This window comes from Rhipicephalus sanguineus, chromosome 10 (assembly GCF_013339695.2).
Source record: "Rhipicephalus sanguineus isolate Rsan-2018 chromosome 10, BIME_Rsan_1.4, whole genome shotgun sequence".
Classification (NCBI taxonomy): domain Eukaryota; kingdom Metazoa; phylum Arthropoda; class Arachnida; order Ixodida; family Ixodidae; genus Rhipicephalus; species Rhipicephalus sanguineus.
In genome coordinates, this window is record NC_051185.1 from 10867952 (window position 1) to 10928899 (window position 60948).

Sequence of the window (60948 nt, forward strand, 5' to 3'; positions counted from 1 at the left end):
GTGTAGAGGCACATCATCATCATCATCATCACCATCAGGCATGAGAAGTCTAGGTTGAATGTACAAATAATTATTGCACTCGTTCTTTTTTACGTTTGCTTGTCTTTTGTGTTAACTCATTAGTTATAACTTTAAAACTTCATTTCAACAATTATTGGCCAATCCCCCTGTGTAGGTGTGAGCCATGTGTAGAGGCACATCATCATCATCATCATCGTCGTCGTCGTCGTCATCATCATCATCATCATCAGGCCACTTAGCTGAGCACTTGTTTCAGGCTTGGTACCACTAGCGTGAAGCTGCCTTAATTTTTTTCTACTCAGTTTCCCCGTAGCTTTTTAGAATTGTGGTTTCCAGAACACATTTTCAGGCTTCTCCGCACGCTTTAGTGTATGCGGTGATGCATGCTTCACAGGAGAGAGTAGTAGTAGTAGTAGTAGTAGTAGTAGTAGTAGTAGTAGTAGTAGTAGTAGGCAGTTGTAGTAGTAGTAGGCAGTTGTAGTAGTAGTAGTAGTAGTAGTAGTAGTAGTAGTAGTAGTAGTAGTAGTAGTAGTAGTAGTAGTAGTAGTAGTAGTAGTAGTAGGCAGTTGTAGTAGTAGTAGTAGTAGTAGTCGTGAGAAACTTTACCCTGATTAAAACCAACAAGCACCGAGAAGGGCTACGCTGGGGACATTCAGTTCGGGACCCTGCTGGATACATGCAACATTGCTGCGTCGATGAACTGGGCGAGGGCACCTTGGTATGTAAGTGCTGTGGCTGTCGTCAGCCGCTTCAGGCTAGAACGAGTACTCGCTGAGAACTTTCTAACGCCACCGACTGAACATCGTGTGAAGCTTAGTGTTGTTATGTGACTTCATGTATATGCGCTTTCTTTGTAGCTTCACTTTTAAGAGTTTTTGTGAACTGAACTTTAGTGTTTTTAAGTGAACGAAATTCGGGCTTATATGTTGTTTTTCTTGTAGTTGGCTTTGAGACCGCGTGTTTAATTTATACGAGATGTCTTTGAGTGGGACATTATGTGATTTTTTTTCATGACAGTAGCTTTCACTCTTTTGAATTTGCAGTAAAAAGGAGCAGCCATCGCCATATAAAGGCGTCAACATTTCCTAAAGATCTTATATAAGAAGACAAAACACGGGGATGGAGAGAGGGGGGGGGGGGGGTCTATGATGTCGAAGCTCGCACAAGAGCTGACTTCTGAAAAACGTTTCGTATTCTCATTCGCAGTACCTTAAACTGATGAAGTGAAAATAGCCTGATCTATGCCTACGTTTGATGAAACGTTTGTGTCAAATAAACGATACATTTGGTGAGAATGTCGCTTTCTTTACTTTTTTGTTTTCCTGCAACCGGCTGTTGAGGCTGTACCTAGCTTGTCTAAATCTTGTAGCACACGTCTCCGACAGTCGCGTAGCCACGATAGTTGGTGTGGGGTTTCAAACACCCCTCCCCTCTAACAACAAAATTTTTCATTTTGTATGTGTATGTACTCGCGCACGCACACAAACATTCACGTTCATAAGGTCATCGAACTTTTCGTGGGGGGGGGGGGGGGGGGGGGGGTAGCCAGCATCCCCCCGAAAAAATTTCCCGCCTACGCCCCCCGGTCTCGGACATTATCAACGTGACCATCACAATGAGAAGGGTTGCTTTCGTCATCACGTTTGTTCGCTCTCGTCAGCGTGCATTTCACCACAGTTGTCGACATTCCTGTCATCGAGCCGACTGGTAAATAACCGTTTTTGGGTACTGCTCAACGTTTTCTTTTAGCCGTCCTCCGCACCTTTGTATTTGTTTCAAACAACACACTGCATCGATCTTATAAGTGCGCTAAACGGACGCAAAGCTCGTTCTGTCGTTTAGTGCGGAAGCAAAAAATAATCGCAGTGACGACAGCTGCTCCCATCGCGACCCGCATAATGGTGTCGTTGCAGGCAGCTGCGCGTCCCTTTATTTCTTTCTTTATTTTCTTTTTCTTTCATTCGTCCGTGTGGTCCATCGTCGAGTCGAGAGGGTAACGACGGTCACCGCAAAATAAAATCCATTCCCGGGGGCCTAACGCTTATGCGGGTAGCGCAGATTTCCGTTGCGCGGCCGACGCTCCACTTTTCAAGCGCGCCTTTCCGGCCAGTAGAGGCTGGATCGCCTTGTTTACTCTGATTCACCATGGTACTCATAACTGAAGTTATCCTAAATTAACTCCCGGCTGAAACGTACGCGAGAGGTCTAGGATGTAAACATCACGGTGATGACTAGAAATCGTCCAACAAGGAATGCCGCTGGAGCCGACGTTTCGATAAGGGGTCTTGTCTTCGCCAGGGCATCGTTTTCACCCTGATAAAGACAAGTACTACTTGCCGAAACGTCAGCTCAAGCGATGATTCTTGTTCGATTATTTCTTGTCATGTTTAAGCCCTCAACTTTTCCTGAACTGCTGTGTTGTTTGGAAGCTTACAGTAAGCAAGTCAATTTTGTGTGTAGGCCTACTGTCGACCACAAAAAACAAATCTTAGTTTTGTGAGAGAGAGAGGGAAAGGCAGGAAGGTTCATTTGGGAATAAGAAAGAGGGGGAGGGGCCAAGAGCGAGAGAAGGCATGATTCTAGGTGATTCATGATCATGGTGTGGCGTAGCTACGGGCTTCTGAATTTTGTATATGTGACCTTAATATATGTAATGGTCCAAAGTGGTATGTTAAATAGGTTTTGATTATAAACGCTATAACATGCACACGCTAATAAACGGTGATCTCCGGTTTTGGTGAGATAATGCGGCAATGTCAAGCTTATGCTTCCATTTGTCCTTACTTTACTGCTTTAATAGCCTTTTTACAGCAGATGCAGCTGTAAATAAAAATCAAGCTCTCGAATTTTGGTAGAACTGATGTTTTCTCTATATGCCAAAAAAATGTAATGCACTCAGCCAAAATAAAGTTCATTCATCCATCCATTCAGTTCAGTGGTTGTCACTTGACGCATCTCTACCTTCTACATTTATCTGAACTGCGAAACTGGAGCTGGCTCAGGAGTAAAGATACCTCTCTACACCACGAATTGAACTCGTACCCATCTTTCTGATTTTGTTTGAAGTGCTTTGTAACTAAGCGTCGGTGTATCTGCACTCATCTGTATTCTCCGTGTCTTGCAATGACTGCACAGATGTCGTGCGCTGCGACTGGCGGTTAATATCTTCTCGATATACATTGGGTTCTTATATATGCATGGCAGTCATTACTTGAGCTACGTGACTTTTCTTTGTCGTACATACTCTAAAAAAAGGAGCCCCTTGACTCCTTCTTGCTACATATGTGACGCCCACGTGTATAACGTTCTTTAGAGAGACACGTTGACTTTCTTTAGGTGAGGCGTGCACGACTTCCCAAAAGAGAGTCATCGTGGCTCTCTAAAGAGCGTCGTACACGTGAGAGTCACATATGTCGCAAGAAGGAGTCAATGGACTCCTTTTTTTCTTAGAGTCTACCTTTCGTTCTTATCACTTTTGTTATTCTAGGCTTTTTTTTTTCTTTTTCTTATGTGTCAATCACGTAGATTCATTGTTCAAGTACAGCCGGCCTTTTCTTTGATGGCTTATTTTTCCTGGCGCATATGATTTAATTGAATGTAGCAAAACAAGCTGTCTTGCTTTTCCTTCTTTCTTGCAGCCAAAACACGTGCTTTTGTGACTGTAGGTGACGGTTAATCTCTTATGAACGCTCATGATATGTGACACACGTCCAGGGGCGTAGCCAGAAATTTTTTTCGGGGGGGGGGGGGGGTTCAACCATACTTTATGTATGTTCGTGCGTGCGTTTGTATGTGTGCGTGTATATATACGCAAGCAAAATTGAAAAATTTCGGGGGGGGGGGGGTTGAACCCCCCCAACCCCCCCCCCTTGGCTACGCCCCTGCACACGTCTTCTGTCAAAGAACTTCTTAGAGCACCTTACGTCCTTACTTTAAACTCGATGCACTGCAGGTTTCGATGAGCACATTTCTCAATCATTTCACCTTTGTGGTTGACCATAACCCCACCGGTTTAGACGCGGCGCATCGACTGTCTAAAGCACATATTCCAAAGAGAATGTTTGATTTTAAGCTTGGGGTCGTGCAGACTGAAAGGAGCACATGGACGTACTGATCCCACAGCCTCGTATGTATGCGTCTATGAGTATCTCCGATTAATCTCCATAGTTTATACAGTTTGAGTCACCGAGACGAGCTTTTGTAGTGTTTGATAGGCCTTCCCCTCTACTGCCCCGTCTTTGCAAACAAACATCGCGTTTAGAAAAAGGACCGCCGGTGTCGCTGGACGGAATAATCGAGCCGCTGCCATCTGGTGTCGCCCACGGTCGGATTGGGAGCTCGTTTAATTTCGAGGATTAGATGTTCGGACGCGTGATTGCGCCTACGGAGAACAACGACTGGTTTTTGACGATGGGGTTTTGGGAAACCGGGGAGGAGGATACACGGCCGAGCTTACACCTGAATGCTCGTCATACATTGAGGGATGCGAAGTATACGTAGAGAGGTCAGGTGGAGGACACTGTTTCGTGGCCGCAGTTTCGTACACGTGCTCAGGCAGCGCGTGATCTGTTCTAGCGGCTTTATTCGAAAAACCGCACCGTCTATTTGTCTTTCGAGCGTTATATGAAAAACTGAATTAAGCGAGTCGTGCGTTCGCGATGAAAACCGCCGTAGCTTCGCGGGTATTAGGGGGTTCAAATGGACGTTTTACGTAGACGGTGCTACCGAACGTTTGCGTGCGCTAACAGCATCTGTAACTGACTTTTTTATATAGTATTAACGTTATTTATGCAGCACATTATACGCACTGCAGTGTTTTCTCGTAACGGTGCTGCATATCGAACGGCAGGAATACGATACAGCAGTGAAAAAACAAAGTAACAAAGCTTGAAAAACATGTCACATTTTAATTGCCCATTATGTCGCGTTTATTCAAAATTTCTTGTTGTTTTTTAGCTAACTTAAGACAAATAAAGCGTGCAGTGATATATACTGGGTGTATTAACTTGATTTTAAAGTAGTAAAAGTGAAAACGGCAGTTTACTGGCGGCGGCACTAGAATATCGTGCACGTTTTGGTTCATGTTGTTCGTTGATGACACCCACCGAAGGTAGGCCTTCATTAGAGCATGCTTTCCGAATGCACAGCAGAGTAATTGTAGCTACCCATTTCCTCATAAGTACGCACGCTTGAACAAACGAACTCGGCTTACAACAATGCAAGTAAACGAGGAAGAAACGCAAACAAACGAAACCATAAAAAGCGACCCACACGCGCCCGCGTTAAATTATAGTTCATGCAAACTGCCCTGATGCTTAATGGATATTAAACAGTAACAATAAGTCAAATTAGACAAACACAATGATTCCTTATGCCACTTATGTGTTTGTGTGATTGGCGCATATAGCCTACTTTATACACAGCATTATCTTTTCGTTGGCTGCAGCCGATACCTTGCAAGGTATCTATCTATCTATCTATCTATCTATCTATCTATCTATCTATCTATCTATCTATCTATCTATCTATCTATCTATCTATCTATCTATCTATCTATCTATCTATCTATCTATCTATCTATCTATCTATCTATCTATCTATCTATCTATCTATCTATCTATCTATCTATCTATCTATCTATCTATCTATCTATCTATCTATCTATCTATCTATCTATCTATCTATCTATCTATCTATCTAATCTAATTTTTTTATTAACCACTTGTTTTATTGCTCGTTCTGTTGCACGGCTTATACGATATACAAGTGCTATACATCTCTTCAGTCTAACTTTTCAGCTGGCAAGAGAGCGCATGTGGCGCGTACGTATACGTACGTACGTTCCGTTTGGCTTGGCCTCGCTTGGATTGAGCTTGTCGGACAGTTAATTTTTCAAGTTCGCGTACGAGTGCATGCGTTCAAGAGAATAACGATGAAAAAGGTCGCGCCATATGTCCAGCTCTTGCCGTGAGACACGGATGACAGAATGCGCCATAAATTTCGCGCCGGGTCGCATGTCTCCCGCCCAAATACACAAGTGTCGCGTGACACGGAATCCCTAATAAATGACGTTTTGTTTTTCCGGGACCTGAGGTCACTGCGCGGTAGCTCGTGGGAACGATAAATCGCGTTTCGCTACGGTGCGTTCATGGCGAGGTAACCTTTAATTTTAGGGAAAGAATAGAAATCAGCCATGCGGGATCAAAAATTACACCACTTGTCATCTAACGCTGGACATGTAATAGAAATGTAATGGCTGCCAGGACACTGTGGCATAGTATCAGACAATGAAAAGACGGATGAATCAGCTCGCAAAAGGCCATACGCACAGAAGATCTATTTTTTATAAAGTGTAATTTTTTTAACTGAAAGTGAGGCCTGGACTATAGCAAAGCGCTACATGCTCACAGATAGAAACAGAGGCTGGTCTACACTGTCAGACAATTGTTAATTTTTATACAACTTTGACCAAGTGCTGAGATTAATACTACTACAATGTCTATCACGGCATCTCGAAACACTGTATCACCGGCTTCGGCTAAACATTGCCTACACGAATATTATCTTTACCCCAGTGGTTAGACTACAAGCCCATGTTGTGACATCCGCGGCTCTTTGGAGTCCGTAGAGCACATCTCGCTCGAACTACGAAAGCTGAACCGAGGCCCCTTGACTTTGACGAAAAGAAAGAGAGAAAAGAGAGAGAGAAGAAGAGTTTATTAAAGGAAGGCAAGACATAATTGGTGCAAGGATCTACCCAATAGCCAGCGATGACAGAATCGGTCGGACATAAACGTCAACATGCTTGCGTTCATGTCCAAGCGATTCCCTGAGAGCACAGACAAAGGATTTGCGAAGCCTAAACAGCGCGCATGAACGCCTCCGCGTCTAGCTCTGCAATGAGGTCTACGCGAACACAAAACAAAAGGGCGGTCAGTCAGACAAAGAGGGCTTTGCTAAGCGGCTATCTTCCCGGACGCAACGGCAGCAACAAACAGCCCCGTCGGTCCAATAGCTGAGAAACGAGCGGCTCGTGCGATAAGCGACGACGCGGTCAGCCGTCGGCGTCACAGATCCTGCCATAAAACAGGCTGGGATTGAGCTTATCGAACCCCGGCCAACAGTGTAGTATCGTCAGTGAGCTGAGGCGCACCATAGAGCTTAGCGACGCCGTTGACACGGCGGTGGTCTTCTCTGCAGTACACGCGTTGGGCTTTGCCGCCGGTCTTTATTGAGTGTGAAGCGGCGCACTCACAGGCTCACTCTTGATTGCCTTTCGGGGGAGACAAAGGGCGGCCATGAAGGGAGTGTGGCGATTTAGGTTCTGTCTGACGTCATCGATAAGAGCGCACCGATGGTCGCTAAAGAGGCTTCCCGAATAGCCAAAGACGACAAAAGTGAGCCATCCGTGTCCACCAATTTATGGCCTGTCTCTGCTGATTGCGAGGTTCTCGCAAAGAGTCCTCATGTTTTGGATCGATGCCGGGAGAGCGAGAGCACAAGCAGTATTGTTGTTTAAACACGTCTGGAATCAAAAGCTCACGAACAGAAGCCATCACTTAGCTTTGAGCAGTCGAATTTATTTCGTTTGGCAGCCTTAATTTTTAAGGTTTTGCAGGACTCGTGAGTAGTTCAATTGTCCGTCACGGTGGTTACAGTAGTTACGCGCTCAGTTGTTGGCCCGAAAGTCGTGGTTTAGATCCCGGACGCGGCGGTCAGACTTCGGTGGAGGTGACATGCTAGAGGCCCGGGTACTGTGCGATGTCAGTGCCAGTTATAGAGCACCAGATGGTCGAAATTTCCGAGCCCTCCGTTACGGCGTGCCTCATAATCATATCGTGGTTTTGGAATGTAAAAGCTCAGACATTATTATTATTATTATTATTATTATTATTATTATTATTATTATTATTATTATTATTATTATTATTATTATTATTATTATTATTATTATTATTATTATTATTAGACAAGTAGTTCAAGCAGGTGAGAAATGCTGAACTTATTAGCAGTGGCTGCTCTAATCTGTTCCGAGGCACACTAGAAAAATAATTATTTTCTCGAGCTGTCTACGCTTGCTGCATCGTATTCATTGATTATTCGCAATAGGTTAATACGGTGAACGACGACAATCTACTGGAAGATGTTAATCGCAATTGCGGGGCTTTCAAAACTGCTCGTTACAGCACACAGACGAGTGCAAGAGTTAATGGCAACTTCAAGACTAGATCACAATTATTTGGAATCGAAGTGTGTGCTCGAACTGCCATCTGATGCTCCCGTTTTCTCATTCGCATCACAGTCATCATCATCGTAACCATAACTGATTTCCTGCTCACAGTGTAGGACGAAGGATTTTCCCATTGATTTCTGTTTTGCGCCTGCTGAGACAGCCCCATGCCAATGAAAATTCTAACACCGGTTTTAAGCGGTCATTTTTGATCACGATCGAGCCTGACCTGGATCAAATTGCTTGATCATGATTGACTTCTCTACTCAAGGTACAGAAGGGAGCCAATCACTGTTGAGCAATTTGATCAGGATCGGGCTTAACCGTGGTCTGCAGTGCACCACGTGACATTGCTATTAGAAGCTGACTGCAACAAAATTTTATCGTAGCTTACTTCGTAATATCTATATAATTAGTGCATATCATCTAAGAAATTCTGGAAGTACTGCAGGTCTGGTACGACACACGCATGCATGTATTGGCTGGATACTATTACATAAGTCCCCTTAGATTCCGATATTTTTCAGTGCGTCGTGTGAAGCCAAGCGGAATAGCTAATCCCATGGTTCATCAGAGGAGCATTACTTCCGGCGAGTAGCCAGTTCCGGTATTTGGTACGTCTGCCTTTACGAGCCTTTCGTGACGCATTTAGTCGAATTTGAAACAACTACAAAAATAAATGCTTGTAGGCTGATCATTACCTGCATTATCTATCCATAGACTTTCCTAGGTGACCAGCAATTTTACACTTGGCCTTAAACGTCATCACAGCAGCTAATCCTCTGCTGTAATCCGCAGCTGTTCGAGTGTCATCGATGGCATTTCGTTGGTAATGCTAAACTTCACCAGCGGATCGATGCAGCCTGTATGATTTCTTCATAGGGCATTGATGATCTTGGGGCAGCTGATACCTAGCCCATAGTGGCATCCCACCCCTATAGGCCGCGATGAAATGCATATCTCAGTGCATTTGCATTTAAAATATTAATTATATTATAGTTTAATTTCGTTATTTCCGTGCCAAATCCACTATGTACAAGGACACGCCATGGGGTGGGATGCAGGGATTCCGGTTTGATTTGGACCATCTCGGGTTTTCTAAGGCGCTTCTTGATATAATGGCACATTCGAGTGGTTGTTTCAGAGCCCTCTCGAGGCTCTGAGAAATTGGCATAAAAGAGCAGCTGACCATTACTACTGAAATAATCGGGTCAACACATGATAAGGAAGGGGGAACATGACATGCCTACCTGCTGATTATCGTCGTAGAGCCTTAAAGCTGTTGAATTCACCGCTTTCGAACAAGGTCAGAGCGCTCTCAAAAGACCACACGAATATGCCATAAGAGAACGGACCTTTTAGCATTTCGCTCTCATGGAAACAGACGGTACGATGTTCCTTTCGATGCGACGTCCGACCCGGCGGTGCGGCAGCCAGAATGGTGGCTGCAGTGTCCGATGCTATGAAAGGTCAGCACTAAGCTGCCTCACCGCCGCGTCGGCCGTCGCATCGCATGGAAAATCGTACCGTCTGTCTCGGCCTTAAGTGCGGTGTTTATAGCTGCATATATATATATATATATATATATATATATATATATATATATATATATATATATATATAATATATATATATATATATATATATATATATATATATATATATATATATATATATATTATATATATATATATATATATATATATATATAGACTGTTATGACGGCTTTTGTCCAAAATCTTGATACTTCGGAAATTCGGAGCACACACGTGCAATGCCGAACGTGCGCAGGCAAATGCGTGTTCTCTTTATTGATAATCGATAATTCATGTATCGACAGCGACGAAAAATAAAGTTAGTTGAAAGTTTGCGCTCGTCCGTGTCTTCTGCGTCTTTGTCTGGTTTGCGCGCAACAATTTTTCCTTGCGCTGAAGCGCTGCTTGAGAGATAGACCGTTCCACACCGTCAGAATTATAGGTAAGGCTATAACAAGATTACTCGCCGCTTTATTTATCTTCCCCGGCAAGCGATGATAAGCCACGTGGTGGGACAGCGGCGAAGCCCGGTGGCTGACCAGACGTTGGCGTGGGCACGCGGTGCGCGGAAGCCACCCGGGCAAGTTGCACCGCACCCCGCTGCGTCGACACCCGCGGCGAGACCGCCCAGGTGGTCCGGCCGCCATTTGTCAGCGAGCCGCGACCCATTCATCGAGCTCGGCACCTCGTTACCCTCTGGACGAAGCCGACGGCAGCATCGTTTGCTTGTTTCGTAAGCACGCCTGTACAAACGCACTTAGACACTGCGAAATAATAAGAAAACAAAGAAAAAACAAGAATCGGTGCATTCTGCGATACAACCGTAGCGCGGATGCTTCCTAGAAACACCACTGCCGAACACCAGGCGGCAATGCTGCACACCGTAGGATCTCGGCTCGGACCTGCGAGGAGCATGCGCACTACGTGTCTCTGGCTTTAATGCGCGGTTAAGCGAAAAAAAGCGCCACCCCGTGGAGACGCAGCACATGCAGATCAGCGGGCATAACGAGATGTGCCTGAGAGAGAGAGAGAGAGATTGTGTGTATGTGTGCGCGCGTGTGTCTATGTGCATGTGTGTGTTGTGTGCGTGTGTGTGCATGTGTGCGTGTGTATGCGAAAGAGCGCGAAAGAACCAAGAAGGAAAGAGGACGGTTCGTATATATGTGTAGTATGCGAGGATAATTTGTGGAACCTCTGTCGTTGGAACGGCAGGTGATTTCGGTTTGGGTGCGCGCGCAGATTCGATTTGCGCGAGCGTATCGGTTCGCCGTGAACAGCTGTTACTCACAACCCAATGCCGCAGCTATTCTGCGCTGAGAGGTTCGCGTCAATGGGTCGGAGGAAAAAAACTTTGACGTCACCTGTGTTGGCGTGGAGGACTAACACCATCTGCGTGTCAAGGAATCAGAATAAGGGGATGCTGTTGTTGTTCCTCAGATACCTGGTGCAACGCACCCCGGGGGAGCGGCCACGAATCTGGAGGTGCCTTGTTTAGGAAATTAATTAGTTTGATGAAAGAATAGGTTTAGGAATGTATAGTTTAGCAGTAACTCATTGTTGATATAGACAAAATTCAGAACAGAAAACTCACTTCCCTTTCCTACCTCCTTGCTGTACTATACTATATACGGCTATACTATACTATACATGACTGTGTTATGCTACACCTCTCCCCTCCTCCTCACCCACACTTCCCTTTCCCACACCCTTGCTATACTATACCATACAAGACTATGCCTTGCTTTACCCTCTCCCATCCTTTCCCTCCTCACGCTCACTTCCCTTTCCCAACCCCTTGGTATACTATACTGTACATAGTTATGCTGTGGTTTACCTTCTCACCTCCTCCGCACCGTATACCATCAGTCCTCCTCACCCCCACCTCCCTTTCGCGTCCCCTTGCTAAACTGTTCTCTACAAGGCTATGCACTGCTTTACCCTCTCCCCTCTTCCTTTCCATCCTCCTCACCCTCACTTCCCTTTCCCACCCCTCTGCTATACTGTACTATGCCTGGCAGTGCTATGCTGGGAGCTGCTTGGCACATACCCGCCCAGTTTTGTGCGGAATCCCGGAGTTTTGCAAAGCTTAAACGGCTCCACTCCTAAAGAATAAATAAATAAATAAATAAATAAATAAATAAATAAATAAATACTAAAAAATAAACCACTGTGATCGAAAAGAAAGCGTTCGAAAAAGAAACTGAATTTATTTGCCATAACATTCAATTCTTTTTAAGTTGCATACAGCATCGAAAACGCTCCTGTGGCTAAAAGCTAGTACGGTAGCGCCCAAATGAAAGAATCACCAGAAGTAACAAATTCAAGCCCATCTTTCGAAGGGCTCTTCTAGTAATCTTTTGCTTTGAATTTTTTACCTTCGGCATGTCAAAAAACAAAAAAACAAAAAAAAAAAAACGCCAGGCCTGCCCGGAAAGCGCAGCACAGTCACAGCGAAACCTGGAAGAGCGGCGTTTCTAGAGTCCGTTGTAAAGTCTCTTGGGGCTACTAATACAAGTACACTAGCAAGGTACCCACTATGCCACAAATCATAATTTTTGTGAACTTGGAAGCACCTACTACGCCATTATTCGTCATTCTGCGGAGAAGTGATGTACCAGCTGCACATCTGTAAGGCAATATGCGCACTTTGTTGATGCGACGACTGCTGATGATGAAGAATTATGGCTGAGCCCTTTGTAACGGGTTGGAAGCTTTAAACAACCCAATAGTTACCTAATTCGCATTGTATGACGCCCGGTCGCTATTTCACTCTCCCACCACGCTATATGGCATACGTTAACGTGAGAAAGAGAAAGAGAGGGGGAAAGAACCTTGTTGAGACCCTGAGGAAATGGATCATGGGGGCCTTACGGGCTTCCTTGGCAACTATAGTGAACTAGAGCTACCTTCTATGTTCTAGTTCACTATATTGGCAACCAATACAAGCACTCTTGCGAGTAACCCACTACTCTATAAATCATCATAATTTTTGTGAAGTAGGGAAGCAGCCACTATGCAGTTTTTTTCTTCAATCTGCGGAGAACCGTGGTACCCGCTCTAAACACCTGTAAGACATTATGTGCACTTCGTTGATGCTGTGGCTGATGACGATGAAGATTTGTGGCAGAGCCCTTTGTAGTGGGTTGGAAGCATTCATCAACCCACTCGTTGCGCAATTCGTATTGTGTGACGCCTGGTTGTAATTTTACTCTTCTACCACGCTATATTACGTATGTTAATGTAGTTCCTTCCCGACATGAAGCCTGTATAGGGTCTTTTTGCAAAGCAGTTTCAAGCACCGGCCTGGCTCAGAGGTAGAACACTGGACTCCCACGCAGAGGGCCCAGGTTAGAACCCCGTTCCATCCTGTATGTTTTTTTTTTCTTATTCCGTTTTTTTTTTCTTACTTCGCGCGATAGCGGTTACGGACACCGGCGGCGGACAACCTCGGCGCCAAAAACGGCCGTTGAAATGATCTCATAACAGTTTTCGCTGTAAAAGAAATCATCCAGAGATTCACTCTCACTGCAGTGAAAACATAAAGGTGACTCAGCCAGACCAAAGCAGTGAAGGTAAAAGTTCTGCGGGGAGGATCCGACATCATAGCCATGTAATCGATACTTCTGCCCTTATAGAGGAATATATATCACCTACCCCTCGAAGGATATTTTAGTTGTGGGAAATCAGATGAAAACAAAGAAGATTTGTCGAAGTTATTGGACGCGAGAAACTCACGAAAATGTGCCGCGCCTCTTCATACAAACGTTGACTTCTTTCAGCCTTCTCTCTGCAAGCTCGAATATTTTAACTGCCTGAGCCTTGAAGTTCATAATCATGCGTTCATTATCGGTGCATGTCGTCACGTGAGTGGCAAGCCCGTTTTGGTTTTCACGCAAGGTGAATGGAACAACCGCAGACATGTTGGTTTCAAGTTGCCTTTCTTCATGTAGTTACTCTTGCAACACATAAACTTCTTTCATTTTTTGTTTTTTGAGATAAAGTGTCAGTGAAGGAGTTTACGCCATTTCACGGCGACGGCTACCCGTTCCCACTTGGTTGTTGGAATAAAAATAAATTTAGGAAAGAAAAAAAACAAACATTGTCTTGCATTTGGCCAGTTCGAATGTTCTTTTAAAACCGCCCACTAATGTTTGGCGAACACAAACACAGCGCACACTGTCGGTGTAGTTCCCTCAAAACTCATCTGAACGTCAGCGTCTTCCAAAAAAAATATAAAATAAAACGTTGAAGCACTTTGGTTGCTTTGTGATCTCTCTCTCTCTCTAGCTGTCCTCTTGCCAACCCCTATTCTTTTACCCCAGGGCAGGGTATCGAACCAGAACCTCGCATTTGATTAACCATGCTACCTTTATTCCTGCGCCATACGTGGCGCTCGGTTACAACAAACTGCGGACAATCTTTGCAAATATTCCTCCTCCTCGTGGCTCGTTACCTTTACTATATCTAGTATTATTATTTCTGAAAATAAACACACTGTTAGTATTTAATTTACCAGTTAGCATAAACCTTCACCTCATATAGACTGCAACATCTACACTGCAGCTGCTTTTTTTTTTCTTTCTTTCTTTTTGCCATGCCAGACAGGTGCACCTGTCTGCCGGAGAAACTTCGAAGTCGTCAAAACCTATAAAAACTTAAGTATGAAACGCCAGCTATGAACTGTATAGCTGTGAGAACAAAAATAGTGTAGCACGGCAGTGGTAGACTACTCATTGCAGTTCAAGAGCTGATTATATTATCACGCTCTGCCGCAAATACAGTGTGTACAATCTCTCCATCTTTTATTTCATTTTGAAATCAACCAGACAGGCACGGATCTGATAACTCGAAGTTAATGCACGGACGCGCTGTGTCCTGTTTTCACCAATGTTGTGTCAAGAGAAAAAGCCAGAGGTCGGTTAAGTTATTGTCATTAGCGGCAATGCTTGGCGTAAACAGAGTGGGCGTGAAGCAGCAAGGACAACATCAGGCCACCTCTCCACTCTTCTTCTCGTGCCGGAAAAGTTATCTCCCTCCCCCAGCACGCCGGCCTCGTCTACGCCGAGCCAGCCTCCGCAATACGCTGAAGCTCTCCGATCGAGGCCGCGTGTGACAGCTGGTATTTCGATCCCAAGACAGCCCCCGGGCCGCAACCCAACGTCAGAGCCGCGACGCTCCGATTGGCGGCCGGCGACCAGGTGTGCGGGCGCGCTCTGGCCAATCAGACGCTGGCGGCGCGTTGCTCTCGCCCTCCGATTGGGCAACTCCGGCAGGGGCATGCCCGTCGAGCAACGCCATTGGCGGAGCCGGTCGCGGAGGGGGTCTGGCGGGTCCGGCCGTGGCCGCAGGTCGCCGCGTGCTGCCGGACGGCCGGGCAGTGGTGGCTCCGCCGATGACCACGTAACGAGGAGAGAGGACTGCACGTTGTTTGTTGTCCGGCATAGACGACGAAAACACAGCGCCGCATCACGGAAAGCGGGTGAGCGAACTCCTGTACCAGTATACTGCGTGGACTCCCGGTTTCGGAGCTTCTCCCGACTGTTTGTGGAACTCTCGATTTTGAACATTATCTTACTTGTGCAGACGATGGTAAAGAGCTTGGCCTGTGTAATGTACCAGTTGTTCTTTTCGCTGGATTCTATACTATCTTGTCATCCGTTCACGACTGACCACCGGTTGATTCTAGTAATAACTGATAAGCGGAGCGATGATCGAAACATCCAACAAGCGGGAAAATTAAGACATGCAGAATAGAAACGTTATGTAATATCCGCCACACTTAGAGTTACACCCTGAAAGTTGGCCTTTTCTGTAGGACGTTGAAAGCGCATGCGGTTATGCAAGGCACCCTCTTCATTGACGATACGTCTGCTTTAATGACACGGTTTTTGCTTCCCTCGTGGGTTGTTGCGGAATGCTCGTGGTTGTTGCGGAATGCTCGCATACACCTGCATTACGTTGTATTCGCCAGAATTTTCATTATTACCTTCAAAGTATGTAATGCTTGAAGATGTTTTAGCGCCATAATTAAACAAATACAAAGCAGCCGCTACTTTTTGTAAATGCCTTTCGTAAACGAACGTTTCTTCTGGTTTTCTGCTGGCCAAATAAAGAGCTTGTGATTTGTACAGCGCTCGTGGTGTCTGCGGTACTGTCTCCCGTTTTGTGCTTGTTTAATTGCGCGGTACGATGACATATTCAAGTATTAACTAACTTGTCCAAGAACAAGTTATTATAAGTATGCAATGTTTCGTGACTGTACAAGTATAGGAAGCATGTACGTACTACTAAGGTGTCATTAACGACACATTTACAACGGTCACACTTTCCCAGCCTTTATAAATGGCGTGCGCTCAATTTGTATACGGCGGATTGTTACCGTAATTTATAACACAATCGTTGAACATATAATAGTTATAAGCTTACTTATCGGAATATGTGTAATAGACACCACGTATTATGAGCATATAGCGCTGTCAAAGCACAAATAAGAATGGAAATAAATTAACATAACCACCGCTTCGTTAGGTACCTTGTTTTTGGTTTAATGCAGGCATGCTTTGCTCATTTCGTGTAAGATGTCTATTTCTGAGCCTGTCGGCTATAGCCGTATCCCAAACAACTGCGGGGTTTGTTCTGTCACGGTTTCATAAACGGGAGAAAGATTCCCTGGTGCCACCTATATATATATATATATATATATATATATATATATATATATATATATATATATATATATATATATATATATATATATATATATATATATATATATATATATATATATATATATATATATATATGTATATACGGTTATACGCGTTGTGCTTACATCTGTTGCTTATCTTGTTGGCGATTTATCCGCATAAAACATTTCGCCTCAGAATATTACGCCTTCAAAATTACACTACGCCGCACTCCAGTTACATCACGATGTCGTGATCTGTTACTTTTGGCTATGTACAGTGGTGTTTGCATCTAGTTCTTAACTGATCAACACCTCTATACCATGTGTGATGTGCATATAGCAAAATATTTACGTTCATTGTACGAAACAACTTGCATTTTCGTTGGAAGTTATTAGCCCTTCAGTTTTTTTTTTCGTCGCTCTCTGTTTAGAGTGTACATCGTTTGTACATCGTCTGTATATGTCTGCGTAGACTAGAAGACAATTTTATACAGTCGATCTTCCTCATAGCAACTCGCAGAAATGTATCTCTTAAACAGTGTTCCAGAAGTTGTTACGTGATCATTGTTTTCTGTAGCCTTGAAGATAAATACATCGGGTTTGTTTGATACTTCCAGATCACTGTTCCTGCCGGTATACATATATCCATGACAGTATTCGAAAATTCATACGCTAACTTTAGTTCACAGGAGGGTGCTTCTATACACAAATACGAACTGTATACTGTACACTTAGCTTAAACTCATCTATGCTTACTGCGTACTAATCGTGCAGCATAAAACAGACGCAGCGACGCGGATTATGCTGGAAACACGCTCCATCTGATTACCCTTTCAGAACTAATGGGAAGAAAGCTGACGTGGCGGAGCGCGAGGCTCAATTCTTCACGTTCGGTGTGACCCCCGCTTTCAATGCTACAGTTAAACCTTTTTGGTCTAATCGTTTTACTATACACATAGCTAATGCTTCTTGTGAACATTGAGAAAATACGCGTATATATCCAGCCAAAAATGAACAATCACAGGAAACGGTGAAGAAGACAGGAAGGCGGCTGGACTACCAACTGTTTCTTCAAGCGGGTTCAAATATACGTTCACGCTCTCACATGGCAAAGTCACGATAGCCTTCACATCTACCAAAAAATTCAATCCAAAGATTCAAACCACACGTGCATCTATTATATCTCATACATAACCCTACCTTAGCCGTTTTCATTACTTCTTTGAGATTATATATAAAAAAAAACAAAGATTGCATATACGCTTGCTCCTTTCTGCGCATATAATGCCACAGAGCTGTCACTACAACACGCTTTGTCTTTTTCACCGTTTCCTGTGTTCGTTCATTTCGGGCTGGATATACAGGGCTAGCATAAATGATTTATGAAATGAGCCACAAACTCACCAAGTTTATACGCCCTCTAGAAATGTTCAATATGTGCCTTTTTGGTGATACGACACACGTCCAGATGATAATCGAGCTCATTCCATGAATTTTGTAGCATAGTCCTGTCGATCCACCTTTTTCACGATGCCATGGCGCATGCGCCTTTCCCCTAACGGAAAAGTCGCGAAACGTCTTTTCATCTCGGAGGCTTTGGTTCTGGCAATACCAATTGTCCCGGCCCCTACCAAAACCTCACCAAAACGGCAGAGGGAAGCACAGGAAAATGTACAAGCTAGGCGGATTGTCTGACTGTATTGATGCGTAGTTTGAGCTCGACTAGGGATTGTCGTATAGTGGTGCTGCCACCATGGAATATACAATACGAACTTGGTGAGTTCGTGGTTCTTTTCATATATCTTTCATGTGTGTACGTGTAACAGTTCTCAAAATATAGCCTTTTCAAAACGAATGGGTCATTTATGCTAGCCCTGTATATTTCCTCACTGCAATGCACTAACTAGCCCAACAACGTTTTATACTAGAATTGTTAAACACTGAGTTGAAATTCCGTGCAAGAAAACGTATAGTGGCGTAATCGCAATATCCGAATACGAAAAGCAGTGCAGAAAAATATTGACTGAGGCGCCCCGTAATCCTCATTTCCGCCACCGTTATTCGGACTCTCATCACTGAATCGACGCAATTTGAGGTATTATTAAATGGTAGTGAGAGTGATCGCGCTTCGTGGCTTTCGAGTCATATAAGCGAACGGCAAACATTGCGGTCACGCAGGTTGCAAAGTATCTAAAGTACAGATAATAACACGCCTAATGTTTTAGAAAAAAGCTATACCCCCAAAAGAGTTCAGCCCACGGATGAGAAGCGGAGAGTCCTGGGCCGAACGTCAAAAGTGATTGATCGACCGAGGCACGCAGATCTGCACGGGTCATCATCACGGAAGAAGACAATTTCGCGGCCTAAGAACGGGCCAATTGTGACCCACTGCACCACTCGTTCGTTCAACGAGAGGAAACGCGTTGCTCGAGGGAAACGTATAATCACACGCTGAAGCGGTCGCGTGTGCGTACGGCGAAAACGCACTTATGCTAACGGCGAATGCTAATGCAAATTGTCACCGTGCGCCGCTAAAGCCCGACCCCTCCTTCTACGTGAACCGTGTACCAAGGAGATGGGCGCGATGCGAGGATCCTTGGAAAAGGAAGAACCTTCGAAGCCTCTGTTTTCGTTCTCGTTTCTTGGTTAACGCGAATGACATGCTCCGTCCTTCTTCGGCGATACCTTTTTACGCCCGGGAGTTTGGACGAACGTTGTAATTCACCGCCCTCAAAAACACACCCCGCGGCAAACGACGCTACAAAAAGAGGATATTACGCAGTGCCACTTTGGTCTTGAAGAGCCTTCCATGTATATAGCCGTTATGCCGGGTGCCGATAGTTTGCTGCCCTAAATTTGTATGCGGCTGCTTCAGGGCGGTGATCTACGGATTCTTCTGTACTATGAATTCTACTGTATATGCTTGCACTTTAGATTTGTTTTGTGCTTTGTATTAAGTGTTATTGGTAGCGCATCAGACACAAGACGAAATAGTGCGTTGCTTGCGTTCATGCGTAACTCTCTTTCGTATCACATGCGCTACGTCAATAGAATTTGAGGTCTACGGATGTTCTGCGCATGTGCGGCATGATATGTGTTTCCATGGAAACATGAAGCCGTGTCAACCATTGTGTGGTGTGTGTATAGTAAAAGAGGGCGCGAGACTGAGTGGAACATATGTCGAAAAGCGCATAAGAAAAAGTTTATATCCGCGGGTTTCGTGAAGTTTCATTTCGGGTGAGTGAGTGAGTGAGTGAGTGAGTGAGTGAGTGAGTGAGTGAGTGAGTGAGTGAGTGAGTGAGTGAGTGAGTGAGTGAGTGAGTGAGTGAGTGAGACAAATTACGTTTGACGGGAAGATTATTCTCGGTCAAAATATATATATATATATATATATATATATATATATATACCGATTTTAATAAGTACCTTCAGACTGCAATTCGTTGCTGAAAATAATTACCCAAAGCAATATGTATTTAATCATAATAACACTGCTGTTCCAGTCATGTACGCTGAAGTCGTGTTGTGCGTCCTATGGAATTCATGACTAAAAGGCTTGTTGTGGACCAGTACGCATGCCGAGGGCCTTCTTAACGCTGCGCCTTACAGCTTTCGGCATTTTAGCTAAAGTATACTTGAGAGAAACAAAAAGCGATAAAGAATGAAGGAAAGACAGAGAGGATAACTGGACTTTGTCCATTTTGCTACCTTAAAAATGAGGAAATGAGGAGCAGGGTAAAATTAAGAGATAAAGTGTCTTTAAACAACGTGAGCTCGCACGCTGAGTAGAAAAACGGACGCATGATACACCCATCCCGACGGGACTTCGCAAATTAAGCATCTTTAACCAATGACCAGGTTTAATTATATCCACATAATATTGATTATTAGAACACGTTGTGAAATGTGAGAAGGTTTTTTTAAGCATAAAATATTTTTGCCCGTTACAACGCAGATTCATGAAAGGCGTGTCGACCGCTACTCAGCTAGTGACTATCATTTATGACTATTTCAGCGTACATTGACTTTTCTTGATAACTGGGGCACAATTTCTTCCAAGATTTCACAATCGGATGTGACAGAATACAGGAAGGTAAGATTATTGTATGAAATGGGCAAAATCCAACTTATGAAAATAACAAAAAAATAAAAATTAGCGCAACTTGCACTAAGTCGTGCAAGGTTGTGTCACAGCAGATCTGGTGGGCACCTAGCTGGTCCTAGCTTGGCTAGGCTACTACCCTCTCACCTGTCTCTTTCCCAACTCTTGCTGTACTATACTATACATGGCTATATAATTACTATCTTCTATCTTTTGTTTGTATCTGTGTCTTTCCATCTATTTCTCTCTGCCTATTTCTTTCTCTGTCTTTCTATCTATTTATCTCTTTCTTTTTCTTTCTCTCTCTGTACTCGTTCTCTCCTCCTCATTTCCCTCTTCTTCACCCTCACATCTGTCCTCCTCACCATAACTTCCCTTTCCCACCCCTTACTATACTATACTATATTATAGCATACTATATTACACTACACTATACCATACCACACTATACCATACTATATACTATACTATACTATACTATACTATACTATACTATACTATACTATACTATACTATACTATACTATACTATACTATACTATACTATACTATACAAGACTATGCTATGAGCTGCTAGCGTGCCTGGATAGCCGAGTGGTTACGACGGTTCGGATCGTGGGGACACGGGTTCAAATCTCGCCTCGCCAAAAATGGCTCTCTTCTCTATCTTTATTCCTCTTTCTTTCTCTCTGTACTCGTTCTCTCGCCCATCAGAGTTATCGCATCCCACGCCGAACAAATCGGCGCATGTGTTTTGGGAGCGAAGCAGAAGAGGAAGACGATAAAGAAGAGGACGAAGAGAGTGCGCGCCGCTTCATGATGACGATAATTTCCTATCTACGACACACGGCAAACCTCGACCATTACAGCTCTGCTGTACAAAAACAGAATATGCAAATGCTATACACGATGCCGTTTCACAAGTTCTAACCACAGGCCATGGATTTAAGGCTGTTCACTTTTTTGGGATACAGCGTGTAAATCACTTAGTAAGTGCTGTATCGAACTGTCGCAAATAAGTTTCATGCGGGGTATTGTATTATTTTGAAGACTATCAATCAGAAAGTTGGCAATGATTACATGCAGCGATCAATTTCACTAATCGAAGGCTGGTGCGAAGAGCGCTTTATGCATTTTAGCAATGACAAAACTGTAGTCGTAATTGAATGCGAAATGCCAGCTGTAAACACGAAGGACACACACACAGAAAAAGAAGCAGGCAGGACAAAGCTGGACTAATTCAACTGAATTTTTTTTGCAGAAAAAAGACATTTAAAGACATCCGTCAATCATGCGGCGTATACGCGAGAGTCATCATGAAACTCACAAACATAACACGACGCAAAAACATAATCTAATGCATTTAACTGCATTTAAGCTGGATAGTGATAGGGCATTTAATCTGGATTTATAGCTGGCTTCTCATTTTCTGTCATTTATACAAACTGGCCCAACTCTGGCCATTGCTGTACTCATATACAATTACACGCCAAAGGAATCATCTTTTATTTCAAGACAAACTTCGATATATCCAGGGCAAGGGAATTGCCAAACAAAATTATTTCAAAGCTAGTCGGGGAATCGTTGTGGCCTGTCGCCTATTTCAGACATTTTATCGTATCGCTGATTTTACGGTAGTATTCAACCCATCTAGACACTTACAGCACAGGGTAATTGGTTTTCGCACTAAGGACGCCTATGTTGAAAACGTTAGCGAATATTGAAACTTTTCATCTTCCACGTTAATACATGCATGGAACTGAACAATACAGTCTCTACATATATTGGTCTCGTTTTAGGATGCCAGACCGATGACTCAGTAGCACTCCTCGTCAACCACAACAAAAAGACGCCGTAAAAATCTTAGACGCCACTGCAAGATGGCGCAGAAAAGCCGTAGTGATGATGTCGCCACCGGTTTTTCTTTTCTGCAGCGTGCATTTGAGCTCATGAAGTCTCTACACGTGATGAGAATAAATTGCGCCCAACATTCTGAAAGTGTAACCTACATTAACTTAATACTGGAGTTCCAATTCAGAACATTTGTCGAGACTGAACGATCGACCTTCGCCTGGAAAGGTTCTCTCGGTACCTCTGCCTTCAACTCAACTTCTGTGAGATACTCTAAGGGTCATTGCAAAATTTCTGCACGAAAGTGGTATTGATTTGTGACATCTAATAAACTTCGCTGCCCATGCTCATTCGAACCATCATGTATACAACTGCGTCGTCATCACCGCATTCTCTTATCTATCGCTCCGATTTCTCATGCCTAAGTTTGAGTATATAGATGGTTGGAATTTCTATCCACTCCGAAATTTCTATAGTTTTTATATGAGATAATTATGATAAAACGTTATTCGTCCAAGCAAGCTAGTTATCTCCTTTCATCCATGATGGGAAGCCTCCTCATTCGACGAAGTTGTGGGGCTATAGCCGCCCTTCGAGCCCTGTTCACATGAACTAGCAAACCCTTAGACTTCTAACGGGAATAATTTTTCTATTCTGATTATAAAGGGCTTCTAAACCACTCCGAGTTCAAAGACGAGAGAGTTGTTTCTCTTTCGTCTTCACTAGACTTCCTGCGGGTACTATCTCCTCCTCGCTATACTTATTTCTTCACAAAACACGTGAACAACGTCAACTCTAAGCATGGAGCCTATCGGGTTTTGGCACTTTTCGGCACGCTGTTACCTCCGCTTGAGCAGTCGAAATCACAAAAACGAAGAGAAATCACTCGATCAAGCGAGGCAGTCATGTGAGAAACGGTAGAACGGGCGTGCGACTGCATGACAAAGCATGGTAAGAGGCAATTCGCAACTGATATCTCTCGCACATGGACCAATCGAGAGCTTATAGACCTATGACGTCACCCGAACAGTCTGCCGGCGTCACGAAATGTGCCGAAAAGGCGGGAAACGCTGCAGAATAGAATAATGCGCTCGTTGTTTGTATATTGAGATGTTGTTTAGGGGCCCCTTAGGAGAACTTATCATACGTTTCTCGCTCAAACCTGGCGTTCGGCTCTCCTCGAACCTAGCCTTTGTTCGACGTCCAGGCGCACGTCCCAGACTCCGTAGCGGCAGTACCATACCCCGAGGCGTTGTCGTGATCGCAGCCACGGCGGCTCCTTCCCTCTTTCCCTCCAATAACCGTGAATCAAACCTGGCGAGCACATCGGCCCCGGTGTGCCTTGCCGAGACGCCGCGTTGCTAATATCGCTAATATGCCTTCGTGACGCGCCACCGAACCCATCCTGCAGCAACGCGCGCGGCGCGGACTTGTGCTGCCGTCGAGGAATGCTTTCGCCCCAACTGGAATCGGTCCTTCCCCGACAGTCGCATGCACGAGGGTCTCTCGCATTACTGCCGTCCGCGTATAACTACACCTTGTATATATAAGCACGTCCCGACGCCACAACAAAGCAAAAATGAGCGGCATTTATATACCGACCGACACGACGCGCCTTCACAAACGGCAAGGCCGTGCAATTTAAGAGAAAGAATCGAAGCCACAGATAGAAGGGATCGGAGGAATTAGGGGGGGGGGGTGAAATATACCCGTGCGACGGGCCACCGCAGCGGGTTTAGACGTCGCAAACTAGATCGTGTGCATCGACGGGAGACGACTCCATGGTGTTCGGGTCACGCGTGCGAAGCTCGTGATACCGATACCTCGCTGTGTAGTGCATGCGAAGCAGGCATGCGTGGCCTTCACTCTATTACAGCGCATTACTCGCTGGCATCCCATGGCCCAGCCATCTTTTCGGATCGTTTTCCACGCTGTCTTGAGGGGACGATCTAGAGCAGCACGCCGAAGAAGCATCGCGAGTGAGCGTGCCCATTGTGTTGCGCCACGGAGTCCAGAAGAACGTGCGAGCAGGATATGCTCGCTGTCGCGACGGAAATTATCACGTTCGTCGGAAGCCCGCCGGATTTAATCACTGCTCGTGCGTGGAGGATCGAACGTGTCTGTATGGCTGCCATTGAAACGTGTTGGCCAAGGCAGCAGCCTGTAGGCGCTCGTTGGCGAGACAGCGGCACACAATGGATAATAAAAACCTTAAAATGGTGCTAGTAGCGGTGGTGTGGTGGTAGTAGTGGTGGTGTGGTGGTAGTAGTAGTAGCGGTGGTGGTGGTAGCGGGGAGACCAGAGGAAAGAATCGACCACCACCACTACACACTACTACTACTACTACTACTACTACTACTACTACTACTACTACTACTACTACTACTACTACTACTACTACTACTACCAATACTACTACTATCACTGCTACTACTGCTGCTGCTGCTGCTACTACTACTACTACTACTATTACAACTACTATCACTACCACTAATACTATTACTAGTACTACTACCACGACTGCTATCACTGCTGCTACTGCTACTACTACTACTACTACCACCACTACCACCATTACTAATATTCCCACGACTACTAAAACTGCTACTACTACTGCTGCTGCTGCCAGCTACTACTACTACTACTACTACTACTACTACTACCACCACCACCACCACCACTACTAATACTACCACTACTACCACGACTACTATCACTACTACTACTGCCACTATTACCATTACTGTTACTGCTACCACTAGAACTACTACTATTACAACTGCTTGCAATGGAATAAAAACGAAGATGCGAATGGGCTTCGCAGCATGTCGATTTCAAAAAGGCGAGTTTGATACGCTGATATATTCGCGTGTACTTCTAAACATCTGACAAAGCAGCAACTGCCTCTATGAAGAGACGTTCCATTTTCGTGTTATAAGCGATTGGTATGAAAGAGGGATCGACCACTTCTTAACAGCAGAGCTGTTTATGCCAGCCGTCGGTTGTAACCCGCGAACAGAAAACTATCATCATCACTAACCGGCACGCGCTATCTTCGTCCTCCTCTTCAACTTCTGCTTCGCATAGAACACTTGCGCCAATTTGTCCAACGTGGGATGGAATAACTCTGACGGGTGAGAGAACGAGTACAGGGAGAGATAAAGAAAGTGAGAGAGAAATTCTTGGTGAAAAAAAAAGTTCTCGACGAGGCGGGATACGAACCCGCGTACCCTCGATCCGAAGGCGAGCATCGTAACCACTCGGCTATCCAGGCACGCTAGCAGAGCATAACTTAGCCTTGTGTAGTATAGTATACCTAGAGGGTGGGGAAGGGAAGCGAGGATGAGGAGGAGAAAAAGGAGGAGGGGAGAGAGTAAAGCATAGCATAGAAAGAGAACGAGAGAGAAAGAAAGGAAAGAAAAAAAAAACAGAAAGACAAAGGAACGCAGAAAGAGAGAGAATCAAAGAGAGAGGTAGAAATATATAGTCAAAAAGAGAAAGAAAGATAGAAGTAGCGAGAAATAGAAAGAAATATATATATAGACAGAAAGAAAGAAATAGAAATAAACAGACAAAGAAGACGTAGAAAAAATAGAAGACAGAGAAAGAAGGAAAGAGATCTAGAAACTAAGAGAAAAATAAAGAGGAACAAAGAATATTATTTTTTAACCATTTAACATTCTTCGAATAAGATTTTAATCTACGCATTCTTGGCCCATCCCCCAGAGTGGGTACGTGCCATAGAACAAGAAGGAAAAACAAACAAACAAACAAACAAACAAACAAACAAACAAACAAACAAACAAGAAGGCCGCCTTGCTCCGCACTTCCTTCAGGCTTCGCACCACTAATGCGAAGCTTACTTAATTGTTTCCTTCGAAGAATGAGATATATGTAGAGGACTGCCTCATAATAAGACCTCATTGGTGCTCAGTGTGCAGGCAGGTCATCCCGGTGGTCCCCATCGGCAGCGGTGTTGACGCCGAGCGTTCACCGTCGAGTTGTTGCAGCGCAGTGGTGGCAGCGACACGAGTAGGCCACCGGCGGCACCAGCAGCCACCACGGGTCATCGGGGCGCGGCCATGGTCCAGGCCTGCAGTGCTGGGCCGGGCCACCAGGCTGACTGGGACATCAACGATAGCCACGTGCCCAAGGTGCGTGTTACTCCTCGCTTATGCATCCGGTATACATCTGCGGCACGTGCACGCGGTATGACACCTCCTAGCCACGCCACTGCTTCCAACGAATCGGCTTCAATCTGTTTACCGTCCGTGGCATCCGTCACGAGAGGACGCGGTCTTCATCGTTTAGTCGATGAAAGGCGCATACGTGTGGACGCCCACTGCGCGTGTCGGTTCGAAGTCCCTATCTACCACAGGTCATGACTGCATGGCTGCAGTCGACCTGTTGAATGGTGCGAGAATACACTATTCTGGGCCAAGTACAGTCGCCAGGCCACCCGGATAATGAGAATAAAATTTTAGCGGTGACACACCCGTTGAATTATTTACTACAATAAAAACGAGGCAATATTTTATCTCGCATAACGAGTCCTAAACCGTTTATGTACCGCATGTTGTTGCTTGCCAAGGAGGTGGCGGGGCTAGCAAAGCTGCAGATGTGCATCTTTCTTCCCGTTATCCTCTCGATAACAATTGCTGGGGTGTTACGCAAAACCACAATATGATTATGAGGGACGCCGTAGCGGAGGGCTCCAGAATTCTTGACCACCTGGTGTTCTTCAACGGGCACCTGTATCTAAGCACTCGGGCCTTTAGCATTTTCCCGCTATGGAAAAGCAGCCGCCGCGGTCGGGCTTCGATCACGCGACCTTCGGGTCAGTAGTCGAGCACCATAACCACTAGACCACCGTGGCGGGTCGTATATCCTCTCCATAGCAAGTACATTTTATTGCGTACTGCTGTATGCAAGACGAAAAAAGAAGGACAACAGGACAGGCGCTTGTCCTTGTACTGCTGTCTCTTGTGCTGCTGCACTCATGCGGTGAAATAAGCCAAATCTCAAATATGCAGCGAGCAATTAGCGTAGCGAATAAAAGGCAAACAGACTCCGAGAGTACTCGCCCCGTGCGGCAGTCCTTTCCCGACAAACATTAATTTACTCTCACGGCATGCAGTGGTCTTCCTGGGCGCATTTCGGCTTCGCACTCTTCATCTCGCTTCGCACTCGAACCGCGGCAGCTCTCCTGCGGCGCCTCGAGTGAAAACCAGAAGCGCGAGACGGTCTCGGCGCGCCCCGGCTTCTCGAAGACCTTAGCAGAGGCGCGATGAGCGGCGCACCCAACCCGTCGTCGTCGGTGGCAACGCGTCGGCGGCGTGGCCCCCAAGCGCGCGTGTGTGTCCAGGGGTGGCCCGAGCGCGTAATGGACGACGCCGCTGTCGACAACCGGTCGTTACGTATGCGTGTGTGTGCCTGTACACACGCGCCGCGCGCCCGGCTGCGGAGCGGTGTGTACCGACCTCCGAGTTCTTCTACGGCGGCAATCGCCGCGGCGGCTGCAGGAGAAGTCAGCAGGACCACTATGGGCGCGACCGCGACAGCCAGCTGAGCTTGACCACTGACCGCAGGAGCAGCAAAGCGGCGGCAACGCGCGCAATGATAGCACCCGTCGCTTCACGCTTAGGCTTAGCTGTCTCGCGCGTTCCAAAACAGACGAGAACGCGGCTACCTCGCGCTGTCCTCCCCCGAACCATACGGAGGCGGGAGGAGATGTTATGACGCGTTGATTCTGTGGTCTAAAAGAGGGAGCGGGATTTAAGTACCATTCCGAAAGGGTGCACGGGGCACGTCACTCAGCGCCATGACAAGCAGGAGGAACTGAGCTGGATGCTGACGGTCGTGGGGCGAGCTACACAAGAGCGGAGAGCGCGCGCACTCTCATTCTGCATGGTACTTTGCGTTCGGCTTGTGTATCGGAGGATTCTGGGAACACCTAGGAAGGAAAAAAAAAAAAAAAAATGTACGACCATTTCACGCGCGGATGCACTCCGTATGTTCCCGCGATAACATGGTGCTGTAAGTTGTGTATGGCGAGAGACAGCGCGTAGTGCGTTCGAGAGATTGGTGCACGCTCCTCGGCTTTCAACGCGAACTTTAGACACGCTCTTTGGCTTTGCCGAAGCGGGATACCGCCTTGGAAATCGTGGCTTCGGTTTCCGCGCACGAGTTTTGCTGTGACGTTGCAAACAATCGTTTTGAAAACATGCGGAGTTGTTCTTCGCCACGACGTAGTGTACTTTGTATCTACAAGGCCAAGCAACCTAAAATCATCTGGAAACAAAGTTTTATTTATTTTTTCTCGGCAGCATTTCTCGGAGAATAATTCTGTGCCGTATGCAGAATGCAGTAGTGGGTATCTTGTCTTCACAGTCACCGCTAACAACAACCTCGTCGAAAGAGTTATAGGAATCAAAACAGGAGAAAGTGCCTCAGATAAGGCACTTTCTCCTGTTTTGATTCCTATAACGTGTATCCATCTGTCGGCTCCCTTCTTGACCTTCGTCGAAAGAGTAGGCACACAAGAGGAAGCGTGTTTAAAGCAGTAAATTGCGCACTTAGCCCTTCGCAATTGTTAGCCAACACTAGCCTAGATAAGGTTACATGTTGCGGTACTTGTAGTGACCTACTTTATTTCTGCACCGACCGTAGGGTACAATTACTTGATGTCCTGCTTTATTTCTTCGCCGACTGTATGTTATGGCTCACTGTTACGATGGGCCGCTATGCATGTTTAGTTACAACAACTGTACTGCCGTTTTCCTTCTGCAGTAATACGTCACTGTCACATGTCTTCATTGTCACACAAGACCCCAAGTATTCCCACGGACCGTAACGTTAACTCATGGAGGGATGGACGCACTTTTTTCTGGAGAGAAGTAGCCAAGAATGCTTAAAATGTCGGCAGTGATAAGAAGCGCCGGCGCACAGCGAAGTTCGATGTGACTGTGAATGCGAACGTATATACGACCGCCCAGTCTGCGCAAACCCCAGTGGAGGGATCAGCGCGCCGAAGTTTGCGTGAACGCTTGTCGACGATTCTGCCATTGCTTATGGCGCCTCCTATTGGACCCTTCTGTCCGCGCCACTGATGGCGCGATTCCCATCGCGCGGACCCCATACACATTGTTCTGATCCGCCGCCACCGTTGGCGCCGCGGTGGGCGCTCCCTGCTTCTGCGCACAATGGTGTCTGACCCCGTCAACCTTGGTCCTTTCCACACTGCTCCCCTTCACACTTCGCATTGCCTTATGTAGGTTTAGCGATTGAAGTACCGGTCCGTAATCCCGCGTTCCGATCGTGCGATGAAATCACCCGGCAGCTTCGTTTTGCGTCACTGCGGGACGAAGGGAGGTGACGTTAAGCGACAACTTGGTTGGACACCGCGATAGCCTGGAAATAGACGGTGACATTGGGAGCGTAACAGAAGCTTGCTCGCCAGAACGCTTACATGTGTGTGTTTTTTTTAAGGTTCCAACGAATTCTTAAACTTCGCATAGGGAAAGAGAGAGAGAGAGAAATAAACTTTTGTTTTCCTGAAAGAGTATTCCTCAAGACGCGGTCTAGAAGCTCCATACGACGGCTCCATACAAGGACACCCCATATATACACATGAGCACCCCAACTTAGCACGCTTTTAAACTACAACTGCTGAAACGCGGGAGACCAAGCCTTCATCTGACGACCCGGACTAGCAGCGTAATCCTGCTGCAAAGATCGCAATGAACTCAGCCTTTTCCTTCTTCTATTCCCTCGTGTTTCCTGTCTGAGACTCCATAAATGCCTATTTTGCTTTATACCAAAATAAGCATATGTAAGTGATTATACAACTGCTACCCTCTGAGTAGTGATAGCATCAAGGTTGTTTCTGTTGCTGAAAATGAAGGCGCTGGTTCGAGCCATAAAAGCCGCATTTAGAATGAATGAAAACGCGAAAACGACGGTGTACGTTAAAAACCTCCGGTGGCTAACGTCACGGCGTCCCTCATAACCTTACATAGGTAGGTAAGATCTGATGAAGCAATCAATGATTCACATAATTCGCGTACTGTTGGGACAGCCGAATTAAGATGTGTTACAAAAGGACGACGAGCATGGCAATGACATGAATATAATGATCTAGCAAGTACCATATTACTGCTAAACAAACGGCAAGAAACACTTTCCTATATAAGGTCGTCTAATGTGAGCCAGTGAAGGCGGTTAAAATCACTATCCCTGCTTCACGTGCTCTTGTGCCCTTTTCAAAGCTGAATTTCTGATTCGTGTTGGATTACCTTTTCTGGCTGCTGTAAATCCGTCTATTGTAAATCCATCTATTGACTACATTGCCACAATTTAAAGCGCATTGAATCGAGCGAACATCTCAGAGAACAGAAAAGGTGGGGCTGAGGGATCCACAGTTTGCAAACACTGTGCTATCTGTCCAGTGCCATTCTATATATATGAACTCGCACTCTGCGACGGGTTTTGTCGTGCACAGAGACCCATATCCGATGATAACTGTGCGTTTGACAGGGAGCTTTCGTCAAAGCCGTCATACATTCAAAGAGATAAGTCGTCGACTTCAGAAGAGTGCCAGCGTCAAGTCGGTTAAAAAAAGTAAAAAAAGAAAGCCATGTCTGTTATCAGTCCGATCGGCACGATTTCTGCGTTCCACACATCTCACCGTTCCGGGTCATCTATCGATCCATTGAGGTTGTTGGCAAACTTGACGCATCGTTCATTTTTTTATCTGCAGCCGCAATCTGCCGAGCGCTTTGTCGGCTGTCAACCGGCTTTGCCTTCCTTGACGTTGATTTGACTGGAAGGATCAAGATTGCGTTGGGTATAGCAGTGAATGCGTGTTAGTAGACGAGTAGTAAAAAAACTCAAGCGCTGTGGTCACATTCATAGTTATCAGTTGCAGACGCGTGTAGAGAGAGAGCTATGGACTGCATTGACATTTTTTGTAAAAATTAATCGTAGTTTGTAGAGCCTCACAGTTACTTGTGTCACAGCGCGATGATGCGACTCTAGAGCACGCGCCCGTACATAACCTTCGCACAATGACGTTTGTCTTGCGCCCTCAATGTGAAAATGCGCAAATCCACAAAAGTGCTGCTGCGGTTCTTCAGATGCGCCAGTGTGCATGACGTCATGAGATGGGTCAATTTCATTCAGCCTAGTTCACCTTGCCGCTTTACCTTTGAAGTGTAATGACACTTCATCGAACAAAGAATTCCACTGGGGCCAACGCTTCGGCAGAAGACTTGTTCTTGTCAGACCAGTCCCATTGTCGAAACGTTTATTTAATTAAATAAAAATAAAACGAGGTATCGTTCCCACCATTTTCTGCTAGCTGCTACCACCTTTCACCTAGTTATTAGTAAAAGAAAATTTAAAAAATGGACTTGTCGAAACCTTGCCGCCAACTATATTCCATGTTCAACGACTTCACGTCACTTCAAGCTCCCACATTATACTGATCTGCCGTTCCTATGTGCAATTTCTCTCTCTCTCTTTGCTAATGTATTTTGAATTAATTAATTGATAACTGTTTCATCGCACAATGTCCAAAAGGAAATGCACACAAAACTAGGTAGAACACTAGCCTTTTTGGCTAGTATTTGGTCCAATACAAACAGAGCATTGTACACGTATATTTTGAATGTAAACAGTTATCTCGCTACCTTTTTGCCTTTTGGTATACCCTATACATGAGTAAACATGCAATGCGTGGCAGGTGAGCCACTTCGACGACTACCAGGAGTGGGCGGACGGCCACTGCCGCTACGTGTACCGGCCCGACTGCGAGGAGGCCCGGAGGCACGCGTCGGGCTGGGCCATGCGCAACACCAACAACCACAACGTGCACATCCTCAAGAAGTCCTGCCTGGGCGTGCTCGTGTGCAGCCTGCGGTGCGCGTCCGAAGGTGGACACCGCGTCCACCTGAGGCCCGCCATTTGCGACAAGGCGCGCAAGAAGCAGCAGGGTATGTGCACTTAAAAAGGGTACAGCCAACCGTAACTAATGCACTTAGGTGCAATGCTGAAGCCAGAACTAGCGGAAATGGTTTGTTCTGTTGGAAATTTTGCAACCGATTTTCCCAATAGAAACGATGCACTTGCGATCGAACCGAGACAAATCTACCGTTACCTACGGTGTAGTTTCTCTCTCATAATGTCGCTTCATGTTTATGCCATATTTGTCAGCGCGGTTCCAAAAAATGGCAAGACGAAGTAGGTGGTATCACATGTCTATATGTTAAGCCGTGTGTGATTTTTTACGGGAAACAAAAAGAATAGAATGTTAAGTTTATGTACAATTTCACTGTTTCAACCTATTGGCTTCTTAAATTTTTGTTTATTTATTTATTTTTATTTTCTTTACTTCTATTTTTTGAAAATCTGGATTGTACCAGTGAATTTATTTTTAAACCATCCATTCCTAAACATATTCGGACTGTAAAACAATCTTATTTCTAAAATAAGGTACCACCCGTTTCATGGCCGATCCCCCGCGGTGGGTTGGGCCAAGTAGCTGAGGATCAACCAACCGACCACTGCAACATTGCACATAGAGCTTTAATCTGGGACAAAAGTTTCGAAACAGCCAATGAAAAAGAAAAAAATCTTTTCTCTGGTATGCATCGCTAAAGCAGCCCACAAAAGACTCAGTCACGCACACGTAAGAAAGACCCAAACACAAGCGCTGGACTGCAACTCTGTTTGCGTCATTTTTATGCGTGCGTGATTTTGTCTTTCGTGTGCTGCTTCATTAATATCATGGTTCACCAACTAGCCCATGAGCATATATTAAGCTACTTTGCATATTTGAGTCGTAGAGGACCTTCTTCAAAGCGTGAACACGTCGCTTTATTGCCCTACTTTTTATGAAAATCAGCTCGCGAACGTGCTGAAATAAAAACTACCTAAATCGGCCATGCTTGCAGTATTGCATAAGAAATACACGATTAATATCATGACGCAGGCAAACCATGTCCAAACCGTCGCTGCCCTGGCCGGCTAGAGGTGCAGCCGTGTCGAGGCCACTGCGGATACCCGGTGACACACTTCTGGCGCCACACTGAACAGGCGGTGTTCTTCCAGGCTAAGGGTCTGCACGACCACCCGCCACCCGAACCCAAAGCGACCGCCGAGGCTCGCCGAGCGCTCAGGGCAAAGCGCGCGGGACTCCCCGAGTCCACCAAGGTGACACGTCGGTCTTTTGATAATCCTTTAGTTTCAGTGTTGATATGATGATGATGATGATGATGATGATATATGGCGCTTTACGACGCAAGGGCCACTGATGGCCAAATAGCGCCAGGACATGATACATGATGGGAACAATGGTGATGTTAAGTAGATGTATGAGGGTCTAAAGTTCTTCGCACTAAAGGTGCGTAAAACATATAGATATAGTTGTTAAAATCATGACAGTGACGTGAAATGTGCGTGATGCGAATGAGTGACGAGTGGTCGTGGCAATAAAACTATGGGACTATGGAATTAGCACGAATGCCTCGTCAATGACCTTGTGTCTAAGGATTTCGGAAGATATGCCTCGCTGCTATGACTACAACTACTCCGCATGTGCCTACTCGCATAGGCAGCGTGCGTTCCGCGAACACTCGATGACTTCTCTATTGAGATTCGTTCTTCACGCTCATGAAGTTCTTCGCACCAATATGCAAGTCCACTTGGAATAAGAAAACAAACAACGTCATCTCATTACCCTCCCCCTTCTTGACTTTCCAGAAATACTTTCGGCCAAAGTGTGACTGTTATAAAGACGCAGTGAGTTGAACAGCTCAGGTCGCCTTAGCACTCGCAAGCCTTTCTAAAAACACGTGTCATTACGGTGCAAGCGTCCATTATGGCGATTTTCGGACGGCGCCACAACCTCGAAGGAGATCGTCTTCAACTCGGTGTGCAGTAATGATGACCTGGCCGGCGGATATCGACCGGCGCATGACCTCCGCTCAAAGTGGGCAAAGGGCGCCGCCGCCGTCCGTGCAGAAGACCTGTCCTGGACGGGCGAGGGGCAGTCAGTTGGCGCCGGTGCAGAACATCGCGCGCGAGCAACTTTCGAAAGCCACGGCGGCGGTGGCCCGATGGGCGCAGCTGCTTCGGTCACCTCGAGTATATTACTTCGCCTCGGCAAATTACGTGCAGCATTGCGAAAGCTACCGCAACCAGTGCTGAGGCAGTCGGCCGGATTGCGATAGACGACATGCGTTATTGGAGCAGGGAAAGTTTTCTTGGCACAACACTCTCACCACAATAGTGACACCTGAAACTCTTTAAAAAGAGCGTCTGTCTTCCCTTCCCTCTACTTTGCATGTATACCATTGACACGTACTGTACGCGCTTGATGACCCGTTGCGGGTAAAGAGACGTACAGTGTCATGTTTTGTCGCATGAGTGAACGCTTCGCGATCGTCCAATAGTATTTCAGGACAGTTTCCCAGTTCGCCAGTTTTTCAATGCGTGTGCTTCGCACAATATATGGCAAGTTCGGGCACACGTAATAATACGTGCGTGAGTATACGTGACAGTTTCCGTTTTCGGGGCTTTCAGTCGCCGATCTCGCTCGTTCATGACCACAGGTTAGATCGACTAGTAAGGTGTAACATTAAGTGTAACATTCTTTCAGCTACTCGGATCGCAACTTATTTCACTGTTCGAGAATGAAATGCCTCATTTGCGTTTCATCCGTAATTGAAAGACCATACGTCTGCCAAGCCGGAACATAACATGAACAATGCGCACTCTAAGACGTGGACCTTTCCAGGGCTTCTAAGGAAAGGCGTGAAGTCGGTGCGGGCGATACTGGAGGACAGACGCACACATTACAACCGCGCTGCGTACTTTTGTACGAAGCAGCCCTTCTGCCCTCTGGGTCCAAGTGTTCTGTGGTTCCGGAACACAACACAAACAATTACTTACTCTATTACGTCGACTTCTGCAGAGGTTTCTTAGACGAGACATGGAGTCGGTGCTAGATTGACTACAGTACAGAGGTACACGTGACAACTGCGTCGGGTACTTCTGTACGAGGCAGTCCCGTCTGTCCTCTGGATCCACACGCTCTGCAATGCTGCACGATTTTAGCGAGACGAACGCATATATAAGGTCTCCACCGCAGCGTATTTTGTTGCCGCTTGGAAGCTGCGGCAACGAGCCCGTCTCCGTTCGTCGAGCGATCGGCGCGGTGGCCGGCCGAGCTCCATTTGTCAGGAGGCGGGAGGACAGCGGAGGCGCGCAGAGGGGGGCGCAGGCGACGCGCAAACAAGCGCCCATTTGCCTCTCAAACGGAGCGGCTCCCGTTGAAAAATGACCGCCTTCCCATTCCCGGTATAAACGGCCGCGTCTCGGCTCCCTCCTTGTCTTCGCCGAATAGGCAAGACCGAAAACGTCGTCGTCAGTCGATCACTCGGCCTTACCTGCCGACGAGCCGCCACTCACGCTTCTCCTTCTCCACATCCTCCTCGTGGCCACCACTCACGCCTGTTGCGTTGCAGAAGCGGTGCGCGGGGTTCATGACGAAACTGGGCAGCGAGGACAACAACAACAATAAGAAGAGACGGAGAGAGAGAAAGAAGAAGCAAGGAAAGGCGGGGAGGTTAACCGGACGAACGTCCGGTTTGCTACCCTGCACTGGGGAAAGTGATAGAGGAGCGAAAAGAGCAACAGAAGAAAAGAGAGGTATATATAGACAGAATCATAAGCACATTTGTGGGAGCACATTGTCTACAGGCGGTCGCACAGACCTGTTCATGGTATTTCAGTAGCGCTTTCATTTTTTTTTCTACGCCTTCGAGGCACATGTCCATGGTCCTAGAATCTTGGTTGCCGGAAATGGTATCGAGTCCAGTTCAGAAGCATCCGGAGCGGACATCGCTGAGTGTCATGACGAGCGCAGCTGCACAGGACGTGTTCGACTGTCTCTTCGGTTCCGCATGAGTCGCATGTAGAAGTGCCCGCCATTCCGATGCGAAACGAGTACGCCTTTGCGAATGCAACACCAATCCGAAGGCGGCATAATACCGTCGAAATTCGCGATGGTAGTTGTAGCTGCAGCGAAGGATCAAGTTCATATAGACGACACCATTGGAAGCAAGGCGAGAGGATCGAGGGTGCTGTGTTTGACGGAGTGTGTTCCGTTTCGAGCGTGTTCGCGTTCTTTGTAAGCGAAAGAAAGCCTCACCGAGCAGTGGCGTAGCCAGGGGGTGGCACACCGGGCACCTACATCACGTCGTTTCACATGGCAGCTATTTGAGGTGCGTCGGTTACCTTACACAGAACAAAAAAAAAGGTGATATCTCTCGGTTTTTTTTTTTTCATGCCAAAGAAAAATTGAGTTAGTTCTGTTAGAGTAAGCGCTTCGATATTCGTCGTTACTGAAAGTGTTAAAATGTTTGGAAGTTTACAAGTGACATATTGTGCAAATTGCGACCGTCCACGCGAGGATCCTTTGGGTTCTGTTTTTCACGTTAGTGGCAAAGTAAGGTTCGAAAAGCGATGACGCCTATGTGTGCTAGCATTGTTACGAGAAAGCGCAGGCGCATCCACACAGGAAGCCATTGTTATATCAGGGAGTTTTCGAATAGGGGCTCCAAACGTTTTTGGGCCCCAAAGAAATAGCGTCGAGGCCACTGCGCATGCGCGAGACCCGAACAGCGTTTGGGTTTTGCGTTGGGGACGCTATTTCTCGAGTTTAGCGGGAGCCCCAGTGCCTGCCCCAAAAGCTTTGCGTCAAACAAACATGACGGCACTCACTGAAGCGATGGCTCTTGGCCAGTGTGACCTATAGAATAGGGGGAGTGCCCAAAGCGCCGCAGAGCCTTTCGAGAACTCTTAGCTCCTGCTTGACCCAAAGCCAGCACACGCAAAGCGCTTTGGGGCCGCAAACTTTCGGGGGCCCTATTCGAAAACTCCGTATATCTTGCGCAAGCTCTCACGTACGCATTGAACGCACTTCTGACGCACTTCCTACGAGTTTCGGGGCGCTGTCGCCCCGCGTCAGCGCATTGACAGAGCTGGAATATGTTCAGTACACACATGACGTATGCTCGTGAAAAAAGAGGCGTAGTGTAGACAAAAAGAAGAAATGAGTATACACAAACGCCTAAGACCTTTCACGCTACTTATCACTTCGAACAGCGTCCGCCGCGGTGAAACAGTGGTTACGGTGCTCGGCTGCTGACCAAAAGGTCGCGGGTTCGATCCCGGCCACGGCGGCCGCATTTCGATGGAGGCGAACTGCTAGAGGCCTATGTACTGTGCGATGTCTGTGCACGTTAAAGAACGCCAGACGGTCGAAGTTTCCAGAGCCCTCCACTACGGCGTGCCTCACAATAATATCGTGGTTTTGGTACGTGTGACATTAATGTTGTCATACTAACCGACACCATATCGCAAATTAAAAGGCCTCGCTTAATAACGAGAAATTGTGTGACCGAATTTCTTTCTTAAAACTCGTCTATGCTTTTGTTTCGTTTCCAATTCGTTCACTTTTGTTTTCTCAGTCAACATTAAAGAAAATACGAGCACTTTACTGGCTTTTAGCCACAAGCTACACTCTAAGAAAAAATCGAGTATTTTGGGAGTGTTTCTGCCACACAACAACAATCGTCATCCACCTCGCGTACTTTCCTCGCGTTATCACCGCGGTCGCGGCACTTCCCGGTCACGAACGGCACGCGCGTTATCAGCGTGACATAGCATTCTTGACAGGAAAGTGACGAGAGCTGGGTTTTTAAGAAAGGAAACGCGAGCAAGCCAGATGACGATTATTGTTGTGTGGCAGAAATACTCCCCAAATACTCGATTTTGTCTTAGAGTGTAGCTAAGGGTACGATTAGAGCATGATGCAAGCAGCCCCTGAACATGTAACAACAATATCGTCGTTACAACTACAGGGGTTGCCTATATCACGTTAGGAACGGACCACTGACTAGCCTTTGCCTATAACTCAGACAGTTGTTTACCTTTCTCTCAACGAGGCACGTAGCCAGATATATGCAAGTTATATAAAGGTACATACAAGTTTTACAAAACTACGTGCATGATTTCTGTAAAGAAAAATGGTCCTAGTGAAAGTAAAATAATATTCCACTGACAAACAACCTTTAGTATCAGGAACAGATCACTACTGCGCGGCAACACTGTATAGACGTACAGGCGTGCACATGAAAAAAAAAGCAAGCAAGCAAGAAAGAAATAATAATAAATATACGTAATGCGACGAAGATAATTGGAAGAATTCGGACAAAAATACAACACACATCAAGGAGAATAGAAAAACAAATTAAGAGAAAAAAATTATCGTAATAAACATCGCGATAAGTACACCGTTTCTCGAAGATAGCGGATCTCTCTGCTCAGACCTTCTTTTCCTCGCATACGCGTAGCTCGAAGTTGTACGACCTGTGACTCTGTCAATGCGCAGTGAACTGAATACACGAGCGCTCGGTAAAAGCTAATAACCGCGCCAGTAAAATGCCTTTTCTTTCGCTCGGACGGAAGAAGAGCACTAAAAAAATGGAGTTCACGAAAGCTAAAGCTTCTGGGGCGATCTGTACGGATGTTGTTCGAAGCCGCAAAAAGGAGGATGGAAAATTGGACTCGTCAGACCGTACAACTACGTGTGCGCACATTTACATGCGCAAAAAAAAAAAATGAAAGTACGTTGTAGGAGAAGCATCGAATAGGCAGAGTGGGGCACTAAACTTATTACTCTCATAGTTGTCTGCTTATTTCGTGGTAATTCATTCTTTGTGGCTCTTTTGCGTGTATGTGTTTGTGTACCGGCGCTCAGAGCGCATTCGAAGCCTTTTGAAGAGACGGCTGCAGCAGCGGTATACGCTCACACATGACAGAGGGTTTCACGATCGCGGTGTTCCGTGAGCGAATTCCTCTACGATGCGCACGCACACACAGGAAACGCCGCTGTTTTCGCTATAGGGAGTCGCACGCTGTATAGATGGCGGGAGGCAGAGGGCGAGCTAAATTACCGCCCATTAGCATTATTAGGTTTCGGTCCGGTCCCCTCCCCCCCCCCCCCTTCGCCCCACGGGACTCGGCGACTAATGACGCCAAAAATGGGCCACTTAGTAGCGAATGCGCGCCGCGCAGGCGCCGCGGTGCGGCCGCAACCGGCCGCGTGCGCGCATGCGCACTCTGGTTCCTCCCGTAGCGTCTTCCGCGGCATCTGTGAGCGCTTGGTTTATAGCTGAACGTAGCTGCGCTATTCAGGGCTACGTGCGTTTATACCGGTGACTCTGCGCTATGTTTTTCTCAGACGTGCACGTGAGAAAAACACAGCGGGGCGAGCCTATGTACGCATGGTGTGCAATCAGGTGACGTAATTATGTGTTTTGTGACGCTGAGACAACGCCACATCAGTAATCTATCTCTAGGGTTCATTGTGCGACCTAATACGCAACAGTATAGCAGTCAGCCAATGATTACTTTATAAGTACGAGTCTGAGCCTTTCTCGGCAGTGATAACTACGAAATTTTCTTTGAGGAGAGTTCTTGTTAGGTTCAAAATTTGGTTCAGTGATTAGGTGAGTGAAATACTGATCACGGCATGTTAACACGAGCGAGCAAGCCGCGGAGACTTACATGTGAGAACTCACCATCCTCACTTGTGAAAACACCTAACTAAAACGCAATTAACAAGGTTTTTGTCCGCATCGAAGCCTCGTTGATATGTTATCATACTGACAAAAATTATTGAGCGCGAAATAAAATGTGACACAAAAGAAGGTTACACAGCATATTCGCTACACAGCGAGATCTGCTATCTTGAAGAAACTGTGTACTTATCACGATGTTCGTTACGATAATTTCTTTTTCTCGTACGTTTTGTCTTTTCTTTTATTCTCCTTCGCGTGCGTTGTATTTTTGTCGGCCCTCTTCGAGTTTCCTTTATCAAATTATTTTTATTTTTTTTATTTTTTGCTCGTTTCATGTGCACATCAGTACATTACGATGTTGCCAAGCAACAGTGACAAGAGAACCCTGGTATCATTAGCAGATCGCTTTAGTGATTCGCTGATGACACTAGAGGTCGTTTGTCAGTGGGATATTATTTTACTTCCGCTGCATCGTTATTATTTCGGAACAGATTGTTTTGATGTAATTTCCTGACAGCTATGTAAAATTTGCAAATATTTCTCCGTCAACGTTGACAGAAATGTAAACACTTGCCTGAATTATAGCCAAAGGCTAGCTAGCGGTCCGATCAGAACATGAATTAGGAAACTTCTATTGATGTAACGAAGCTTGTTGTTGCATCTTCAGGGGTAGCTTTCGTCATGTTCTGGTGAAACCATTAACTAGCCTATTGTTAAAACTCAGTGAAACGTTTGTACTTTCATCAATTAACGTTGACTCAGCAAATAAAAAGCGAGTGAATGAAAAACGAATATAAATATCGGCGAGTTTTAAGAGAGCAATTTGCTCACGTAATCTATGCTGTCCAGGTGGAAGCGCTGTCGACGCCAGAGCTCGAAACGCAGGATATCGCAGATGTCCTTGGCATGACCGCAAGATGAATGCACGTTACCGAAGAAGAACGACAGCTCAGTGAGAATGACGCCTTTCAGGATGCGATAGAAGCAGAATCTGGAGCGGCACACGTAGCTGCAGCGACGTGGGTGACAAGCAAGTCGATGCTGCGATATGAACTTGAACACGCGGGAGAAGTACCCGATGTAGAAGGAATAGTACGACTTAAGATGACTTTTTGAGGGCCTAGTTGGGGCATAATGACAGTAATTTTTGTGATTTCTTTTACGCACCAAGTAGGGGGGGGGGGGGGGGGATCGGAGATCTCTGTTCGTCCCGCGTTCGTTCTGGCGGTGTTACGTCACAAAAGTGGGCGGTCCGCAGCTCTTTTCCGCCGAGAGGAAGAGGACAGCCAATCGTCAAGCGGTGAGCGGCGAGCTTTCCGGAAGTAGACGCGCATCGTTTGTCCTCGGCAAAGGGACCGAATATTTCAAAACGAAGTGTTTCTCGCCTTCTGATAAATACAGTTGTTATACGAAAAGATAATGTTTTTCTTTTCAAGCTCAAACAGTTTCTGAAACAGCAATAGCTTTGAGTGCTGATATTTATTGGTGTTAGTTTTTCTAACGTGCTTGCTATGTTAAGTCGCGCACACGAAAAAAAAAAAAGAAAAGTAGCGGTTGGCGCAGTTCTTCAAAATGTCGTCCCACCGGAATGTCTGGCTTGGCTCCCGGGTGTCGGATCGTCAAAGGGAGCTTCTGCTGGCTTTTATAAGAGAGCACCCACAGATAGCTACGCCGTCGCGCCCGCTGGGGCCGTCGTTCACGAGTGAGGACCGGGACGACACGTGGCAAGAGCTGGTAGCGCTTTTGAACTAAGAAGTCCCTGCGCGTAAGACCACAGGCAGGCCCGTTCATTTCGTTCGCACTGTTCGTTTCGAGAACCGAAAGCGACGCCGTACTCGCTCATGGCTTCAAACGCATCTCGCACGTCCAACCGCAAGAGAAGCACACGTCGCAAGCGCCATTTTCTGAAAATCAGCTCTTGCGGCAGCCGCAACCGCCACATCATGCCGTGCGAAGCCGTTTGTTCGCTCGAGAGAACGCGTGCGAACGGCCTCGCGATCCGTTCGTTTGTAGCAGAGGACATGCTCGTTATGACGCGGTATGACGTCACCAAAAAATAAAAGATCAAGCAAAAAGAAAAATGGCTACGCCCCTCAGAGACGTGGTTTTTTCCGGCTTCGGCTAATCGCGTGCGCCGCCAGAATGGGTGCAGAACGAACGGCGCAGAACAGAGATCTCCGATCACCCTACTCGTTATGACGCGATATGACGTCACCAAAAAAGAAAAGATCAAGCAAAAAAAGAAATGGCGACACCCCTCGGCCTTGAATGGCATATCCCGCTTCAGCCAATCAGCGTGCTTGTTCTTCCCCAGGAGAACGAACAAGCGGAACGAACAGATCTCCGATCGCCCCCTAGGCCCTCAAAAAGTCGCTGTTAGTGCTGTCGTACTGGTGCACAGAAATGCTAACAAACATGCGCGTTAGTGAAAACCAGCATGCATCAGGCGAGATTCCGCGACGCACCTCTGAAAGGCTGTCATTTCCCCGATTTCAATACCATTCAGCACTTATACTGCAAAATGCATATTAATCAGCAGCCGGCACTTATTTATGAATTTGCGCGCAGAAAATGCGCGCAGAAAAATGCTATACGCATTTTTCTGCGCGCATGTTGTGGCCTGTAAGAAGTTGACGGGGTAGTAGAGAGTAAAATTGCAGGCAAAAGAAAAAAAAGAAAAAAAATTGCGGCATCTACGCACTAGTGGTGCGAAGACAGGAAATAGCGGTGCTGGTGGCGTTCCCCTCCTCCTCAGCCTCACTTCCCTTTCCCATTTCCCTGCTATACTATACTATGCAAGGCTATGCTATGCTATACCCTCTCCCCTCTTCCTTTCCTTCCCCCTCACCCTCACGTCACTCGTCCTCACTTACACTTCCCTTTCCCAACCCCCTGCTACACTATACTATAGCACTGCCAATTGGGCGAGTTGGTACGGATGCATGGATTTAGAACGGCGCAACAAGGCAGACGAAAAGACGAATGATCACACGACCACAAGTGCCGTCTCACAACTAAAGTTTATTCATTATCACGGAGCAGATATATATATACACAGACAAATATCTGCGTGTATATATGTGCTCTGTGATATCGAATAAACTTTAGTTGTGAGACGGCACTTGTGGTCGTGTGATCATTCGCCTTTTCGTCTGCCTTGTTGCGCCGTTCTAAATCCACGTCTACTATGCATGGATATGCTATGCTAGGAGCTGCTTGACACACACCCGCTTTCTGATGCGCATATCTGCCGAGTTTTTTGTCTGCGCTACGCGGACATACCTCGAATTAAACAGCTCCAGCTCTTAAAAAAAAAGAAAAAAAAAGCTATATAGCTGCAGACTAACAAGGCCTCATGCACCACCCACAAACGCGAAAACACTACGCGCCCAGATTCTCGTCATAAATCATTTCGATCAAACTACCGAAATATAACCGCTTTGAACGGATATGTCGCCACTGCAAAGACATATATACCGTGCGAGAAATCGCAAAACGCCACTCGTGTGACGAAAGAAAGGAGCATACAGTAATCTATCGACTCAAGCGTGTTATGGATGCTCTTCAAGGGTATAGATTTCTCAATTTCGAGGCCTTCTTACTGCGATCAAATTAAATAAAGCTCAGCGAAGCGTAGAACGAAGCGTTGCCACACCAGCTGTGTTTCTCACCGACAGCGTGCGAGCGTGCCGCCGCTCCATGTGAACTTCATAACGTAGAGGCTGCTGCTGCGCGCTAATAGTGTGCAGCGATATAGAAGCTACCAGATGCGCCCAATGTGGCCTCCTCTGAGCGCAAAGCGAGATAGCGCTTCGTTTCAGGTGAATCACTGATAGGTACTGAATGAGAATACCCAGCTCTGTCGCTGGAGTGTCAAGTCAAGTTTATTAAATAGTTCAGTTGAGTTACATGGTTAGCATATAACAGCAGCAGGTCCCAAAGTTTCAAAGAAACTGACAGGGGGACATCCTATGGCTACATGTATGGCGGTAATTACAAAAAATACAGCAAAAGTATACGGACGTGTGAGCAATAATGAAGAAGCTTGATTAACAATAACAATAAGATAAATACATAACATGATGGTAATACTCACTGTTGAAAAAAAATGACGTGAAAATGATCAGAAGAGTGGGTGAAATACATGAAAAAGAAAGAGATAAACCAAGTGGAGCCTGAGGAAAGCTGATATTAGAAGACAAAGCATATAAACACTGTCCGAGAAATGAGCACGCAAATAATAAAAATAATCTTTAACTTGTGAGGTCTAACGTCCCAAAGCGACTCAGGCTATGAGACGCTGCACTGGAGGGATCCGGATAATTCCGACCATCTGGGGTTCTTTATCGTGCACTGAAATTGCGCAGTACACGGGCATGTAGCATTTCCCTTCCTACGAAATGCGCTCGCCGCGGACGGGATCCAACCCGCGTCTTTTGGGTCAGCAGCCGAGCGCGGTAACCACTGGGCCACGGCGGTGGCTAAATACTACTACTACTACTACTACTACTACTACTACTACTACTACTACTACTACTACTACTACTACTACTACTACTACTACTACTAATAATAATAATAATAATAATAATAATAATAATAATAATAATAATAAGAAGAAGAAGAAGAAGAAGAAGAAGAAGAAGAAGAAGAAGAAGAAGAAGAAGAAGAAGAAGAGTATTACAGTGTACAACCAGCCAACGCATTAAAAAAAAGTTCAGTCTACATGAACGGATGTGGCCCTTTATGCTGTTCTACATCTCGGTTGTCTATGGAAAAAAGATGCACTTAAAACAGTCATGCTGAGAACGAGACGTAGATGTATTTAGCACGCAATCGTTTCTGGTGGGTCTTAGTTTGTAACATGTTAGATAATTGCTCTTCGAAGCACATCATTGCGTTGAATCAAGGAGGAAGTGCAGAAGTTTAACCGGCGCAAGGCCATGCTATGTAAGGCCAAGGAATACCGGAACAATGGTCTCACATATCATCAGAGTTATAGGCTTAAAATACATTTGAAACGCAATCGGTATGAAGGCATGAGCTTTATCTATATATACGCTTTTAAAATATTTGGCTGATTGATAAAAAATGCGCGGATACAAGTTAAATCGTACATGTAACAGGATTAGGGAGTTGCTGCCTTCACGACAAGTCCAATTGTCGAAACGTCGGATTTTTCATCTCTTCGAGAGGCTGGTTCACACCTGCGACATGGCACTGGTCGCGCGACCAAGTTATTCGCAAAGCGATTGATCGCAAACGGCCTCAAATGACCGCTTTGGTCACAAAGCAACTGTCTTGGCTCAGTCGCTCGCTGCTCGATCTTTTTGTCGCGCGACTGCAGTCACGAACCTCTGCACCAATCAGATGCGCAGGAACAGGGCGTCAGCTTATTTTGCGGGGCAATAGCAATGCGCGCAGACGCGAATTCTGTGTGTCGACGGGCATAAGTCGCACTCATGTGTGAACGTTGGTCGCGTCGAGTTGCTTTTTGGTCGCCGGTCGCAAATGGTCGCGGTCCGTTGCTAGTGGCCGGTGTGAATGAGTATTTAAGAAGAGTGCGTCGCAGTTGCGGATGAACAAAGGGGAGCGTAAAATACTAAAACTGAAGGAAGACTGAACGAAAGGAAGTATAATAATAATAATATCTGGGGTTTAACGTCCCAAAACCACGATATGATTATGAGAGACGCCGTAGTGGAGGGCTCCGGAAATTTTGACCATCTGGTGTTCTTTAACGTGCACCTAAATCTAAGTACACGGGCCTCTACCATTTCGCCTCAACGAAAGGAAGTGAGACGACACGACTGTTGTGTTCCGTGTTGCCCGACTATTTAATCCACAGCTCTTTCGCGCCATTTGGTATCGAACGACTTCGTGCAGCTCACTGCCTTGTGTACAGATAAAGACGATATCTCGCCATCCATCCAGTGAATCAATTTCTTTAGGTTATGAATAAATGCATCGATCGTGTCCGGAAGAACACGTTGGTGGCCAATGCGCCGTCGCTTGTAAGTTTCGGCTGTGTGTTTATCGTTGATGATGCGAAGGTTTTCTATGTAAACTGCAGTTTTTGACCCACTCTAATTGGTATGGGCACTCCGGTTTTCCCTGTCTGATGACTGGAGATGAAATTTAGAGTTCCAATCAAAACCACATTATTCGCTTTCCTCGAAGTTTGCTGCCTTTGTTAAAGTTTTGTCTACCGCATTATATTCTCCAGTTAGCTTAAAGCTAAAAGTTAGGCTACTTGATCTTGACTTGAATGCATATTACCAGCGAAAAAATAAAACAGTGACGAAGGACTAGCGATATTCCTGTGTGCTGAATTCTTCGTCCCTGTTTTATTTTCGCTGGTAATGTGTATTGAGCTCCAATTACGCGTTGATTGCCTTACCGATCTTAATGAGTAACGCTGCGTGTTCTAATGGCGCCGCTGTTTTGATTGGCCTGCGTCGCGTCTATAGTTTTCGTCCCACTGCACTGATTTAGCGCGACCTGAGATGGCGCGCTGCCGCTGTGCTACCGCTGTAATGCCGCTGCAGTGCGGACAGCGTGCTGCCTTCGCGTCGTATTAACCGACCGACGGGGTCGCGCTAGCGCTTTGATCTCTCGGGCGCCCGCAGGGCCGTGTTTGCGCAGCCTGATGAGCTGGCCGCGTCTCCTTTCTCCTCACCGACCGACGACGACGACGACGACGAGCGGCGCTGCTCCCTTTCGGCTCTTCCATTGCACGCTCGGCTACACCGAACAGCTGACGCTGCCGACACGATCGCTGCAGCGGTGTGCGCGCGCACGACTGCGTAAGCGGAAGCAACATGGAAACGGCGTGTATTCGGAATGGAATCTCCCTACAGCGTCGGCGCATCCGTTATACGTTGCGCACTGGTTATCGTGCTATGCCGTATATCAGGCCGTAGCCAGGGAATTCTTTAGGGGGGGGGCTCTTGTTGGAGGCCTTGAAAATTTTAGGAAAACACCTATTTTCATTATTTATTTTCGGTAGAACACCCCCTTCCATCAGAACTTCGGGTGGGGAGGGGGGGGGGGGCTCTCAGAGTCTCTCTCCCTCTGGCTACGGGCCTCCCGTATTTACTCGATTGTAACGCGGGGGTGACTTTTCACTGCGTCCAGGAAGAAAACACAGTAGTTTTGGTATTCGATTGCAACGCGAGGGTCGACTTTCCGTAGCAAAAATCTGGAAAAAAACTCTCGTTGCATTCGAGTAAATACGGTAATAAAGGAACAAGAGAAAGGGGAAAGGCAGTGGTGTTAACCAATCTAGAAAAACTGGTATGCTACCCTACACTGGGGAAAGGGAACGGTGGAGTTTGAAAGTTAGAGGTAGAGAGAAAGAGGGAGAGGGGGAGCACACATACATAAAGACGCACTCCTTAAAGTCACAATATCGCCATTAGTCTATAGCCGCCGGTGCAAGTCTGTTGTCTTCAAGAATTGTAGCAACACCTTCGTTGCCTTCATCCTCGATGAATTCTCAGGACGACATTCTGAAATAGTTGCTGCCGTCATCGGTCTGTTGTCAAGGCGAGTTATAGAGCGACTGTGAGGGATTGTCTCTGCGCATTCAAAGGGACAGTCGCAGAAGATGCGTTGCAATGTCTCCACCACAGTTGTCGCAAAGAGGCTTGTGATGCGAAAAAAAATATGACTTAGTGAAAGTCACTCTTAGCCATAACACAGAGCTAAATTATGGTGTTTTACGGGCCAAAACCGCGACGTGAATATGACGCAGGCCGTATATAGTGTGACACGTCGCACTGACTTTGACCAGCTGGCTTCCTTTAAAAGGGATTTCCTTGTAGGCACACACAGACACACAGGGAGCTATGTGTCTATGTACCTAGCGCCCAGTGTGTCTATGTGTGGCTACATGTATTCTACCTTTATGTGCGCTACAACGAAACCTAGTGAAGATGTGTTACGAGCAAGCCCGCATCGCATACCTCTTGAACTTTAAAGAGGACCTGCAACACTTTTTGAACATGGTCAGCAAACACTGCCGATCGGCAGTCGAGGCATCTGCGAAGACGTGAGCCAAATATTATGTCACTGTACTCGGCAGGGAATTAACGATTACGTTTCAAAGATAGCTAGAAATCGCTCACTCCCCTCGGTAAATGACGTCATCGATAGGATATGGTCATTGGCTGATTTCATGATCGCGAGAGCATGCTCAAGTTTATGACACGCGTTGACGTAAACCTCACTGAAAAAACACTGCAGCTATGCTGTTGCAGTGGCACCAAAATGTAGAAGCTGTTTCTGTTTACCATTCGCACTTCAATACTAACTTCCCACCCTCTCATTGAACAACTTACTGGAACAGTAAACGGTGGCGTTCAGAAACTGACCCGTTGAAGTTACACCACAATGCTAACCCACCACACAGTACCGCAGTGTGTCTGTGTATCGCTTGCACGCACAGTATACGGCAATGTAAATACAAGCTAATCAGCGCCGGCAGAACAATAACCAAGTGCCGTTTCACTTCTTTCATACGAAAGCCGCTTGCAACCACTAATCCAAAACAACGTAATTACGTGACCAGACCGGAAGCCACTGAACATACTTGTTTGGATACTTGAACTCGCTAGACTTTTGACTGACACTGATAAGCATGTACTTTGTCGTATTGTATCTTTAGGTAACGCGCTGTTTTCCAAATCTCAGCAACTAGGCATGAAGCGATATTTAGGGCAAAGGACAGGACAAGAAGGGAGGACACAGCACGAGTTGTGTCCTCCTCGTCCTTCTCGTCCCTTCTCGTCCTTGTGGTACTTGCGCTAAATATTGCTTCACGTCTTACCAACAAGGCCGAATTTCTCCCATCAGTGACTAAAATCACTGTCCTCAAGAAGGGACACAACTATGGCAGAGGAGTCTAATACTGAGTCTAATACGGCTGAAAGTAAGAGTGGCGCCACATCTCGAACTTCAGAGCAGTGACGATGTAGCATGATGTATAACGACGTGACTTAGAGTAAGCTGTGGCCGTGCCTGTCGCCGCGTAATAATACTTGTAGGAGGGCTCGTGTACCTCCGCACGACTTACGCGAGACATCAGTTTTCACCGAGGACACTGCGGAAGTATGCACTTGGACCCGGTGTCCATCTGCAAGTCGCGCAGTCATCTCATTTGTTATGCGGACACCGCGCTGGAATACTGCGTGTCTTGGTGTTCGTCACCATGAATCACATGGCCCTCCATTCCAAACGGTGCGCAGGTTCAGCGCTCGGCGAGGGAATGGCGCGGCCCGCTGGACGGGCTGCTCAAGGTCCCCAGGCCGGAGACCGCTGTACAACCATTCTTTCACCGGCAGACCGCTCCGATTGGTGAGTAGATCTGTAGCCACGCTATTTACGGCCGCACATCCGGAACTAGAAGAATAATGATGAGATGGAGCACATTCGGCAAGCATTCTGAAATCATGAATGGTAGTTTACCACTATCACTCAAGAGGGAGGTATAAACAGCTGCATCTTACCGGTACTTACCTATGGAGCAGAAACCTGGAGGCTTACAAAAAGGACGACGCAGCGAGCGATGGAAACGGAAATGATAGGTGTAACCTTAAGGGACAAGGAGTGAGCGGAGTCGGTCAGGGAACAAAAGGGTGTTAGGGACATGTTAGTCGAAATCAAGAAGAAGGAATGGACATGGGCAGGGCATGCAGCGCGTAGGCAATATAACCGCTGGTCATTAATAATAAGTGACTGGATTCCAAGAGAGGTCAAACGCGCGAGCGGGAGACAGAAATTTACGTGGGCAGATGAGATTAAGAAGTTTGTAGGTATAACGTGGCAGCAGAAAGCACAGGACCGGGTTCATTGGCGGAACATGGGAGAGGCCTTTGCCCTGCAGTGGGCGTAGTCGGGCTGATGATGATCCGGAACTTCCGACGCCAACCCCACCCCGTTCCCTTTTTGTATAACCGTGACGCAACTTTACTGTGCCGCCTGTGGTTAGGAGGGACTTTTACGAAGGCGTACTCTTGTCGCATAGGAATGGCAGGTACCTCCAGGTGTGACTCGTGCAACAGTGACGAAACGATAGAACAGATACTGTGTTTCTGCGATCGATTCGTGAGCAAACGCAACGTTCTACGCAATGCGCTGAACAAACTACACGACAGACTGTTCTCGGAAGAGAAGGTCCTAGGATCGTGGCCCTACGCGTCGCAGGCCAGCGAAGTGACGCGGACATTGATAATGTTTTTAAAATCGACCGGGTTAAGCGATGTCTTGTCGGCGTGTAGTGGACAGGCCTAAATGCACCGTGACAGTACCTTTTTCCCTCTCTTTCTTTCAATCCCTTCAGCCCCCCCCCCCCCCCCACCCCTCCCAGAGTAGGATACCAAACCTGACACGCGTCTGGTTGACCTCCCTGCCTTCCCTCTCTACTCCTTCACTACGTTTTTTGAGGTAATCAAGTAATAGCCAGGGTATGAAATGTGGTCCTGTACGAAGGTTTGACTGCCGAAGACAGCACATTTTAATGCTTTTGGGTTGATTGCCCGAATTTTCTCCTTTCCATCTCGTAACGATGCCTGGATGATCTCGCACGTGTTCCCGGATGTCTCGTTTTAGGTGCCCGAACATCGGCGCGGGCATTTGGTACGAGGTCACTTGCGTCCATTGCGTACGAGGTCAATTGCGTAAAAATTGCGTACATTTCTTGTTTCCAGTGACGTCACCCGTGGCTCCGGGAGCTGGAAGCACCGGACCAGCGGCTAGCGTGTGGCAGTGTTCGTGCCCTCCATTCGAGTGCCTCTGCGGAGTCTCTACGGCTACGGCAGCGACTACGGTGGCTTCGACGCCAGACTACCGACAGGTACGCCACAACTTCGAGGTGCAGAAATATAAAAGCTCACCTTCAAAAGAATGTAACGTATATCACTCTGAAGCGTAAGTGCAGCGCCTAGTGCTCCCTGTCTTGTCTATAGCAATGTATGACGCCGAACGGGCGTATTTTGAATTCTGCCGATGCTGTCACACGCGAGAGCGAAGGGAGCGGGCAAAGACGAAAAGAGGCGACCCTTCGCTGGGGAATCGAGTGCTTTTTGCAGCGGAAACAGTTCCTCCCACGTGACCACAACGGCTACGTGCGCCTTTGCTTACGCGATAAAGGAAGTTCGTCACTATACTCGGCTACGTAAATGGAACAGTGTGGCGCGCCCCCGCCACCGGCGACTCAGTATTTGGCTAGCACCACAATACTACGCATGTACGGAGGCATATACAACGTTAATCGGAATGACTGACAGTGCGGCATGAGATGTTTGCGGCACCGAAGAAAACATCGAACACTTGCTGTGCCACTGCCCTCGTTTTGCCTCGGAGAGACAAGTACCAAGGTCTATCCAAATAGGTCGCGAAGCTTCGGGCGAAAAGCGGTTCAGATCCTATTGTCAGCGACATCAGCATGGGGAGTTATGGGAGTAGCGATTGAAGCGCGACTAGGTGTGGTGGGAACAAACACTAATAACAAAAAACCTAATTTCATTCAACAACAAAATAATATTTATATTTTATGACCGAGATTTATTTCAGAATAACATTTATTTAGATCCAGTGTACAAAGAATTCATGAAAATGTATATGCATTATCAAAAATCTTCTTATTAGCGCCCTCTAAAGAATGACACATGCCATTGCTCTGCGACGCAGTCCTTGTAGTGTTCGGAAAGGCGCGCGTAAAGTTCGTCTGCGGCGACACGCCCCCTCAGGTGTTCTGGTGTTTCGCACTTGCATGCGTTCTGTCAATTATTTGGTGAGAACTTTATTTTGGTGTGCGCGAAGTTGCGAGGTGCGTTTCATCGTTGGTGAACGTGTTGGCTACGGTGTTCAACGGACAACGGCACGAGGCGGCTAACATTTCACGCCGAGCGCTTTCCTCGGTACTCGCGGAAACGACGAAACGATGTGGTATTCCAAGGATGCAATAGCAACACGCGTACGCCTGGCGAGCCCTCGCTTCTAGATAAGACACCGGGGCAACGGTTCGGAGTAGTGCGCTTGCTGGACTTTCATGAATCAGTATTTCTGCTGCCCGGTTTCCTTCGTGAACACGCCGTGCGTATTATATTTCCTGTTATCGGTGAGCAGATCGCTAAGTTATTTGTCGCGCTACAATCACTATAATTCGCATGTCTTGATACGTTACACGTAAGGTCAATTTATCGGAACAAAAGGCAAAACATAGTGCACGTAGTCTACGCACTTTTTGTACATATTATGACATTCCTTGCTCATTGTGTAGAGTGTGTAATTGCGTTATTGTGGCCATTGAATAAAACTGAAATATCATTATTTTGGCGTGACCAGGCGTCATTTCTTCTCGTTGGAACTGAAGCACACATGCAATGCGCTCTTTAAGTCCCCTGCGCATGTGCGAAGCAAATAAGCAACGCTGCAGACATGAGAGGTACGCTGTTGCCTACATTATTCACGCTGCGGAAGATGACACGAACGCAGAATAAAAGCTCAAAGAATAAAGTTTCCTGGTAAAACCAAGGCGAATTGCATGACGGTACACTTAAACACCGCTGTTTAGTCACGGGTCGATATTAGTTTAGCTAGCGTTGACTTCAAGCGCATTCGCCAAGGGCTTGCCGGCTCGCCGTAGCGCGACCCCTTAGCGATCAGGGGCCTAAGAAGAATATTTTGAGGTCAAATTTCGCGCTAGGGCCAACAAAATGACGTCACTTTTTTACCGGATATTGCGTCACATCCGCTTTATTTTTTGTTCCGCCGGAAGTGTTCCCTCCTCACACAGATGGCGCTAAGCCCCATGAGCAGCTGATGAGCAGCCATTTTCTGAACGTATGGGTTTCTATGGAAGCTTCGCTACCATTTACATTTACCTTGCAAGTACTTTCCAACGCACTGCGGCGTCTGAATGATCGGCCACTTTACGTGCAGGTGCTACTACAGCCCTGCGCCTGTGTCGTGTCTTTCTATGTCCTCGTCTATTTTTAGCGCCGTTGTTCCTGCATCACGAATTACCGCCCACTAGTCCCAAGTTTCTTTTCTAGTGCTAATACAGCACCGCCCACATCTCTCGACGGCCCACAGGGCAGTGAAATCATTCTTGTGCTTTTTGAGCACGGTGGGCTTTGCAAACGCCTGTGACTTGTGGTGCAATCCCGCACGCTGCATGTGAATTCAATGCCTCTCTTTTTTTTCCTTCTCTCCCCTCCTCTCTCTCTCACACTCATCTTTCTATTCGCCTTCCCCAGTGTAGGGTAGCGAACCGGAAGTTGTCCTGGTTAACTTCCCTGCCTTCTCCCTTTCTGTTTCTTCCTTCCCTCCTACAACTCCGCTACGCTAGTCTGTGAGTGAAAACGGCACCCACATTCTTTACTCGTGATCTCGTATCGCTGTCGCGAGGGATGTCAACGGCCCATCTCGACACACACACACACACACACACACACACACACACACACACACACACACACACACACAACCGTCTTCCCAATCGCTAGCCTGCATTCGCTTCTCGGTGGAGACCTAAACTGCGCCGCAAGGAAAGCCAAAGTGCAAACGCCCTCCGGCTCCTATTTTCATTTGCATCTACTTCGAATTTTCGTTCACGGCCAACGCTGCTTTTTCGCTCCCAACCAAAGACGCCGACGACGCCGACACCGGAATTTCTGTGAAACCAGCTCTTTAACGCTGGCGCGTTAAAATTCCGCGCATTCGAAGTAATCCTACAGCTGCTGCTTTCGTTGTTTGCTTCTAATTGAGAGCCTTCGTTGCTATGTGACAGGCGCCAGACCCGTGCAGCATGGCCACCATGATGTCTTCGGCCATCGAGATGCACGCTGACACTGTCTTCCAGGTCATCGACAAGATCCTCTCGGTCGATGGCAGGCCACCAGAAAGTCGCCACTGCAGGTTGGTACCTACAGTACAGTAGCTAATTGATTGATTTGGTACATCTGCATATCCCTTTGACGCGCAGTGTCCACATACGTGTACGCAACTTCCTTATGCCAGTTCTTTAGACTAGTGTCCAAGAAAGTGCAAAATACAGTGCGCAAAGGACGAATTTAACCTTCCCCATAGTCGACGTGTCTTGTCTTAACTTCAGTGTGCTGTGTATGAGTGTATAGCCGATCACTTTTAGTGAAGGCACTACGATGTTCAACGGGTTGTTCGACCTGACGCGTTCCAGGACCAGCATTAAAAGTATTATTTTTGTTTGCTCAAAATGAGTACAGCCGAAAGACAAACAGCGCATGCATTTCAGTCGAGCCTACGGTTTGATTGTTTATGTAAAAATGAGACATGACTGACTGAAGAATTAAATATTTAATTTAAATTCTACTGAAACTCGCACAAAACAAGATATTACTTCATTTTCTTTATTGTATTGTTATATAGAGTGCCTCATAATTGTTTTGCGATTTTGACACATTTGCAGACAGCGGATTATAATTCACGTCTGAAGGGGATATTCACACGTTGTGAAGTCAGCGTTCTTGTTGCGTCGTTCTTCTGGTGTCCTTGTGGTTTCGTTCGTTCGCGCTGTGTGTAAAAATGCTGTGTATACTGTAAGGTCATTTCATACCCTGTGACATCCCAAACACCACACGATTAACGAAAAAAAAAATATGACGACGTGACGGCACACACACATTTACGATATGTTTTTCTGTATCAAATCTGTTGTTATGAATCCCGCAAGGTGGAGATATGCAGCACCTCTGTGCTTCGAACAGTCGATTAATTCGCCCTCGCGTTGCCATCTGTTAGCCTCATAGTTAGCTCAGATGTTCCAGCAACCACTGTCGTAGCCGAAGGGGCTCAATACCCCCCCCCCCCCCCCCGAAATTTAAAAAAATTGCATGTTTATGTATACACGCACCCATACAAACACACGCACGGACATACATAAAGGGTGCTGGAAACCCCCTGCACTCCCCCCCCCCCCCCCCAAAAAAAAAAATTGCTGACGAAGAGAAGTTCACTTGTCGAAGAGTTGAATCCAGCGACAACCCCTGTTCAAGAATTTTTCATCTGTTCAAGCACTTCTCCTGAACCTCTACCTTGTATTGCAAGAAGGAAAGCCGTTGGTCATGGGTTCGAATCTCGGACAGGGGTTAATTTTTCATCAAATGCGAATCTTTCTGAGAAATACGTTTCGGTTTCTTTTGTAGTTTCGTGCAACAATTTCATGGATGTCAATGTTTCCTTTTCAAGTTTCTATATAACATTCTGTTTCCTTTTGAATGTTGATTAGACACACGTAGAACAGAAGCTTCAAAAGGACGGCAGGCTCCTTCCTTCCTCTTGTATGTCGCGAAGCCTTCGAAACTCACATCGGTATATGGCGGCCCCGATAATATTTATATAACCTCTCGCGAAATAGGCAGTGCATCTTAAGGTGATGTTGGCCTCTCGCTTGAGCTGATCCTTCGATTAAGATACACGTATTCAAGTGGCGTGTATACACGGTTTCAAGACTGCGATAGTAGCAGCACGTGTTGTACCCCAAGAAACTTCCGGTTCTTCATTTCAACAGCGAAGCGGAAATCATGTTTTTAAGTTATGTCAGAATAAGGAAATACCCTTTTTCCGCCTTCAGATAAAAGGAAGGCGCATAAGTTAAGGACTAGCTCTTATAATGTTGGCTATAGATTAGAAGCATCATTATTTGAAATATTTGGCTAGGCACAGGGTCAGAAGTGTTGAAAATCTGCGGGCTACCCGCCAAGGCTTTTGTTCCCCGCCAATGCTACGTCAGTGCACGAAACCGGAAGCCGTCCAGGGTCTGTGTTTGTAAACAACGAAACCGTCTATAGGAAGCACCAAAACCGCGAAGCATATACTTGACCATCGCCGCGTTGCAACCTGTGCAGACAACCGCCTGACGCTCCGCAGCCACCGCAAGCACCCACCGAATCCGGAGAGGAGGACTACGTACTGACGTCGCTGGACGACCCGGATATTTCACAGAGGTTCGTTGGCATATTAAACGAGTTCATTTTCATTTCGAAGTAGTATAGTGCTTTGCATGCAGTCATTAATTTAACGTGAACAGAAAAAAAAAATTAAAAAATATTTGTTCATTACAGGCTCGTAGTTACAACAACGCGACTACACACATTTTTATAACAAAACGAAGGTTACAACACCTTAAGGCTCATTCACACCTGCGACTAACACTGGTCGGGCGACCGACTGCGACTGACGACTAAAAAGCGACTCCGAAGGCGACGGATGTTCACACATGCGTCTGCGTGCGACTAATACCCGTCGCCACATCGAAGTCACGTCTGCCAGCACCGCCACTGCATTCGTAAAATAAGCTGGCGTCCCGTCCCTGCGCATCTTAATGGTTTAGAGGTTTGCGACCGCACTCGCGTGACTGAAAGATCGAACAGCGAGCAACTGAGCCAGAGCAGTCGCGTTTCGATCAAAACCGGCCATTTGCGACCATTTGCGATTTGGTCGCGCGACCGGTGCTAGTCGCAGGTGTGAACGAGCCTTACGTGCGTGCCTAGTCGCGCGGTTGCAAACACGAACCAACTCGCACACTTTTTTTTTTCGCCTTTCTTTGTTTATCTTTGTTCAGCTTTGTTTGCATTGTGAGCAAATCTGTGCGGGTTATCTTTTTCACACGCACCTAATTCCGCTGTTTCAGGTAAGAAAGCACTCTGAACACCACGAGCGCATTCTGAATGTTTTCTTACTTGTGTCTTCGTATTCTCGCGCGGTCTAAGAAAGTTTATCGCAATGAACCAATTAGCCTGCCAGAACGTATTATTGTTTCAGGTATACCGATAACTTCATCGCTTTCACATGTAAACGCAATCTTTATTGCTTCTCTACTTCCTTTCCCTCCCCTCCTCTCGGGAGACGCTTGCCGATAAAGCGAGCTGCCGGTCAGTTTCCTTATCATACAAGTGGCTCAAGTGGGAGGACTAGCCTACGTGGCAGCTCCCTATGATAAACGTCTTACTTTTGCAGATATAAGTCAATGACTCCTTTTGCCAGCCACTTCCACGTCGAGTGTTCGCTAAATCTTCGAAAAGATCATGAAATAATAAAGCGATGAAAAATCCACGGTATCGCTGGAGCCAAAATTTCGACAAGCGGACTCGTCTTCGTCAGAGCTGCAACTGCAACTGAGAAGATAAGCACGCTTGTAAAAACGTTGGCTCAAGTGATACCACGTGTTCCAAGAATTTTTACTCGCTTCAAGATTCCATCTTCCCCTGAACTTCTACGTCATAGAAAATATTAAAGTGTCTCACCGAAGAATGCCTGGCAAAGTGCGTTTTCATGCGGCTACAGAAAGTGTTGATTTGCACGACACCGGTCGAAGCACGCACTTTAGCACTGTTTTCTTTGTCCGTTAGTTAACTGATTGCTAGTGAATACACATATATATTATAAAGGAACGGTGCGTTTTCTAAGCTACGGTGGTTGTCTCGTTGTAAATTTAAGGCACAGAACTAGCAGCGCCCATAGAGGACTAGAAGCGACAGGTTTGACGAAGGTATGCTGCAAATGAAAACAGAATGCAGAAAAGAAAGTGGGTAAAAAAAAAGAGACAGACAATCCCATGCTTTCAAATGGCGTCCTTCCTGTCCTTTTTTTTAAATCTAAAATTATCTTATATTGCGCCACAATGCCTTCTTTATAGGCATGCGGATAATTCAGTGCTGTTGCCTCTGTCGCCATGAACCCAACCCAAATACCCTACTACCCAACCTCAACTCGCTCCCGTTTCCTTCATACGCAGGTTCTTCGCCGCCATCGACAATATTCTGCAGGATTACAGCGGCGGTGGCGGCACGGAACACGCTGCCGGTGCGCAGCACCCGTCGATGGCTATGACAGTGAGCCACGGCGGTGCAGTCAGGGTCAGGGATCCGTCGTCCTCCTCAGACTGCTTGCAGCACCACCATCACCACCACCCGCGGCCACCCTTCTGGCCGCCGCCTCACACCACCGGTTATCCGAGCTCGCAGCTACAGTGACAGCGACCTCCTGCATCTGCCCGGATTTCGCACTCTACCCGTGAATCCCGTCCTCGTCCACCTCTCTTGTCAGTCAGCAGCGCCTGTAATAGTGCGCCTCAGTAAAGATGCGTTAAGTTTGTTACACGTGTTGCGTTCTGGTACAGTCTTTAGGGAACAGTGGACACAGGCGTGCGCACGAGGGGGGGCGGTTGAGGGGGGGGGGGGCGGCCGCCCCTCATAATCATCTAAAGATGGGCGCCAATTCTGCCCCACACATTTACGGGACCTTTCACGTCATTTTTGCGTCTAGTCTTTTCATTTTGCCCTGGTGTATCAGTACAGCGCTGCAAAAGAACGATGCCGTACCAACTAAGCCCGTTATTATTGAACGTCATCTTTTAATGCGCTGGGTTATGGCTACGCATCATTTTTTTACGATAATCGCGGCCAAGGAACCCTGCCGTTGCATTCAAAGAACTGTTTACTTCCCTCCTTTACATAGGAAAGTTGGTGACCAATGGCAGGCCGTTGTAAGCAGTACGCCATCGCTTGATTTTCATTTTTGCATCCATTGCAGAGCTCGCTTTCTTTCGGACTTGGTAAACGGAAGGATGGGGGGGGGGGGGGAGCTGCAGTGGGTGCAGGCTGCCCCTCCCCCTCTCCCCCGTCCCCCTCCCAAAGAAGAACCCTGCGCACAGCTTTTGAGTGGACAGCTACTGTGGGCGCTCTAGCAGACTCCTCAGCTTGGCAGCTTCTTTCTGTTTGGTCACAGTCGCCGCGCTCTTCAATCAAGCTCACCGTATTTGCGAAAAGGGTTCGACCTCCACGTGTATCGTCTTGTCGATTGTGTGTTGCTGTGCTACAAACCTGTCAGAGAGAATGGCGTCTGATTTAGTACGACTAGCACGTGGACAAGAAAAAGACACGCGAGTTTTATGTTCATTCCCAGGATTTGGGGACATCTGTGCGTGGCGCCATCTCTCGGCGGTAACGACGGCCTCCTGCCGTAACTGAATGGGAGATATGCGAAAAAAAATCATATCTCTTGAAAAAAGCAAGCTATCAAAAACGACTCGGGGTTCTATATAGTAGAGACCTACTGGAACATTTTGGTAAAATTGCAGCATCGCATTACAAACCGTGTGGCTTCCCAGGGCAATTGAACACCGCCCATTAGAAATACATGGGGCCCCATTGTAAAATTTTAAACACTCTGGGAAGCCACGCAGTTTGTAGCGCCACACTGTAATTTTAACAGAATGTTCAAGTAAGTCTCTGCTGTATAGAACTGGGAGTCGTTTTTGATATCTGTATTTTTTCGTCAGATATGATTTTTTTCGCCTATTTCCCATTCAGTTACGGCAGGCCACCGCAGTCCCCGACGACAGATGGCGCTACGTGCATATGTCCCCAAATCCTGGTCATGTTCATTCTGTGTTTCTATTCTGGTTGCGCTACACTGGACACCGTCGCAGTGACGCGCAGAGGACAACAAACTTGCCTAGAACTCCGCGCTCGGGACTGCGCGGGCGACATCTACAGATGTTGCCCGCACGTGGCGCGATTCATTTTCTCTCCTCGTTTATCGCCGCGGCTACAACTGTTTTGGCCGTCAGAAGAGGCTGTCGGTGGAGCAGCGCAGCAGAAGAATAAAAGAAAAAAAGAAATAATATCTGGGGTTTGATGTAACAAAACCACGATATGATTATGAGAGACGCCGTAGTGTAGGGCTCCGGATATTTCGACCACGTGGGGTTCTTTAACGTGCACCTAAATCTAAGTACACGGGTCTCAAGCAAAATGCGGCCGCCGCGGCCGGTATTCCATCCCGCGACCAAAGTTTGGCCAATAGTGTTACAGTAAGTTTTCCCGTAGTGTGATTGCCAACTAATACACAGCAAATATATATCAGCGCGCGACAAAAATTCATTTACCGCAGAGCCAAGTTATTTTTAAAGAGCGCATACATAGAGTTTAGACGTCCCGGAAGCAACGCAATACGTCGAATGCGCCAAGTCTCGTGCCTATACAGCTCATACCGAACCCGCGAACGAGCTCAGGTATTCGGAAACCCGAGTACGACGTCGTCAAAAAAATACGTAGGAACCTTTGAAGCTGGAGGTCTTCGCATTACACATATACGCGGTAGCAGGCATGAGAGTTGTATTTGGGATGCACATGCGTTCATGGCAGTGACGTAGCCAGAGGGGGGCGGATTCATTTCCCCTCCCGAAATTGTTCAATTTTGTATGTGATACACACGCGCACACATACAAACGCACGCACGAACATACATAAAGTACGATGGAACCCCCTCACCCCCCCCCCCCCCAAAAAAAAAACATTTCTAGCTACTTTACTGATTCAAGGGACACATCGAAGTGATTGTACAACGATTGCGCCACTGCGAATAACAGCGTTTATCTGAAGCTGAATAAGTATTTGTTAATAGAACTGTATAGTAACATTTTCATCACATGTGAATATTTATAGCGAGTTAACTTTATCTGCTGTAAACCAGAACCACATGCGTGGATTACAAACGGAAACAGAATGAAGACTAAGCCGTTGTTGCATGATCAGAGAGAGAAAAGGTTTATTATGGCAGAAAAGCTGAGAGGTCGGCCTGAATCAATGTTCTGGCCTGCTACTCAGCAGTAGGAAAGGTGAGAGTGGTAGTATAGAGAGTGGAGAGAAGATGCGGATGATGATGATGGAAAAAAGTGGCGACGAAGTAAGTCCTTGAATGTCCAAAAACTATTTACAGTCTCTCGTCGAGCTCTGTATCGCGCAAAAACATGTTCAGCGCTTTCAGAATATCGCGCTGATGACATGGTGGTGGTCCCAACAGAACTTTTTCTGAAACTTGTTGCTT

At 46.6% G+C, this 60948-nt stretch overlaps 1 protein-coding gene across 1 annotated transcript; it reads left to right on the plus strand.

Annotated features, from left to right (window-relative positions):
- Positions 1–26446: 26446 nt before the first annotated feature.
- On the plus strand, positions 26447–58208 carry LOC119407023 (transcription factor glial cells missing 2). Its single transcript, XM_037673848.2, has 8 exons — positions 26447–26580; positions 32169–32418; positions 33417–33637; positions 49323–49431; positions 50784–50929; positions 53870–53997; positions 55965–56063; positions 57854–58208. Exons 1-8 carry the CDS (start codon positions 26509–26511, stop codon positions 58089–58091), a joined length of 1263 nt encoding a protein of 420 aa, XP_037529776.1. The 5' UTR covers positions 26447–26508; the 3' UTR covers positions 58092–58208.
- The last annotated feature ends 2740 nt before the right edge of the window (positions 58209–60948 follow it).

Excerpts from the sequence above, each read along its gene's own strand:
- LOC119407023 (XM_037673848.2), top strand. The coding sequence starts at position 26,509 with ATGGTCCAGGCCTGCAGTGCTGGGCCGGGCCACCAGGCTGACTGGGAC. Across the intron at positions 50,930-53,869 it reads CGACGCCAGACTACCGACAG|GCGCCAGACCCGTGCAGCAT; the intron begins GTACGCCACAAC and ends GCTATGTGACAG. Across the intron at positions 56,064-57,853 it reads GACCCGGATATTTCACAGAG|GTTCTTCGCCGCCATCGACA; the intron begins GTTCGTTGGCAT and ends CTTCATACGCAG.